Below are 63,498 nucleotides of genomic sequence, written 5' to 3'. Positions count from 1 at the left end.
CACTTGGACCACCGACCGCACAGCGTCTGAGAGAGCCGCCAGAAGCATCGCGGCTTCCACTTTTCTCAGAAGGAAGACCTTCCCGGTCGCCGTGGCACGTTTGATGGGAAGCTCGTCAACACGCAACTCATCCGAGCGTTCCTTCATTCCACCACGCCACTGCTCTTCTTCATCTTGGGGAAGCTCAAAACAACGAGTCATGACTTAACAATTCTTTCGAGCGCGGACACACTAACACACAAATTCCACAAAGGTTCTTGTACTTAAAGGACAACCGACGTCACTTTTTTGTTTCTTAACTGACATCAGAAAAACGTTTAATAGCATCTAAAATACCCGAAACACACTGTATGATATTTTTATTCAAATGCAAAACACCAATAAAAATGACTTGAAGTGTCCAAAATCTGCAAAAAATTGAGCTGCGAATTGGGCATTTTCAGAAAGTCCCGCTCTCAGTTCGTGATGTCACGCCAAGACATCTTGAATTGCTGTAGAATCAAAACAATGGCTTCAGATTCGGAGAATATGCTTTCTTGTTACACATCCAGTTATGAATATGATTCAAATAGTTCTGAAGAGGAAAGCGTACATATTTGCAATCGATTAAAGGTTTTCTGGGTCGTTTTAATGGCTCAAGACTGACGTGTGGTGTCACAGAAAATGCAGATGGCGGCAGAGCTCCGTGGAAGGAATGAATCAGCCCGTTTCCACAGGCTGATAAATTCCTTCCATAGAGCTTGGAGGCCCTCTTCTTCTTCTGGCGGCTTTTGGGTGCAACACGAGGTTTTCAGACCAGACAAGTACAGCAAAATACATTGACGTGATGGAAGGACTGCTACAATGTGTCTTTTTTTTGGTCAGGAGCGTTCCTTTAGTGACGTCACGTACGTACTCGTCACCAACTCAAAAACAAGACTTCCTGAATATTCAGCCCAAGTCTTAAAACGTAAAATATAGCTATATGCGGTGGAATCTTATTAAAATACGCCCAGTAGAAGTCATTCAAAGCCATTTTACAAATTATGGACACAACTTGTCAGGACACGTCGGTTGTCCTTGAAGTATCAAAATAGCTTAATCGAGGAAAAAAAAAAAAAAACATTTCTGTTCACAAAATAAAGCAAACTCTTGGAAAAAAAATAATTAAAATACATTTTATGTTTGTATAAGTACTGGTAATTAACATTTACTATAGTTGCAACCAAATGTTTTCACCTTTGTCAATTAATTCCATATATGAGCTTTCAGGGTTTATGTTCAATGAATTTATGTCATAAGACATTGTCATTTCAAATTTGCAGTAGTTTTTAATGCAGATTTGACACATACACACACGTGCGCACGCACGCACGCACACACACACACACACACACACACACACACACACACACACACACACACACGGGATGAAACTACAAATCATTGTCAAATTTTGGCCCTTTTCCAAACCTGATCCAAAGTGAACAATGTGCTGCGTCACACAGGAAACATCGAGGGTATTTCGTGTTCCCCACATTACAAATGAAGCCTCATTCGTCCGAGCGAACTTGAGTTGGAAACTTGGCATGTGGAAAGCAAATAGAGATGAAAATAGAATCAATCCCTGCATAGTTTTTGGTCTGTTGACACGGTGGAGTCGACCGCGGGATTGTCTAAAAAGGAAGAGCAAGAGAGACTGGGGGGTTCTTTTCAAAGTACGTACACTTGAAATTATTTTGTTTATTCGTATCGATATTTAGCCATTGTCCATGAGGCTGGATGCCCTCTTCTGAAGTATAAATGACCAATGATGTCAAAAGGTATCAATAACGTCAAATATTACAAGAATTCTGGAAAAAGAAGTGCAAAAACAGGAAAATAGCCAAAGGCTATAGGAAGATAGATTGGATAAATCTGCAACATTATCAATTACCAACCTCTCAAATATGATGAGAATGAATTTATAATTTGGTAATTTTACACAAGAGGCAAAATATTCAGTAAAATTGCAATTTTTTGAAAGAAAATGAGAGGATGCATTCTTTAGATACAAATATAGGTGGGGCACTTTGAGAATGAAGACACCATTTTATGAGAACAGTTTAAGAATATTAGGACCAAGTAGAGAAGCCATAATATCATGAGAATGCAGTTGCCATTTTATGAAAGTTGAAATAAGAGACTTCAAGGACAACCGACGTCTCCGGACAAGTTGTGTCCATAATTTGTAAAATGGCTTCAAATGACTTCTACTGAGCGTATTTTACAAAGATTCCACCGAATATAGCTATATTTTACGTTTTAAGACTCGCGCTGAATATTCTGGAAGTCTTGCTTTTGAGTTGGTGACGAGTCCGTACGTGACATCACTGAAGGAACGACCCTGACTGAAAAAAAGGACACATTGTAGCAGTCCTTCAATCACGTCAATGCATTTTGCTGTGCTTGTTTGGTCTGAAAACGTCATGTTGCACCAAAAAGAGCCAGAAGAGGGCGACCAAGCTCCATATAAGGAATTTCTCAGCCTTTCTCAGCCTGTGGAAACGGGCTGATTAATTCCTTAATTCCTTCCTTTCTGCCTCTTTTTTGGTGATCCATTTCCCCCCAATGTTGCCTCAAAATGGCACGGATTAAATTAATGTATGCTTTCCTCTTCAGAACTATTTGAATCATATTCATAACTGGATGTGTCACATGAAAGCATATTCTCCGAATCATAAGCCATTGTTTTCATTCTCCAGCGATGCAAGACGTCTTGGCGTGACATCACAAACTGGGGGCGGGACTTTCTGAAAATGCCCAATTCGCAGCTCATTTTTTTGCAGATTTTTGACACCAAGTCATTTTTATTGGTGTTTTGCATTTGAATAAAAATATCATACTGTGTGTTTTGGGTATTTTAGATGCTATAAAACAGATGTCAGTTCGGAAACAAAAAAGTCGGTTGTCCTTTAAACAAGAATAAAATTGAAGCGAGAAATCCATGTCTTTTCTACACCCCAAAGATGTTTCAGAATAAAGTCATAAGACTAGAAAAATAAAGTTAAAAGTAACTTTCACTCCAGCCCTTCTTTTTTATCTGTTTTTTTATTGTATAGACACAATAAAATACAAGTTGAACATGTAAAAATGGCCCCTGCCTGACCAACGGAAGCGGCAGGAAGAAGAAAGTGGGGGACAGTTGGATGGACAAAGCGAAAGCATCTCTTCTGAGGCCTATAGACACAAAACACATGTACGCAAATGCATATGTTCAGGTCAGCAGAGATCCAAAATGAGTTTCTTTTCTTTTTCTGAATACATTTGCTTCATACCTAATCTACTCGTCAATGTACTCAAAGGGCTCAGGGGGCTCAGGCTCTTGCTCCTCCTCCTCGATTTTGGGGCCGTGGGCCGAGACGGGTTCCACCAGCTCCTCCTCTTCCTCGCTGGTGTCTTTCATGATGATGATGCCGCCTGTGTGCAGCTAAACAAACAAAGGTGTCATTGAATAAACGGTTTCTCTAGCTGGGTATTGGTCATCCTCTCGCAACGTCAGATCAAAAGCATCAGTCACAGTATATTCCCTGAATGTTGACACCGATTGTGCCATCTCGGTACACGGTGTAGCCTTTCGTTCTTGTAAACTATCAAGGTTGGAATTCGACATTGTAAATGCAGCTGATACATATGTTTATAACTGCTGTCCCGTAGTTGACCAGCAGATGGCTGTGCTTTATTTTCTTAACATTGCGTTGGACAGTTGTCACTTCCAGTACAGATTTACTTTTCTTTGTTATTTAAGTTTCATTTGACTGAGAAGACCGCAAGAATCGACATGCTTTATCGCTGTACTGTTTAAGCAAGTGAAAGACAAAAGACCAAAAACTTCTATTTCGGACAGAAAGCGGGAAAAGTGTTCTACGGTGGTGGTGGTGGTGGTGAAGGTGGTGTGAAATCACATTAAAGAATTAACCTTCAAAACTAAGAACCGGAGTTCTCTGTTTGGAATGGAATTACAGACATTATATCGCCTCAGAAAGGTAATCATGGATTTATTTCTTGGAAATGTTGGTCAAATTTGGAAATGTTTAGCCCAGAGTTATACACTCGGCGGAACTGTTGGCGATCCTGCGGAGTGAACGTGAATGAAAGGCGATGCACATGTTTAATCTTGCAGTGCAGCGAACACGGTGCAGATGTCCAGCCAGGTCTATAAAAGTGTTCACTTCCTGTGAATGACAAAACAAAGCCTTACAAGGAGAGTGGGCCAATCAAGACGACTTCCTCTTTGCTTGATGGTTCGAATCGTTTACAGCAGGAACCATTGAGCGGAGGCCCTTTTACTGTCCTTATGTACTGCGGCCGCCGCTTGCATCTGTTCTCGTCCTTGCATCCCAACACACGTGCACAAAATTGATGGTATCGCTCTGATCATGAAAGAAAACCCCTCAATGTAAAACAGAATTTCAATCTGACAAAGCTAACAATAAATCAAACATATTTTTTAAAATAACCTCATGAAACAGGCCTGAACCAAAATGATGTTACTCGAACAAAAATACTGAAAATGATTTGAAAATAGGGGCAACAAAGGCATGTCTCGCACTTCGCATCGCAGGTGTCCTCAGGGTATTTAAAAAGCGACAAGGAGTCGCTGTGCAGTTTGGTGATGTGGTGCGATGTGGACACTAATTATGGACCAGGGGGATGTGAAGAAGCAAGCTGTCCCATTAGATTTGACAAAAAATACAAAAGAAATAAAAATCGATAAACTTGCATTTTACAACCATTCGCTGTCATTCCCAAATTTATTTGGGAATTGAAAAGTGTGACATGGAGCGCCATTCCCGAATTTGCTTGGGTTTTGGTTTTTCTTGCGAGGATGCCGATAAAGCGCTGGTCAAAGCTCTGGCAATGTTTTTCCCTCCCACAATGGGGCAGAATTTGCCTTTTGTCCATGTTAGCGCTTTGTTACAGCTTCAGCGCTATATAAATCAATATACAGTAAAGTCTCGTTATATCGATATCGGATATATCGATAGTCCCGGTAATATCAATACTATTTCTATGCACGCACGGAGAAAATTACATGCAAACAGGGTCGGATATATCGATAGTCCCGGTTATATCGATATTTTTTCGGACTCCCTTGAATATCGATACTTTTGCCGATTTGAAAAGGACACCACCATTTCCCCGGTCTGCCCACCATTACCAGAAACTACCGTATCTCCGCCCTCTGCCCTACAGATCCACGAACTGGACGTTAGACGGCTCTTCAAGCAGCAAAAGATCAAGAAAGCTGCAGGACCTGACAGAGTGTCCCCCTCCTGCCTGAGAGTCTGCGCTGACCAGCTGGCTCCGGTCTTCACACAAATCTTCAACAGATCCCTGGAGCAGTGTGAAGTCCCATCCTGCTTCAAACAGTCTACTATCGTCCCAGTTCCAAAGAAATCTGCACCCTCGGAATTGAACGACTATAGACCTGTCGCTCTGACGTCTGTGGTCATGAAGTCCTTTGAACGCCTCGTGCTGAACCACCTAAAGAACATCACCGGACCTCTGCTAGATCCTCTTCAGTTTGCCTACCGGGCAAACAGGTCTGTGGAGGATGCAGTCAACATCGGACTGCACCACATCCTCGACCACCTTGACAACACAGGAACCTACGCAAGGATCCTGTTTGTGGACTACAGCTCTGCGTTCAATACCATCATCCCAGAACTCCTCATCCCCAAACTTCTCCAGCTTGGTGTGTCCCCCACGATCTGCCAGTGGACCCTCAGCTTCCTGACAGGACGGACACAACAGGTCAGACTGGGAAATATATCATCCACAACACGAACCACGAGCACTGGAGCCCCGCAGGGATGCGTCCTCTCTCCATTGCTCTTCTCTCTCTACACGAACGACTGCACCTCAACGCACCCAGCTGTCAAATTCATAAAGTTCGCAGACGACACCACGGTCATCGGTCTCCTCAAAGACGGCGACGAGTCTGCGTACCGACAACAAGTGGAGCAGCTGGAGCTCTGGTGCAGCCGTCACAACCTGGAGCTGAACACGCTCAAGACAGTTGAGATGATGGTGGACTTCAGGAAACATCCATCACCACAGCTACCCCTCACACTATCCAACTGCCTGGTGTCAACCGTTGAGACCTTCAAGTTCCTGGGAATCACAGTCTCCCAGGACATGAAGTGGGAGGTCAACACCAACTCTATCCTGAAAAAGGCCCAACAGAGAATGTACTTCCTGAGGCTGCTAAAGAAGCATGGCCTGCCACAGGAGGTGCTGCAACATTTCTACACGGCTGTCATCGAATCCATCCTGTGTTCTTCCATCACCGTTTGGTTCGGGGCCGCCACAAAAATGGACAAAATCCGACTTCAACGGACAGTTAGGACGGCGGAAAAAATCATTGGCACCGCCCTACCCACTCTCGAGGACTTGCGCACTGCAAGAATCCAAACTAGGGCGCGGAAAATCCTACTGGACCCTCCGCACCCTGCCCACCACCTTTTCCAGCTACTCCCCTCAGGCAGGCGCTACCGATCCATGCGCACCAAATCCAGCAGACATTTAAACAGCTTCTTCCCCCAAGCCATTAACTCTTTGAACTCTTTCAACAGTAGCCAAAATGGAACTGTATAGTGCCACTTAGCAGTTTTTTTGACAACGATACTAGTGCAGCGTGTTCTACCGGAAACAAATTCCTTGTGTGTCCTACATACTTGGCAATAAAGATGATTCTGATTCTGATTCTGATATTGTAAACAGCCGCCCCCATTTCAAGCTCAGATAACTCCAGACCAATATAACTTATAATTAACTTTTTTTCTGATGAAAGAAGAGAGTCTAAGGTGTCTTACGGTGAAGTGAATGTTTATGTAGTCCTAAAAGTCAATATTAATAATACATTTTATTCATAAGCGCCTTTCAAAACTCTCAAGGACACTTTACAGTCACAGGATATTTTTTCTGCGGGTGAGCAGCGCCAGCCACACGGGCCAGCGTTCACTCAACCCCGAAGTAACATAAAGTAAAAAAAATGTGAATGGCATATTCTGCGGCTACTGCAATTTGAGTGAAAATGACAGAAACCCTGGCACTGGAGTGGACACATTTTTGCATGTCTGACAGTGAATGAGTTAAAGGCAAAATATCCTGTGACTGTAAAGTGTCCTTGAGAGTTTTGAAAGGTGCTTATAAATGAAATGTATTATTATTATTATTATTATTATTATTATTATTAAAAGCTATAAAACCACCTTCAAATAGTTTGATGTTCAAGCAACTAAAGTTGCACGTATTCAGAAATTTTAAATCCATTGGAGCGAAACGGAAGACATACTGAAGGCCGGAATAATATGAAGGGTGATGAAGTTTATAGGAAGAATATTTTTTTCAGGCCTATTAATGAGCTTGTTTTTAAAAAAAATTCTGTTGAACCACAATTCAAGAGATGCCATTCATTTTTTTTTTCATCTTTCGAGTGATTTCAGTGACCACCGCGGGTTTGTCCTTCATTGACTTGGTGCGACCAACAATTTTGTCCCCGTGTGTGGACCAGTTCCAAGTACAAGTGGAATGCAGTTGTACTTAGTAGGCTGGGTGTACAGTGTTACCTGCTTGAAGGGCTGGTAGCGGCATGTGTCGGGCATGTTGAGGACTTTGAGCTGGGCTGGCATCACTCTGGCCGGGTTCTCCAGCAGCTGGAAGTTGGGCTCCGCCTCCTTCTTCTTCTCCTTCTCCTTCTCTTCATCCTTCTTCTCACCCTCCTGCACCTCCTATCGCACGAGCAGTGTGTGTTCAGCCTGAGCTGCGTTTTCTTGCTTTGTCTTAGCAGCTGATTTGTCGGCCAGTAAAAAGGCAATGGAGGATAATTCTTGTCTTTCAAAAAAACAACACAATCAAGATGTGGCTGTTCTACTTGGCAAAAAAAGTCTGAAATGTTCATAATAAAACCGCAGACAGCTATCAGATTGTACGGTTAGCTGTTTAAAGAGGCCCATGTGCAGTGACACCCCCCTGGATGGCTCCCACCTTTTCTTCAAGCCAATAATCAATCAAGAGGACCGTGACACTTGCCAGAATATTCCACACTGATTCCGAGCACCAGAGCTGAGATAAGATATGACATAACGTGGCACGGAGAACCAAACAACGGCCTCTTAGTCCACTCGATCGAGCTGGCAGCGCATCCAGACACGTAAGCTTTGAAAAGTGCTCCACTAAAAAGGAAATAATGCTAAGCTAATGGGGCATGGTTGACAGGTGTAAAAATGGCACTCACTACTTCCATTTTCTCCTCCTCCTTTTCTTTCTTTTCCTTCTCCTTTTTCTTTGCTTTGGCTGTGATGGAGAGAACAGCGGTGGAGACCTGGCCGGCACACATGTGCACAAGCGCCATGGATATAGATTATTAGAAGACAACAACACAACATGCGAAAGGAAGCAGAGACACGTGTGTCTTGCTCACCTTCTCCTTTTCCTTCTCTTTAGGGACCTCCAGAGCTGGCGGGTAGGCAAAGGTAGAAGGCTTACAGTTGGAGCGATACTGCACTTTGGGCATCTGGACAGGATTAAATAGGGGAATTTTTATTTGAGGTCCTGCTGAAAATTTAACTTTGCTAAAATGTACCCAACAGATCAACGTACAGACCCTCTCCAACTTATGAACAAGACACGTTCTGAATGGTCGTTCGCAAGGTAAATTTGTTCGTAAATTGCTTCAGTGCTATATTTTGTATGGAATGTAGGTTTATGGTTTATATAAGTATGTTTAAGGCTTGTAAAAGTAACCTGTATTGGTTTGTGCTGAAAAATAAACATTTAATAAAATATGGGCTGGAGATACAAAATCTAAGTTACAGCATCTCTGTCCGAACATTTTTCGACATACCCGCAAAAATGTTCGTGTATACCGTTGTTCGTAACTTGAATGTTCTTAAGTGGCGAAGCGTCTGTATTTTAAACGCAAACAAATTTGGGAATGGCACTCGACGTCATTCTTTTAAATTCCTGAATAAATTTGGGAATGGCATTGTATGAGTTAATCATGAGAACACACAGCTCATTCAAAAGCAACATTTGGTCTCATCTTGTTGTCAGGCAGTCGACAAACGTATCAAAAAGACAGCACGGGTAAAGCCTTTAATTTATAATCCACCCTACTGGGAATATTCCAAGCATCTGTCATATGGTTGAAATAGTCGAAGATGAACGACCAAAAATGATAGATAAATAACACCGGACATGGTTTCAATTTCCTTTCATTTGAAGTAGAACATATTAACAACCATCTTTTATGAATCAATACATATAAATAAACGATGTAACTTTCCTTTCCTAGAAAAAAAGTATACATAAATCAGAACATGATGCTCATCCGCAGTGGATTTTACCAATGGTATTGTTGTTTAACTGTTAAGGTCAACGATGCGTTTATACTGAGAGCACACCAGCAGCTTTGTTTCATCAGGCAGAGAGAAACATCTCAGCGGGATGACTGATGCCTGCGGCCATTATTAACCTACACAGCTTCCGAAGACTATGCTTGCGCTGTTCTCCCCAGCTAACATTTTGACTTTAACACGGTCAGAGTTACTCGTGAATCTTGAAATAATCAATGGCGTAAACAGCTTTCAACTTGGGGCTGCTAAAACAAAAAAAGGAAAGAAAATATACAGCCTATTTGAATCACTGTGCAAATATTCAATAGGCACTGAGGCAGCAGGCTTTGTGTCACTACCTTGAGATCCTTGTTCAGGCCAATGATGGCAGTGGGTGTGAAGGCCAAGGATAGGAAGTGAGATAGGGGGAACCAGAACCAGAACTGGGTGAAGACGAGCAGGCCCACGACTGATGGCATGTGTGTGTGACCGGTCCTGGACTGAAGTGAGATGCTCACATTTCGCCCACCTGCAACAAAGATAGCATACCACTTGGATACATGATAAATGCTACTTTCTCAAAGCACAAAGTTAAAGGGGGAATATGGAAAAACCGCTGGTGGATGTAAAAATCATTTTTGATCCGGAAACCAAGGGCTGAACGGTCCGTCCAGAGTCCAAATGTCACAATACAAAAAAATTGCTAGATCTGGCAAAATTAAAAGTCAGAGTGCTGATGATGAGCAATTAACACGAGGGTGGCACATTTGCACACTGAGCGTGGCACCACAACCATTTGCAAATGACAGTTGGATGATGTCCGACTGCGCTCACATTATCACAACAGAGAAAAGGAACGCTTGACAGCCAGAAGAAGATGAATGGGTGTTGACACCATACATTATTTCTACTGCTGATTCACGTCGGACTACGGAGCAACAATTTTCAAACTTTGCACAGTGGAATCTATTGATCTCTTTGTGGCATGTAGACAACACAGGCACGTCTCGACTGTCATGGAAAAGCAGAAACCCAAACACTGTATTGTTTGTAACATCCTCCATGAAATCATTTACTAGTTTGTTTCTGCATTCCGGTCATAACATTGCTCCTTATTGGATAAGAAAAACTCAAACTGAGAGCGCTCATGTGTTCATTGCTGAAAATGTTGACAAATGAAGAAGGACAATTTCTACAATGTTGAAACTTCTCCACAAATTAAGAGAGGGAAGCGACCTTTACTAGTGACTCCTTATAGGGATAAATATCTCAACGGTGAACAAAAACGTCGAGCGCAAACGCCCTCGTTCTGTCACAGGCAAACAATAGGGTGGATTTAAACAAGTTCACAGGTTAAGACGGCGACAGGAAGGACGGATAGGAGGGAACCAAGATGAATCTGACATGTCCTGTCGTGATGAACAGAAATGATGCTTCAAGGTCGTGGGTCATACCATTTCTACTTAAATCAGCCGAGCCAATCAAGGTAACACTGATTTGAGGTCAATCAACTCATTTAGTTCTGGCAGAGTGACTTGACTTGTTGAAACTCTTCCAATCCACTGACTGAATGCTGACGCGCAGCCAAGAATGCTTCTGAAAAGTCTCTTCAAAATGTGGAAACAGGTTAAGAACACTTGACCAATGAGTTCCCCAGACAGTTGGTTATTCCAAGTGCCGTGGTACGTCTAATTTGCTAATAACATAGGTCGATTTATTTTGATCCTTTCCTGTGGGAAAATCTTATCTCCAATCAAAGAAGAGGGAGGTTGACCAGCATCCTCGAACAGATTGCGAGGGACCTTTGAGGTTCCGATTTATTCTAAAACCAACATCCCTGTGACAGCATCAAAATACATTATGTTCAAGGGTGAAAGTGCAAATGGATGTGGTATCTTTCTAATGCGATGGGGAATGGAGGGGGTAAAGATGTACAAGGGAAATGTAACGGGGACGTAGTGAACACGAAAGAGGGAGCGACATTTCCTTGAACTGAGCACTTCAAATTAAAGACAATAACCTCAAAAGTCAACAGCAAAATATGCATGAAGGGTATCTGAAACAGGAGAGCTGCTTTTCCTGCTTGGGGGTGTTGTCAAAAAGTAAAAGTGACACGGTGGGTTGACATGAGAAAAATGTTGTGTTCTTTGTCGGTGTGAGTGCCGAGTTCGGACCTCACACATATAAAGCCATTTGGTGCATTTGAGTCCACAAATGGCAGAGACAATCAAACAAACACAATTAGCAGCGGGACACGAACGGGCCATATGGCAGAGAGCGTAGCAGAGCCCCGCTAAACGCCGGCTGCTTATGAACCTTAATGTGATTTGCTCCAGAGTCACGGTGTACGGCTGGCCAGGCATGGAGTGGAGCCTTACTCTGGTTCCCTGAAGAAACTCCAATTAGGAGACACACGTAAAAAAACCCTGACTAACATTAACGGGGCTTGTTTTACTGTGTTCACATGCAGTGAGGGATGAAAACAGGCAATGGTCTGCCAACTCGATCTCCTACGCTGCGAGACATGTGGCTAAAGTGTGAATCGATGTAATTTCCACTGAAAAAGCCACACGCCCCACATGAAAGGAGTGGAATACAGGAGTGGAGTTGTGGCGACAACCTGGCATGCACAGTAGTTACATGCCAGTGTTTGTTGATTTGCAATTCCGCTTATTTTAACTGGAGATGGACCAACTATCGTCTGAGCTCATTGTAAGAACTGGATTTATATAACAGTGCCTGCCTTTTCAAAATATCCAACAGTCGACAAGTGATTTGTTTCAGCTTCACACAACTTGAACTTCATTGACTTAATAGGACATTTTACCATTCCATTTTTTTTTCTTCAGAACACTGATTGAAAATCACCAAGAATTGTCCAACATTTTGGGGTTTAACATCGACCGGCCAATAAATGTTAAACCTAAGATCTGGCGCACACTCACCTGCATCGAGGATTCCTTGGGCCAGGATGGCACCGAATTTGGCCATAACGTCATCGTGCTTGTCGTTGATGACCTTTGCGTAAAGCTGCCGGAATTGATTCACCTGGAGACAAAAGGAGAAAATGTATTCATATCTAAGTCATAAGCACCTGCTTCAAGACTGTAAGGGTGCTGATGTTCATTCACTAGATCGAGGAAGAAACTTGGCTGAAAAACAAAATGTCATAACAAGTGTGAGAAATTTTGGAGGATATACCCCAAGAGAAATAAAAATAAGGCTGTTGTCTGCCACTAAAGACAAGCTTTATATTAAAAAGTCAGTTTTTAAAATAAATAGTTCCCAAATTCCAATGTTTGGGGGAAAATGTCACATGCAGAATTCATCATGGGACTTCAGCTTTGCAAAAAAAAATGTGGTACAGTATGGAAAGGTGTCTGGCATTTCTTAACCATCAGAGAAAATATATGAGGTGATCCCAGGGCAAATGTGCGAAGTTATGCTTGGACAAGTTATTTTCCAAGTGCGCCACGACACTTTTCTTCATCTCTATCTTCTAAAGTGGATGCCTTCAGCTTTCCAAGAAATGTGCCACTTTGCTGCCCCTCAATCCAAAATAAATGAATAAAAATGACAGCTGTTGCATGAGTTGCTGTCGAAGATATCTGTTCAGGGGAAAACAAGAGAGGCAAACCTTGGGGCAGGTCACTTCCGTTTGCTGGATCATGATGAGTGCAGAGGCAATGAGCGCACCCTGTCTCACGTAGTTCACTGGGTCATTGGTCATGGGCTCCAACAGGTTGATGGCCTCCTGCACAAACAACAGTCACCATAAAAAAACGCAAAATCAACAGTTTTTACGAGCTTCCAGGCTGCTTATTAGGGAACTAAGGGGCACAAAGGCACATGATGTAGTCGGCATTTGTAACTGCAACATTGGTGCAACAGGGGGAACGTGTGTTCAGGACAAACATTATTAACAGAGGAAACAAGACCATACTAATTAATGAGATTAGTGGCATCCATATCTGGTTGCCTAGGACAACTGTATTACAGTTAAAACAAGGACCGCCTTCCACAATTTGCTCCTATTAAGTCAGAGACATTATTTTTCTAGTTCTCACTCTGTGTCTAACAGTGTTAACATCCAACTTTTATGGACAAGTTTGAGGTGGGAGCGTGGTAATGGGCCGACCACCTTATTCAGTCGACGCGGGAGAGGAGGTTCACATCATGACATGACATCTGTCGTAACAAGTTAGTAGGCAGGGCTAAAATCAAATGACCACAGGTTTTGGACATCATCACAATGCAGAAACCATTCTTATTAAAGTACAAAGTAAGTTGCATAAGTTTGAACACTGATGCAGGGAATGTGTCAATACTTGTCTTCCTGGATCACATTACTCGAGTCCTGAATGCTATACATTGGCTCATAATCAACTGGGGAATCGATTTTAAAATCCTGATCTCGTCTATAAACCACTGAGTCGTTTGGATCCTGAAAGCATTCAGAAATTTTGATATAAACCCAGTAGGACTCTGAGGTCTGCAGACTAGGGTCAATTCGTTCAAAGGGAACATGGTGAAGCTGCATTCAACTGGTATGTTGCACTCAAACTGAGAATAAGAATCAAAGTCAAGTTGCCCAACAAGCAAAGGCTTTTAAATCCACATTGATGTGATTGGATTGGATTGGATTTGCCTTTATTAGTCTCGCAGTGGAGAAATTTACATTTCACAGCAGCAAAGTTATGAAAGAAATGAAAGTAAACACAGAACAAAACACAGGAGTTGCTGGAAAGGCAGCCACTCTCGCGGCGCCGTCTTGAAGTCAAAAGAACAAAAAAAAAAACTAAATAACATAACATGACAAAACAAAGACACATTCATTCTTAAGCACTTCATGTACCCTCTTTGTTACATAAAGCAGTTCCAGATGAAAGAGGAGAGGATCAAAGCGTCTCTTCACCAGTGGATCAGGGACATCATGGTGGAATGTGCACGTCGACTACAAGCTAAATGTTGAAAGCAAACACGCAGCTGTAGCATCCATTGACGAAAAGAGATTGTCTCACATCTCCTGTCCCACATAAATCAGCTTCAATTCCATCCCGCGACAGTTCCATATACGCATCGGCGCTCTGCGCTGACGCTCCTTCCTTCTTATCGCGGGCTCCTCAAGCCATGTATCCATCCAGCCGCAGACTGTCCAAAAGCACCGACCTTCCACTGAACAAAGCGGGGCTGTGAAGATGCTGCCCATTACAGGCGCAAAAAAGCACAATGGCCCCAGAGCTGTCCAGCGATGATAGTCAAATGGCACCGACATTCCTCCCATTCAACACAGTACTGGCATATCCATGCTGCCGAAAAGGCGCAACCGCTCAGCACAGTCTCCTCCTTGATGAATGTCGTGGTCAAAAATGCTGAAAAACAATCTGTGTCCGTTCCACACGACGCACAACAACACAAAGTGACAAAAGAAAACACAAAAACAAGACAAAAACAACAAAAAAAGCAAGGCTCATCAGAGCACTTGCTGACGGCTGCCTACTTGGGCGCCATCTTGGATGATTGGATTGGATTTGCCTTTATTAGTCTCACAGTGGAGATATTTTTATCTTTTTTTCCTTATGATAATTTTACAAACCTACACTTATTACTTTCCGTTTTCTCTTAATGTGTTTGTTTTCAACATATGTTCTTTTTGCTTTTGTTCTGAAAGTCTTAACTGGCGTGTTTGTAAACGCTTGGAGGTGTTATGTCTGCTTGTGTGAAGCAGACTGAATTGCCTTATGGATGAAATGTGCCATTTAAATAAAGCTGCCCTGCCTAGCATTGCCGGAAGTGGGGTGGGGAATCTGTGAAATGTAAATCGCTTTGGAAAAATCCATTGTCGTAAAATCGTACGCAAAATCGATAAAATAAAAATGCTTCCATAATTATTACATTTTTCCTGTACAATACAATCAACAAGAACGGCCCTTTCATTGTGAACAAGAGCTACCATGATGCACCAACAATTTTCTGTGGACAAGTTGTATAAATTACAACAAAATAATTGATTCCTTTAAATAGGCGACCTACTTCTCTCGCCACAACAACATCACTCTCCCAATAAAAGGCCTAATACGCTGGGGCAGCAGCATATACACACTTGGCCATTCCTTTTCGAGCTGGTGCTTTAAAAACTTTAAATGAAAACTACAGAAGGAGTCGTTTACATTGGTTGATCTTAATCAGGTTATTATGAACCGAAAACCCTTTTCTAATTGGACAACTCATTCAACATGGTCTGTTGTTAAGAGTGCAGTGAGATTGGTATTTCACATTTACTATCATCCTTTCAGTATATTTGCAGATCAGTCATTTAACCAGGATTGTTCATGTGGAAAATGTACTTTCACTTCAACTAGGTAAGCTAACCTTGTTGCCTGTTCCGGCACAGCAGATGCCCAAAGCCATGGCAGCACCGCAGCGAACGTGAGGGTTGTAGCTCTCTGACAAAAGTGACACAACACTGGGGCATTGCTCAGGAGTTCTGAAAAGACAAGTAATAAAGGCCGATGTTATGAGCATACAGAATCAACAATGAATTAATGGAGTCACAAATAGTCACAAGATGGGTTGGATACATTCAAAAGTACTATGACATATATTGATCAAAATATGTTTTTTAGTGCAGAAGGTCTGTCAATGGGATTTGTTCCAAGAATCTGTTTTAGGAATTGAACAAATGAGTCACATGAACACAAACCTTCACAGCCAGACTGTAGATCTAGCTGTGTTCGGGAATATCTGTTCGAGTCATCTTTCAAAAAGAAGGAATTTGTTTCTGTACACAACTATGACGGGGGGGAAAAATGAAATAGTGTGTTTGGTATGCCGGGATGTGATTTGCAAATTACTCTTGAGAACTAAAATGGTATATTTCTACAACACGTACATTTTACATGACTGCCCAACTGCATGTTGTGAAAAGCAACAGGAGAAATCAAAGATGATTTCGGTAACCACTTCAATTATCCTGAAGCCAATTCTAAGGATTTTATTGTCATTTGGTTATTGTGTGCATCAAATCCCACATTAAAAAGAAAACATTTTTACTTGCAGAAGCTAGCAACTGCTTTCGGACTAAAAAGAAGAGTTCAAACACGCAATCTCAGATTCAAGATGAGCTTTTGATTTAGAATTACGAGAACTGTTGAGGTATAGAGTAGCAGTATTCTATTCTGGCAGGCAGGTGATATCCCCTAACTGTATCATTGGGGTGTTTAATTGAGTACAAAATGATGATGTGCATGCTTCAAATGTATCAAAAAAATGAGTGGCAGCTGCTGATTCATCTGTGGATTATTTAACCCCCCAATCTTCATTCATATCCAAAGCCTTAGTGAGGAGTGTCAAGCAGTAAACCAATGTGACAAGCAAACACATTATCGATGTATTTGTGGCGATACTTCAAAGATAAGATCATGTAGCATGCTTCCTGACTGTGACACACGATCATTCAAACAGACTGAATACACCTGGTCATGGTTGCAATAAACAAGACATGATAGAGTATGACTTTTATAGGCACGCTCTGCATCTATAAGAACAATAGTTTGACTAAAGCTGATAGACCCGAGACGACACTTTAAGGACATATAAGGGAACACAAATTTACCGGTAACATTTTTCACATTTTCATAGGCGGAACAGAGTCACTCACCATCTGTAAAGTATTTTACATATTTAAATACCTCACATCTGTTTTTAAGTTGACTGTGACTGCCAAGACGTCAGTGGTGTCATTTCAAAAGGTCAAAATAGGAAAGATAGAATTTTAAAACATGGACAAATGGAGGTAAAATGTAGAACTGCTTTACTATAAGAGCCCATATTATTGTTAAGTCTAAATTCTAATGGAAGAACGCTGAGAACATTACAAAACACTGGGATGAACAGAAAAAAAAGAAAAAAAAAACCAGGAACCACTAGCCGCCATGAAGACATTCATATATTATGCACACAGTGTGACTCACGAAGACTGAGGGGAGGGGAAAAGAGGGGAGATAGTGGGGGGGGGGGGGGGGGGGGTCGGCAAGAGGAGCGATGACAAGCTCTTTCGAGGCAGCACAGCGAGAAAGAAAGAGGAAGGCAGAAGCCACATCATCTGAAAGTTTGAAAGTTGTGATCATGGGTGGTGATGCGTAGCCGGACATTTTGGACATAAAACCAATTACCCATCATGGACACGGAGAGAATTTTCTCAGGTTCTTACATGGGAGGGCTACAAATATAACAGTGGTATGCTACAAGTCTTTGTGGAAAAGAACTTCAGGAGATGAAACATCTCTGAGCAACTCATTTGGGAGAGGTAAGAAACCTTTGCAAAGTTATACAGAACATTTCAGTGTGTTGAAGCAGCGATTCCCAAACAGTGAGAGAGGGGAGAGGACAGTGCAGTGAGAGCTCCCACTGTATGCCGCGGGAGCTTGTAATTTTTCACCTCATTGTTAAGAAAATTGGTTAAGAACAAAAAAATGCATCTTTGTCCATCCATCTATACGAGGAACTTATAGTGGAAGAAAGAACAAATAAACGAACTTCTATTAGATGGCAAAAAGTATAAAATTAACAACGTATCAATACTTGTCTGGTGATATTTTACTTTGAGGAGTGCAATTAAAAATGCGCCTTGGTTCAATAAAGTTTGGGAATCACTGTGTTTAAAGATGTTTCATTTCTTTAATCGACTATTGCTTACGGTACGCAGTTTGCCACATTAGTTGCAACGTTGGGAGCACACTGTGATGCACTTTGACTAACTAAATTATGTTGAAAGACACTTGCATAAATTCTAGAAAATGTTTTCACATTTTCCTTGTGTACCAACTCAAAAACACTTGAGGCACATCCATTTAGCATTCGCAAGTTGGTTTAAAAAAAAGCAATTTTCACAAAATCAAAAGAATATTCCTCACTTTGTACAAGCACACTCTATTGTCAAATGTTATATCATTATTGTGGGGGAAAAAAAGAGATTAAAAATTGCTGTTACATTAATAGATTTGTTTGTTATTATAGGTGGAAACAATGGACAGTGGATAACCTGTCAGGGAAAACTAAGGGACACGAGGACCCCAGCTGGTGTCTCCCTGTGGAAATACTTTCTATCTATGGATTAAAAATATGGGAGACATTTTAATAATAATAATAATACATTTTATTTATAAATGCCTTTCAAAACTCTCAAGGACACTTTACAGTCACAGGATATTTTTTTCTGTGGGTGAGCAGTGGCAGCCACATCATCCTGTATTTTTGTTTATTTTTCTGGAATAATTGTATATTTCCTGAAGGTATGGGGCATCCAGCGCACTGCCCCTGAGCTTTTTAGCCTCCCTGCCTACCCCTCTCAGCGGCTACCAGTGACAATGCTGACCGAGCCTGTAGAACCACAGAGATCAGAGCCCAGACCCAAAACAAGGCCCGCTGGAACCTTCGCAGCACAATGTCCCAGTCAGATGTGGCTCCACTCGAGGCTGACGGCTCGCCATCAGAAACCTCTGGGATTCCGTTAAAGTGGGCTGCTCTGATTTTTATAATGGTCATCATTCCCACCATTGGTGGAAACATCTTGGTCATCCTTGCTGTGTCACTTGAGAAGAAGCTTCAGAATGCCACCAACTACTTCCTAATGTCACTTGCTGTGGCCGATTTATTGGTGGGACTCCTGGTGATGCCAATTGCCCTTGTCACTGTCCTCTACAGTAAGTTCAAAATATGGAATCCGACTTGAGAAAAACGGTTTCGAACAAACATGTGAAACAAACCCGGTGACCAGAAACCAAGAGATGGATTCCAAAACATGTTTTTTTTAAAATCAATAAAATCTAAATTGGATGAATAACTGCAGGAAGATAACACATGGATTTGTCTTGGGCGTGAGTATTACTCAATATATTGATTCATTCAAAGGAAGTCATTCTGAAGTCATTACGTATGGTCAGTAGTGTTTGCTTGGGTAGGAGGACAACTTTAAATCATTCACTGCCAGACGATGTGCAAAAATATGTCCATTCCGGTGCCAGGGTTTTTGTCATTTTTACTCAAATTGCGGGACCCACAGAATATTGAGTTTTAGGACTACATAAACATTCAATACAAAAATATTGGACTTTCTTCTTTCCTCAGAAAAAAAGGATTAATTCCTAAATTATATGGGTCTGGAGTTATATTAGCTAGAATGGCTGCCGCTGCTCCCCCGCACAAAAAAATCCAGTCACTGTAAAGTGTCCTTGAGAGTTTTGAAAGGCGCTTAGAAATAAAATGTATTATTATTATTATTATTAAAAGTGGGTGGTTGTACAAAATACAATGCAATACAAACATATAGGTTTATATCGCACTTTAACAATGGCTGAAGCTGGAACAGAGCGTTAACATTAAAAAAGATACCTACTGCCCCTTCTGGAAGGGAAAACATTGCCAGAGTTCTGGCCAGGGGTTTATCGGCACCCAGGCAAGAAAAAAACAAAACCCGAAGTCATTCGGGAATGGCACCCTATGTCATATTTTCAATTCCCGATTACATTTGTGAATGAGTTAAGAACAAATGGTGCTTTTCTAAATAATTAGGTTCCTATCAGGACACCAAGATCAAAACCACAATAAAAGTAATCCAAGGGTCCCTTTCAAAAGTAAAACAGTCCTGAAATAAAAGTTTAAGTGTCAAATGAATGCCTGGAGGTAGAAATAAAAATTATAGTAAGTCTCCAGAACATAAAGATCAACAACTGCCCGAGGCTGCTCCTCTTTCTAGCAGTCATACCTCACATATATAAACAAAAGCGAAACTTCTAATCGAGTGCCATTTCTAATCTATGACTGCATGACACAGCAGCTCCAGCTACAAGACCAAACCAGATAACCACTAGAAACCCAAAATATAGCAAATCCACTGCTCAAGGAACATAACTCAATTGTGAATTGCTATTTTCTACAATTTCTTTAGATTCTGGTTGGCCCCTACCAGACTTCATCTGCCCAATTTGGCTCTTCCTGGATGTGCTGTTTTCAACGGCATCCATCATGCATCTGTGTGCCATCTCACTGGATCGCTACATTGCCATCAAGAAGCCAATACAGCACAGCCAGTACAAATCCAGAGCCCAGGCCATGGTCAAGATAGCACTGGTGTGGCTTATATCCATTTGTAAGCATTTCTCTTCACAGCTTTCACTTTCCCGTACATTTCTCTCATCTCTGGAGCCGACTCCACAGCCACACATTTAAAATACAAGCAAGGTTTTGAAATACATTTCTTGACTCAAGATCCATGGCAGACTTGGTTTATAGGCTCATAAACACAGGCCGGATGGAATAAAAGCAAGAGCAATATAAACAGTTACACTCTGCAGCATTGGGAGGGACACGGTGTGGAGTTCGGCAAAACCAGAACAGCAAAACCAAAATAAATCAAATCAAACAACCAAGATGTTACCATCAACATCTCAATTGGGGTTAACGATTAAAGCATTGTCTGTGTCCACTGCCATATCTATCCACTAATACAGAACACAGTAATTTTATACCATAGAATTTCATCTACAAAATTGATTTTGTTTGTGTTTGTAAGATTTCCCCTTAAGACTCACATGTTTTTCCATTACTTTTTTCTAGGTATAGCAATCCCTATTCCCATCAAGGGGCTCCAAAACTACCAACCCAGAAACAACATCACCTTCAACAATAATCACACATGCCAGCTCAAAACGGACACCTTCTGGGAATTTATCATGTTTGGCTCCATGGCAGCGTTCTTTGTTCCGCTGATCATAATGATGGTCATCTACCTTCTCACTGTCCACGTACTGCGCAAAAAGGTCTATTTACTCAGGTCAAAGGTGATTCAGCGCTTCAGCTACCCAGCGGTGTCCACAGTATTCCAAAGGGACCATCCTGGGGCCGCAAATCAAGTTGACCGGCTTCATGTGCTAGACAGGATGCAAGAAAACCCCAATGTAGGCACAGAAAAGCTTCCTCCCGCCGGTGAAATTCCCTTCCGCAGAATGTCCACCATGGGGAAGAAGTCAATGCAGACTCTAAGCAACGAGCAGCGTGCATCAAAGGTGCTGGGAATAGTCTTTCTCCTCTTTGTGGTCATGTGGTGTCCCTTCTTCATCACTAATATCACCTCTGTGCTGTGTACCAGCTGTGATGTCAACATCATCACCCGGCTGATGGAGATCTTTGTGTGGGTGGGCTACATATCATCGGGCATCAACCCGCTAGTTTATACACTCTTCAACAAGACGTTTAGGGAGGCTTTTACGCGCTACATCACCTGTAATTATAGGACATGCGCACGTCATCAACCGGACAGGAATCGAAAGGCCTCAAACGTCACGCAGTCTCTTACGAGAATGTCATTCAGATCTTCCATGGCCGAAAACTCCAAACTGTTCATGAAGAGGGGCATGAGGAATGGCATTGCGGCGGTGAGCCCCCAAAGCCCACTACGAAATCGGTCATCTGCCCATTTGTGTAGCGGTGTCATATTAGACACAATGCATTTTGTGGACAACCATGATGCCAAGCAGGAAGAACACGTGAGCCGTCTATAATTCTACAACAGTTTCTTCAACCTGAGAGCATCAGGACAAGGCTGAGATCTTGCTGAACGCCTGGTTTTATAAATTCAAAACAAGATGCTTGCACCACCATACACTTAAAAATGTGTGGGACTGGGATTTTGGAAAGTACTTCCCTTGAAAGTGTTTGATCCCACAATTGTACCATGTTACAGGACAAAAAAAAAAAAAACGCAAAAATCACACATTTTGCCTTTTTTTTTTCCACTCTCACTTGAAATCGAGGAAAACAGGACACAGTTAGCTTTCAGAAACACAAACAGCTAACATCAAATGTAAAAGTCTGCACCTCGTGTTTTTCACAGATCTTTCACTCTCCGATAATCAACACCAAATTAAAAATGCTGAGTCTATCAAACTGTAAGGTCAAGAAACAGGTAAGGTTTTCTAAGGTTAAATCCAATAAACTCCTTGTAATTTTTACATTCTGTCAAGTGGACAGAAAGAAAATGCACTTAATTTGGACCACAAACCACATGTAGCTACTTCCTTTCTCGTCTACAGGCAATTTGTACTGCCTAAACACTATTGACAGAATCAAATATTTTCTTTTATATGAAATAGCTCTTTAAATCTAAGTTATGCATCACTAAGAAACTAAACATGCTGGAAAAAAAATGCGTTGTGAAAACGAATTGTCTGTTCCCTCAGCTACGTTCATTATCTGTGACTGTTAAATAAACTCTTTGCATGTCATGTTCTGTGTTACTGTAAATATGGCTTGGCCTTTTCTGGGTCTGTGCCTATAGGTGGATAGACACTTGTCATGTTTACAGGTCTAGCCCTAACTACCCAACTACCCTTCCAAAAGCAACAACGGACTGTCAACACTACTCCAAAACACACATCATTCTCCAAACTCAAAATTGTGTTGGGAAAATTCAATTAAAAGGGCGGACCAATGTGTTAAGGAATGAGCTCTATAAACTAAAAATTACTCTACATTTGGATTTAGAACATTTGTCTTGAAGTGATGAAATTTGATTCCATACATGGGAAAATTTACCAATTATGTACGTGCAGTTGCACTTTCTTGAAGTTGGAATGGAATAATTATTTCATTGCTACATTACAGGCACAGCTTTTTTCTGAATCCCTTTTTCTTGCGTGTTTTCAGCAGAATACACTGTTCCGTACTAAGGTACTGACTGCAAACAATAAGGTATGAAATCTTTTAGCATTGAAGTTTAAAAAAGTCTGCTATACACTAGTTTGCTACAATGTACTAAATCACAACACCTTTGAATAGTAAGCGACAAACAGCTTATTTATGAAAAAATAAGTGTTGATTGATTACCTAACAAATTGGTTATGGAAGAGTTTTGTAGTATTTTGTAATCAAAACACAGTAAAGTCTCGTTGTATCGATATTCAAGGGAGTCCGAAAAAATATCGATATAACCGGGACTATCGATATATCCGACCCTGTTTGCATGTAATTTTCTCCGTGCGTGCATAGAAATAGTATCGATATAACCGGGACTATCGATATATCCGATATAACGAGACTTTACTGTAACTATTGTGGAACCATACTGGCAGATGTTAATATTTTAAAATATTTTTTGGATCTCCCCTCCCCAATTCTCCCTTAATTTTTTGTCAAAAATTATTCAGGTGAATTTTTATCAGCATTTCTTGAAGAATTTTGGGTTTTTAAAAAATACTCTTTAGTGTCTTAGCAATGAATTCCCATGAGTGGCATCTTCACATACTTTTTCACTGGTGATCGGCAATGTATATGTTTTTCACATTCAGAAGCAAATGGGTGATTTATTATATCAGGCCTTCTCATATGATTCTAACTAACAATAAAATGTGCACTTTAAAAAGAACATACAATAATCTGCAGATTACTGACAAACAATGACAAAACTGTGGGATCAAAAACTAAAATAAAACAAAGTATAACCTATACAATGTAAACATAATGACCACTTATGACTGAATTATAAAGCAATTAGCATTATAATATATTTGATGTGGTCCTTACCTGAACAAGATGAAACCAATGGATTCAACGGCTGCCCTCCGAACATCATCGTTTACGTCACTCACCTTAAAATGAAAGAAGCAGTCATTTCATCACTGTCAATATAGCACCTCTTCAAACCCTACAAATAATCCTAATTTAGGTCTCAACTATACTTCCTACAAAACTAACATGAGGCCTGCCTCTATTGATACTAGCATGCTGTCAGTGCCATCTAGAGGACAGATTTGCAGCACTACATTGACATTATCAGCAGGGTTTAAAATCCAAGTTGCAACATTTATATTACAATATCTTTTTGAAGTGGACTAACCACGAAACACTTACGGCGACATGTAGTAGGCGTCTGATGGCCTTGTTGTTCCCAGAGCCGCAGTAGGCCATGCCTACGGTGTACATACCAGACCTCCGAAGGATGGGGTCCTAAAAGTCAAAATGAAAGCAGTGCTCTGAGAATAGGTGTTTGAATTTCCAGTTACAATTTGATACTCTGACAAACACTCAAGAAACGCCACATTCCTTTTATGTCGATAATTACAACAGTTTCAAAAAGAATCTTGTCGGGGTTACCTTGTCTCTGCAGAGACTCTCAATTAGGGCGTCGGCCTCCTCCATGCGCCCGTACATAACCAGAGCGATTCCCACCGCCAGGCCACGTAAAATTTTCTCATGTTGGGTCTCCTGTGCATAGCCCACCATGTCCTCAATGGCCTGAGCAGACTTGGAACCCAGCATGACTAGACCCAGGGCCAGGCCAGCCGCCTCACCTAGAAGGACTCGCATGATAAGTATCTCTTGATATCTTGAATATGTTCAGGTAGAACTGTACAGTAAAGCATATCAGATGATTTAATATCACGCTAAATAATTTCACGACATTGTTGTAAATAAATACAATGTGGGAGCTAATTGTCATCAGAGCACAAGTCAGAAAAATCAACAAAGGCTTTCCCATTTCCCCCCCCAAAATATGACAAATTGTGTTGTTTCCACATACCAGTGACAGCATCATCCTGATAAAGATTGGACTTGAGGAGGTCATACACATCCTGTCTAGCGGTTCCCAAAGCAGCCAAACCAAGACCGAGACCACCTCCATGACGAACAATCTGGAAAAAAAATGAGGCACACTGTCAAATAAAAAGCATAATATCACCTCAAGCACAAGCTACATGTCAGGATTTTTATCTTCAAGAATTTAGAGGCTAACTTACATCATTGCTGGCATTTTTGAGCTGACCGAGCAGGTAATCAATGATGTCGCCGCCATGATTGGCATGGATGAGGCCCAAAGCGTACAGGCCTCCTCCCTCCTGATAGGCAGAGCCAGGGGAAGTGTCCTTTGGCAGGTAAGTGGCCATTAACTGAAGGGCTTCTTTTTCATGACCCTACAAGAAAAAAATGACAAGAATTTAACAACGCACAATTTAGCAACCACAATTATTTTTGGATGGTGATTTCAAAAATTAAATTGTGTAAAATATGGTTTCTATTTGTGTCTGTCATTTTAACTGACCTTGTGAATTACACCAAGACTTGCTGTTGCGGTGAATTTTGCCCAGTTAGTGGCTCTGGCAAGCCATTCAAGATTTTCTCTGGAAACAAAAACATGAAATAGAACGTAAAAATGTAATCAATATATTTGTTTTCATGACATTTTCAATAAAGTGCTTACCTGAGGAACTGGTCACTTGTGGTGCCTGTATGCATGAAAGAGTTGGCAATGACAGTGGCTGTGTGGCATACTGAATTTCGGACTGCATCCTGAAATAAGATGGAAAATTGAAATAAGAATGCAAAAAAGTCACAGCAAAGTCAAACAACTCTTTCCAAAATATGACCAATTACATACGAAAACAAGAATTTCTATTTGAGAGTAGGGACCTATCATAGCTGTGTCCGGCGCCGCCATGCCTGGACATTAGGGATATATAAATAGGGCCGATACGACCAGTCAGACTTTAGTTCGCTGACGAAGCCTCTTGGATAGGAGGCGAAACGTCCGAAACCTTGAAAATTGTACAGATGACGGCTGAAGAAACCTTCTCATTGAAGAATTTCTATTGTACTTTTTTTGTCCACACTAAGTGTTTTAAGGTACTGAAAAGAGTGCATGTTGAGAAATTCAAAATTTCACATTTATAGTGTTTTGCACTCTCATTTCAGAAATTATTCTGATTTTATTTACCTCCCCTAATTATATAACCACCAAATATATTCAAGGACTTCACCATCACATACACAGCTTTCATTTTGTTTAATTACGGACGCTTACAGTATATGATTATGTACATCCGAGTGGCGAAAGTATGTGTTCCATGTCTTTGGTCTCTTTTTAGAGAGCCCTGAACTCACATATTACCTTTGTGTTTTTGAGGATCATAAGATCAGTGTTGTTGTTTCGAATTAGGAACTGAAGGTGCAACTCAATGGCCATCTCCCCGCTGAGGATTTTGATCATCTTGGCGTTCTGATCTTTTGGCTCTTCTTTCTGTGAAAGTTATGAGGGTTCAATTTGAGTTTTATTTTTTTCTTTCATCTACAAAGAGACATAACAATCACTGTAAATTCCTTTACCATCTCTGCTGGCTTTCCAGCAGGGGAGCTGCCAGCTTTGTCATCTGTCTCCATTGCGTCGCTGGGGAAAGACAATATACATAAAGTGTTTTTTTAGTATTAGAGAGCATAGAATATGAGAGTTGTTCCTATTTATTCAAACACCGTTTCATTTCAACTTCATGCTCACCTGTCTCTATCGGGAGTGGGCACAGTGCCTGCATTGGTGGAACCAGGAACTGCTGGGATTGGTGTTCCAACAGTTCGCAGGTTTTGGATGACAGAGGAGAGGAACTGCTGACTGGCGCTCTCATAAAGGTCAAAGCAGATCTGGTAGGCCATCAGCAGGTTGTCCTCCTTCACCAACTTTTCTAAGATGACGCTGACAGCTTGGGGATCATCCAGGAATATCAGGCACTAGGGGGGAGGGGGAATTAGTTGATTCAGTTGATGCATCAGAATGCTATTGTCGAACTAAGTGATTGCTGGAAGATTTATAAAAAAGTAATTGTGTTTTTAAGAAAGCATTTTGAGTTACCTGACAGACATTGATGTAATCGGGCTTTTCCAGATTCATATAGAGCTTGACCAGAACCCGCAGGACCTCATTGCGGAACTTTTTGTTTTGCATGAGTGACATGCACACCTTTAGACTGTAGGCAAGGAGCCCACTGACGTCATTCTGCATTGGAGGAAATGTGACAAAACAAAGACTTTATTGGGCAGCACAACACAAACACAAATCATATCTCTCATATGAGCTGTGGGTACAGGGGGCGTTACCGATTCTAAGATGGTCTTCTCAAACATGTCAAGGCGACGAGTTTCTAAGGCAATCCCGATGGCCTGCTTGTACTTGTGGTCGTTGAGGCAGCGTAGGAACATCTTGTTGACAATACCCTCCAGCCGGGGGTCGATATTTTTCCTCTCTTCATCCTCTGGCAGCTCAGCGTTTTCAACACGCAACTTGGTGTAATAGTCGATGCATTTGGCTACCAAGAGAAAACAATAATGAGCGGTGTCACCTTCCTATCTCTGGTAGAGACAGTTTACCACCACCAGCATTAGATCTTAATAATAAGAGATACTGTTGTGATAATCTTTCATCACTAACCAATGATTGTTTCCACATATTCAGTATCATCGGTGACATTGAAGAGATCCCCAGCACCAAGTGCATAGTTCAGAGATTCCTCAAAAGCTCCAAGATGATAAAAGACCTTTGACGCTACTAGGGCAGCAAATTCTCTGTTGCGGAATGTCTCATCTTCATATAAAACCTCGCTGTAAGTGTAAAACACAAAGATAAGAGATGGAAAGAAACATGGTTGCAGAGGCATACTGGTTTATACTTGGTGATGTTGTCATTCAGTGAGTTTATTTTTCTTCCAGAACAATTAAGTAACAATGCTTTATATGCAATATTAGGCCAAGAGTAAACATATTAAACATGATCATAAGTTATTGAGTAAGAGAATCTTAATCAAAACCATATTTTGAATACCCTTCATCAGCATATCACGACCATCAGGCCAAAACCTCCTGCCAAAACGTGGTCAATTGCATATTATAATTGGTTAGTCCTAACTAATGTATAAGAGGTGTGGGTGGTCTGTGTGTGGTGGGGAGTTATTTCAATTACATACTTACATTTTATCAACCGATCCTGAAATTTCAGCCCAGAAGTCATTGACAAGGTAGTCAAGCTTCTTCAGTGCAAAAACCTGCAAACATAAAGGATTTGCGTAAACGGGGCTGTTTATTTGAAGGTAGTAACTCAATGTTCGACTGTGAGAAGTGTCTTACTTTGAGCTCTGGTTCCTCCTCATCAAGGAGGGAAATAATTCCAGCTGGGAGAAAAATATAGAAAATGTATTCCACACTACAGTTTTTATGCCACAACATTTGTGTTTGGTTGTCTTGTCTCACTTATTTGCTGTCAATGGCATCAGTAATGAGTGTTTTTGGTACATTACTGGGGCCGCCTATTGTTGAAAAGCCAACACATGTACCCATTGAAGAACGTAATCTTCTTTTCCTTTCAGCTTTTCCCTTCAGGCGTCGCCACAGCAAATCAGTGTCCTCCATCTAGCCCTGTTTTGTGCATCCTTTTTTCACACCAGCTACCTTCAAGTCCTCTCTCACAACATCCATAAATCTCCTCTTTGGTCTTCTTCTCTGTCTATCGCCTGGCAGTTTAAGGCTCAGCATCCTTCTCCCAATATATTCCCTCTCTCTCTTCTGGACATGTCCAACCCCCTTTAGTCTGGCCTCTCTGACTTTCTCTCCAAATATTCTAATACGTGTTGTCCCTCTGATATTCTCATTGCCGATCTTATCCAACCTGGTCACTCCCAAAGAAAACCTCAACATCTTCATCTCTGATGGTCCAGCTCTGCCTCCTGTCTTTTCTTCGGTGGAACTCTCTCTATTCCAAACATCATGGCTGATATCACCAGTTTTTTAAATATTTCCTTTCTTTACCTACTGTATCAACAACGTAATCATTTTTACAAATACCAAATTTGATTTGCCACCGTCATTGAGATACTCAGGGAGACGTTTCTTAATCGAAGTGATGTGAAACGAACCATTTCGTACTGTGAACAGTTAGGGTTAAACGCGGTTTTCAAAAAACATTAAGGGAAATAATGTCCATTTAAACGGGACATATATTACTTGACGAATCGCATTAGTAACATTTTGGTGGAATCCATTCGTATTGCATTTTCAAAACATGACTCGATATTTTTAAGTATTTGTTCTTGCTTCTTGGCCTTAAATGTGGATAAACTATCGACTGACATTATTGTTGGTGAAATTGTCAATGACAGCAGATCGTGTGTGTCTTGTGAGTCTGTGACTCAGCTATATCAATGTCAGCTAGCTAAACTTTAGGCTAGCAAAAAAACAAATTAACAATATTGTCCTTTTCATAACTTACCGGCAGATGTAATCATGGTTAGCCCGTATTCCCTCCTCTGTCCCGGGATAAGTGTTCAAAACGTTATCTGCGTACCGATTATTTTATGGATTTGTTAAATTGAACTATCCAGAGATGCAAACCAGTGCTACACAATGTAGCCGCTGCTAATCTCCTATGGACAAAGCCGGAGGTCCCAGCGCTGAACGTCGATTTAGCTGCCCTTGCTGTTGCCTGATAAAACCACAATTAAAAACAGTACTGTATGTGCAAGCTGTACTGCTTTTGTAATCAACCCCAGGTGTCAAAGCAATTAAAACTTTTTTTAAGAATAAAATAATTTAAAAATGAAGGTTAATGAAAACAAAATTAACTAGGAGACGGGGTTTTACACAAACGCGCTCCCATGCATTCGTTTCACTTTTCAACGTGGGCATGATGAAGTGTAAGTGCAATTATTTACAGTAAATTATTTTGTGTGAGTCTGATTCCAGTTCGCTGGATTTTGAGTCTGCAGAACGCAAGCCCCAGCTCCTCTGTCATGCAGAGAACAAGAAAAAAGAAGCTAAGACCCTGTTCAAAATAATGGTCTAGAATTTCATCTTTGTATATGGCCAAAAATCAGGCATATACAGTACAGTACTCGAGTGCAGTGTTTTATTTGTGACTTTAATATGTAATTATATTTTAAAATATTATCTTTTCAGCAGATACCAATCAGCATAACATCACATGATCAGGTACAGCCAAATAAAATTGAATGTCTTTGACAACAGACACACATTTGTGAAACATTTTATTCAAATATGTATTACACAATCTATAAACCTAATAAATACCTACAACAGAACAGCAAATTAGTTGACTTTTAAAGAGCCTATTTTAAGGCACAGGATAATGTCTTAAATAATTTGAGTGAAAAAGAAAAAAAAGTGATTTAGCCTCAAGAAGAAAACTAGCTTTTCCAGAAAAATACAGCAATGTTGATATTATTTTGAAGGCCACTATTCATTTTACTCTTCAGTAGCTCAAATCAGTTTAACTCAAAATTCGGAATGCACGAGTTACTGTAGTTTTGGTCAACTGGTAATAACATTGTGCGTGGTAACCTATTGTACCGTACTTCCTTCAACGTGTGTACATCTGCGAGGCAGCATTTCAATGTTATAAGGCAATTCTGTATTATCTTTTGTCTGGCATAGCAATGAGAAACTTGAGCACCACAAATTGATATCCGTGGCAACCTGAAGGCTCTCGATGCCAGCTTTTTGCTGAAAGAGTTCTAACATTTGTCACATGACATCAAGCATCTGCACCAGCTGAATGTTCATGAGAACCAGTACAAGTGGAATTGCTCTTCAAAGGGATGCTCTCCTCTACGGTTCCATGATCACCTAGAAAAAAACAAAGGTGCTGTGAAAAAGTAGGTCCTTTGATATAAATGAATCCCTTTCATTTTTGTCACAATGTTGTGATGAACTTATTTTGACCAAAATCAATTCAACTTCAACAAACAGTGGCATGAAGTTGAAGCCATTTTAAAACAATTGCTCACTCTCCTTTAAAACGTTTAATGTGGAGAGAGTTGCTCCTATACAGTGCAAAACAAAAGAAATTCGATTTTTAAATGAGTTGCCTTTTTTAAAACAATTTTATTGTGTTGTGTGGCACTCCTCTTATGCTCGTTTTTTTGCTATCTACCTGCAGTTTGGTTGTCTGAATGTTAAACTAAATATTTAAGAACTGAAAAAAGCCGGAAGAACTGAAAAAAGGCTGATTATATACCTTTGAACACAAGATTCTGACCAGATAAAGAAAATGTTGTCTTAACTGGGTGTTTCCATGCTTTTCACTCATGGTGTTTAAAATGGAATAACATTTGAAGTGAAAGTTTCATAGCCATCGAACGGATATACGTTGCGAAACAGATGGTGTGGGAGAGTTTACGTCAGTCAGTCCCGTCCATTGACGTGTTGTTGCTAACCTCTCCGCTTGCTGGTTGGAGAACTCTTGGCTGCTCCTCTGGCTCCACCTCTATTAGACCTGAACAAACACTGGAAGGGCCACAAAAGTGGGTTCTCGCGATCCTCAGTTATATCTGCAAGGCAGTAATAAGCATTTAAAAAGTTGGCAACTTATCCAAAATGCTTTATATTCCCATAAAAGCTCCTTTTGTTCTTGTACTTTTTTTCCCAGGAAGAAGTAGTGGTCTTGTGAATGTCATGCTTTGACCTACTTTCATTTGTCTGCCCGGTGCTCGGACTCATTAGTGAATTAATGGCTGATGGCTCTTTACTTTAATCACCTACAACAAGTTGCAAAAGCAGTTATCGTAAAGGAAACGTGTCTTCTCCTGTTATAATGGGCAGTCGAAGCTGCATGTTGTCCTTGGGTTAAAGACCCATAAGTTTAAAACAAACATGTTGGCTATCCCAGCCGCCATCTGGCAGTGGGCAGGGGACACCCTGGACCGGTTGCCAGCCAATTACAGGGATAACAGAGATGAACAATCCATGCTCAAATTCACAACAACGGACAATTTAGAGTGTTCAATCAGCCTGCCACACATGCTTTTGGAATGTGGAGGGAAAACCATGTACCCGGAGAAAATACAAAGCAAGGATTTTGACCCACAACTGCTGCACTGTGAGGTTGACGAGCTAACCGCTGGAAATAATAATAATAATAATAATTTTTCTGTGCACCTTTCACAACAATGTATCGTGTATCGCGACGGGTAAATTTATCACTCCTTGAATGTCAACAATGCACCTGTTTAAAAGGAAAGTCAACCCAAATGTTGCCTGTGCAAGAATATGTTCTTTACAGCCTCACTAGTTTAATGTGTCATTCTGATTAATATTGAGTTTGTGAATATGAGTTATGTAGCAAACTCTCTCTCTAATGGCAGTCATTTTGCCACTTGTTGTCGAGTGAAAGTGACTAATCATGGCTCAGCTTCCGAAAACATACTGAAATGGTCGCTAGTCAGTTGCATATTGATAGCCAACCATCCACAACAACATTGAGGGAAAACTGAGATGCCTACATTTAAAGGACAACGCCCACATTTTTTTGTTTCCTAAATGACATCAGAAAAACGTTTTATAGCATCTAAAATACCCAAAACATGCAGGCTGATATTTTTTGTCAAATGCAAAACACCAATAAAAATGAGTTAAGGTGTCCCAAAACTACTTCAAAATGATCTCGGACAAGTTTCAGAAGGTCACGCCCCGTTGTTCGTGACGTCACGGCAGGACATCTTGCCTTGCTCTAGAATCAAAACAATGGCTTCAGATTCGGAGAAGATGCTTTCTTGTTACTCATCCAGCTATGAATATAATTCAAATAGTTCTGAAGAGGAAAGCATAAGTGTTTGCCATCTATTAAATAATAATAATAATAATAATAATATAATAATACATTTAATTTATAAGTCCTCCCGTATCAATTCGAGCCGTCAGGACTCCATTGTAGCGTCCCAGAAAATGCACAAGATGGCGCCATAGCTCCGGTGGAAATGGGCTGATTTGTCTGCAGGGAATTTGTATCAACTAGCATCAAATAGTAGTCTTGGTGCATCGTCATCAACTTGAAAACAAGACTTCCTGAATATTCAGCACGATCCTTAAAATGTAAAATATAGCTATATGCCGTGGAATATTTTTAAAATATGCTCAGTAGAAGTCATTTAAAGTGATTTTACAAATCAAAGACACAACTTGTCCGGAGGCGTCGGTTGTCCTTTAAGTTGGGCCAAAGTACCAGTAATGATGATGAACTTGAAGAAGTCATTTTTAGACCTTTAAATCCCAATGCAATTCAGGTTTGGGGTTTATGGTTTCTCACAATCTAATTTAGGATGTATGCAACCCATCACTTCATTGTATGTGATCCATCAGAGCGAGCATAGATACTAAAAAACTTCATACTTCTTAATGGGTTTGTTCTTTTAATTTCGGAAGAATTTTTTTTCAGAAATTGAGTTTTTCCTTCACTTTAATTCCCACTGTAGTATTTCTAAAGCCAAATTTAGTTTGCTCTCAAAAATATCCATCACAACAACCAAATGCATGATGATGAGGCAATAATACATTTATTTCAGTTTACGCCTTATACCTCAACAAAAATGTTTGATTTCCCTTTCCCACTCCATGCCTGCTGCTGTGATGATAGCTTACTTATTAGTTCACACCTGTAGTTTGGGAACAAGCTATCACTCTGGAGACGTTCTTCTTGATGTCGAGCACGCTGCCTGGCGTGCCGGGGACGAACGAGGCCACCCAGACCGTGTCAGCTGGATGTTGTGGGAACACCTTGCGGATGAGCATCTCGAGGCGTTGGACGCATCGGCGGCTCTCGTCGCTCTCACTTGCGGTGATGCGCACTAATCCGATCAAGGCCGGCAAGGTGCCGCTGGTTCGATTGGTGCGCGCCTTAACGTCCCTGAGGACCTCCTTCAAGCACATCTCGCTGCTGATAAAAGTCTGCCTAAAGAGAAAGACGATGGCGGGGGAGTCGATGGTCCTCCGGCGGCTGGAGCTGCTCGACTGTCTGATCACTGTTCTTTGAATGCCACCCGAACGGGCTCCCGAGTCCAAATGGTCGGTCGTCCCGTTGGGAGCCTTGTTGTCGTCGCCCTTTGGGCAGACATGGCGTTGATCGCCCCCAGTGAGAGTAGAAGGAAGTCGTCGGTCGCCGAACAAATCGTCGATGAACTCCCGCACCACATTGGCGTCGCTCTCGCTAGTTTTATTTCTTTCTGCCACATCACTTACCAAATAGATCTTCTCTTTCCCTCCAACTGAGGCGAGCGTCTTCTCAAAGTCACTCTCCTCGAACATGGCTGCCTGCGTTTACCAACTGGTAGAACCAGACAAAAAGAGCCTGGCTGAGCACCACCTCCGTGCCATGCAGTCACGAAACGTTCGTACGGCTGTCAGCCGCATGCCCGGTAGGCGTGGCTATGGAGCGGAACCCAAAGCTCAACGTCTATTTCTATTGGCTACTTCTCTGGTTGGGCGTCAGCAACTCGAAGACGTGTTGGTCGTAGCACCATCTTGGATGTGGGAAAGTGGAGAGTGCAGCAAATATTTAACTTCGAGATGTACATGTTGTCAAAGACATGGATCAAGAAAAAAATCCACCCAGCCTTTTTGTAATTCTTTTATACTCACAAGAATCGCGGGTGTGCTGGAGCTCATCCTTGCTGTCTTTGGGTAGTAGATGGGGCACAACCTGAACTGGTTGGCAGCCAACCGCAGGGCATCCATGGATAAACAACAATTCACGTACAAAACACATCAGGATTACCTGTATTAGTATGTACATTAATTATTAATAATCATTGACTTTATCGACTCAATATATATATATATATATATATATATATATATATATAGATCCATGCGCACCAAATCCAGCAGACATTTAAACAGCTTCTTCCCCCAAGCCATTAACTCTTTGAACTCTTTCAACAGTAGCCAAAATGGAACTGTATAGTGCCACTTAGCAGTTTTTTTGACGACGATACTAGTGCAGCGTGTTCTACCGGAAACAAATTCCTTGTGTGTTCTACATACTTGGCAATAAAGATGATTCTGATTCTGATAAAAACTATTTACCACAATTGATTCGTTTTAATCATTACAAAACGGTTAGCATTTTTTATGAACATTCAGCGATTGTTATTACAGTCACAGAATAATTAATGGATATTAGTATTTCTATATTTATGTTAAGATATGTGATCTTATCTCTAAAATAATGTGTTGCTATTATATTGTATTTGTATTAATGTAGCTGAGCCAAGTGCTTTGCACAGCTTTTTGGCAGCTAGTGCCTCTCGACACTATGTTAAATGTTTTTCTGGCTATTGTTCATGATTACTTGTTTAATTATATATTGTTGTTTTAATGAATTTTAGGAAAATATTATTTAAGAAGTGAAGCCCCACTACCATGGTCTGCCACATCCAATATGGCAGGCAAGATGCCGAACCACAAAAATGGCCTCACTTTCTCATTAAGGCTTCTATCTATATACATTTATTAAGAAACAAAATCAGATCTTAATGGGACTAACATGGAAAAATGTTTTAACGATAAGAAAAACAAAGTCATGTTGTCTGTAACTGAAGACAAATAATGTGAATATATGCACACCACAATTCAAATCACATGTGGTGTAATACAAAGTGGTATAAAGTTTAGACGATGAAATCTCACAAGGTAGAGGTCACTCTTGACTTTGATTATCTGCATGAAGAAAAATACTGCCTGTCCTCCTTTGTTGTGAAGGTGCTAAAGCCTTTTGCGGTGGACAGAAAAGACAAAATCACGACCAAGGCAACACTTAAATTCAAGAAGCTTACTTGTAAGCATTAGGGAGGGGAAAGGGTAATGCGGCCCTTGATTTCCCATTTTGACGAGGAAAAAAAGGATTACGAAAGCCTAAACACCGAATCCATAAGTGCCTTCTCCTTCACTGAAAACGTGCTATCAGCCTAAAATACTAGTGTACACTTCACATACAGCTTCACTACTAACAATGAATAAATGATAGGCTGCAAGTCGGACCAAAACAAATAACTAAACAAATACAAACCTTTGGACCGGCGTTGATTAGTTGAGTGGCCCGTGTTTGTTTCCAAAGTCTCTGTTGTGTTTGTGGCAGCTGTTCATCTACTGACCTCCTTGTTTAAGTGAACTGACATCTGAGAGTCAAGAATGCCACTTGAACCAGTCACAGCGACGGTACTATCATCATCACGCTTCTTCCACTTCTCTTCCATGCTGACTGTTACTCTGCGGTGATAGACTGTCAAAAAGCCAAAGAATATGGCACTTGAGGAGTTAATACTCTAGTTGCTCACAGATTCGAAATCACACTATCTTTGCTAAGGTATCTTGATGGCATGTAAAATGTCAATTTGTTGCTTTACTACACAGGCGTCAAAATCAAAGCCCGGAGGCCAGAATAGGCCCGTCACATCATTTCATGTGGCCTGCAGAAGGAAATCAAACATGTTACCTGATACAATGAACGCTAAATCTGTACCAAAATTTCAACTTATTATTTTATGTAAGTAACAACAATTGTAAGCGGTTTCTTGTTACTAAACCGCTCATTACAGTAGTTGACTTATTTATATGATGTCATACATGCACACACCCGTGATTTAATAATAACCACCTGTTGTCAAAGAATGTTGCAGGTGTCGCTGCTCCTCCAATGGCATGACTTCCCCCATCCTCTAATGAGGTATTTGGTGAAAAGTATAAACTGAAAACAAAACAAAAGTCCCACCCAATGAACACATGCATATCAATACAGTATTTGTTACAGATTCTCAATTAAAAACAGTTCAATTCCACTTCTTACTCTTACAAATAGTTGTTGAAAATGAGGCTTGGCAAAGTGAGAAAGCAAAGGTCACAGTGGTGGGTATTGAAAAGTATCAGACAACCTGTTTGATTCTTGAAAATCCAGAGTGGCCACATTGGGAATAAGAGTTTGTTAAATTGCAGATGTACAAAGCTTTGGCGAGAGGGAATGACTGACAATTGGCAATAAAGAACTGTATCTGAAGCCTTCAATAATGCGTCAAAATTCATAAAAATGTCACATGAACTGTGTGATCACTTAATTTTAAAACCTTTAAAACATGTGATTTAATACAGTTGACATGGGGGAAGATGTACAGTTTGTGACCTATTATATATAGTATATAATATCATGTCCTGTACATTGTTTAACCATATACGAATATAAGTTATGTTTAGCTAACTATAAAACTTGCTCATAATTTGGGGGAAAAAAGTTGACTTGACCTTCCTTTGAAATTCGCCAGGTGGCAGTAAATCCTTATTAATAGCCTGTGAGAGCAGCCGAACATCTCTCTGACATACACACGCACACGCACGCACGCACACGCACGCACACCCGCACGCTCGCACACACGCGCGCGCACGCACACGAACACACACACACGCACACACACAAAAACACGCACACACACGAAAACACGCACACACGCATGCGCACACAGCTTCGATAAGAAAATTATACAGTACTCACTGTACTTATTATTATTATTATTATTATTATTATTATTATTATTATTATTATTATTATTATTATTATAGTAGTAGTAGTAGTAGTAGTAGTATATTTTTACTGGGACAGGGACCAAATATATCAAGACTGCAAACTGACATTTATTCATTCATTCATTCATTCATTCATTCATTTATTTATTCATTCATTTATTTATTTATTTATTTATTAAGTTGGTCAAACACAATCACATTTTGTTTTATCACATTTTGTGTAGAATGACGAAAATGCAAAGTGTGTCTTTGAGTGCAGCGGGGTTCTCAGGTTTGTTGAATTGATTCTTATTACTATTTTATTTTATATTTCGATGTTCTTTGAATTAACATGTTGAATAGGCAAGGATCTGCAAAGTCCCTGAATACACTCCTTGTTTTCCACGTTTTTTTCACTTCCTGTTGTCATGTGTTGTGATAGACAGCTGCCGGTACAATGCACATTATAATCCAAAATCCAAATATTCAAGCACACTCTTTTATTGTACAGTATACTGCGACATTGAGCGAGCTGTGCATTTTCAGAGGGCCACACATTGTTTCCAGAGTCAACAGTTTTTTTCTCCATCTGGCCATCAGGGTCAATTATTGAAGTGACTTTCTATGATGCAAATCAGGGCACATTGGAAATGTGGACCTTGGTTGCATAAATTGCATCCTGGGCTCTGATGTGCAGGTGCAAGAATAACAACCTTTAGTTCAGAAGCCCTTTAGTCAGAAGTAGCCAAAAGTTATGGTCAGAGAAAATAAATAACATGTGCGCATGGTGAGGCAGGATTAAATCTTCTGCTGTTTACAGTGGAACCTTCAAACTAAAAGGCAGCAATGGAGAAATAATTTCAAACCCAGCAAAACAATTTCTGGTATTGAGATGTCAGTTTTAGTGAGCATTTTAAGTACTAACTGTGCTTTTGATTTGTTCTCACTTGAGAAAGTGACTGTGAAAAGTACAATTGTGATGATAAGCAAATAACCACGACACAATGCACCCGGTACTGCTCATCAGGCAGCTCTCGGGCAGACAGAGAGATGGTCAACTATTTTCGCTCACATTCATGGTTAAAAAAATTACTGGTACATTAATGAACTACTCGTAATTTCCTCAAGCAGATCTGACAACATATGCAATAATATACAAACAACTCTTTTTGTGACAGTCTCACCGTGAAAAAAAAACGTTCAAGTTTCCTTTCCATTGCTTGTTTGTCAGATGATTTTGGAGGCCAATTAAGCTAGAGCCCATCCCAATTGACTGTTGACAAGACACCCTGAACTTGGTTTGCCAACAAATAGCGGGGCACATGCCGACAAGCAAGCATTTGCATGAACATTCACACCAATGGACGAGTTAAACTTCATGAAACTCAGATGCATATTTTTGGAAAGTTGTAGGTAGCTTGAGTCTCTGCTGAAAAAATGTGAAAGGCCAGAATCAAGACTGTCGTGAAGGCATGCTCACCAATACCACAGGGCTGTCCTAATCTGACTCTATTGTATTCAAGCTGTAGAGAAAATGAATTGATAGCACCTCCAAGGAATGGTGTATTTTCAAACTTTTTCCATATATAAGTCGCACCGGAGTATAAGGCACATCTTCAATGAATGAAAAAGTTTTCCAAATATGTAAATATATAAACATTTCCAAATATAAGGCACACCACTTTATAAAGCACAACAGTAGAGGCTGGGATTACACCTTACTTCTTCTACAGAAAAAAAATGGAAAAAATGGGAAATGGAGTTGGTGCCTGGTGACAGTAGCTCGCTCAATATTACTTCATATATAAGGTGCACCTGCGTATAAGGTGCAGGGTCATCTTTTGAAGAAAATCAAGGCTTTAGGGTGCACTTTATAAGCCGGAAAATATGGTACTCAAATTTGCACACTCTTGATGACGTCTTTGGAGGTTCCACTACTCATTTCTCATGTGCAATAAGAGTCTTAGTATCGGTGCTAATTTTCCAAACACTCTCTTTAATTTGGGGCTCTCGAGTAGATGACAAATTAACCACCATGGTACTGCTGACAAAATATCATCCACCCTGAAGTCTAATGAAGTCATCAAGATCAACAAATGTCTCATCAGGGGTATGAAGCGGTGACACTCCTAAAAAGAAACCTTCGAGTGCACAACTAATTTCTCGCAGCAGAACACTCGGAAGGACGTCTAGGGGAGCATTTAAGGAAGCAGTCCTCAGTGGGGGATACTTCTCATGGTGAGTCTAAACTTCTGGCCTGTGGCGTTGGACATGCCCAGGAGGTGAGCACGGGGAACGTCTATGAATTAGCACTACACACACCCTCTCACGCACGCACAGACACACATGCAAACACACATGCACACGCACACACACACACACACACACACACACACACACACACACACACACACGCACACGCACACGCACGCACGCACGCACGCACGCACGCACACACACGCACACACACACGCACGCACGCGCACGCACGCACACACACACACACACACACACACACACACACACACACACACACACGCACGCACACACACAATGGGCCTTGTCAGCACAATACGCATCTTGGGGGGGGGCATAGTTGACTGAAGGCATACTGTGGTGGTGTGAGGGACAGGGTTGAAGAGGCTCATGTACTGTTAATGTGAGGTCAAAGTCGTACATCACTGCTGACAGATCCCATCTCTAATGACTGTCCTCTGTCATGAACACCACATTGCAATCTCGTGGCATTAGTCACCTTTGTGCGCTCGATAATGTTCGAATTGAGGAAGTCCAATCAAAAAGAAAGAAGAAAATAATTTAGCCATAGTGTGACCGGTGTCAAAGGTGTAACGTGATCCCTTTATCCTAGTCATACGGTAAAGATCAACCAGCCTGTGCTCGTCTGTGACATTCACAAAATCTGGCCAAACTTCTGGATTCACAGCTCATTAGAAAAAGATAGCCATAGAAGTTTGGCGATGAATAAATACATGTTGAACTTCTTTTTACACTACGCCTGTTTAAGGTCTCAGTCGTACAGGAGTGGTCCATCGATTAAAGGGTTTCTTCAGCTGTCATCTGCACTTCTTTGAAGGTGTCGGACCTTTCGCTTCTCATCCAACAGGCTTTGTCAGCGAACTAAAACTTTGCTGGTAGCTCTGGCCCGATATATATATCCCTACCTTCCAGAGGTGGCGGTGCCAGTCCTCTGCTCTGATAGGTCCCTGCTTCTTTTTACACTTGCGTGACTAGAGTGTTACAAAAACGGGATGTATGAGGCTCATGAGTGACATTGTCGCCTTTGAGTGAAGGAATGGTTGGAAGATAAATCTTGAGGGCTCTATATTCGTGCCCAGCGGAAGTCTGGAACGTGGCCCCGTTTGGTAAAATAAACCATTGGTGCCAAAATATTCGTGAAATAAACAATTGTTTATAGCTTTTTGTTTTTATCACCTCATCAGTATATGATCTGGTTCGCCCTTCTATTTCTAAAACTCAAATGTGTTCCATGAAATATAAACCTTGAAAGGCAGAAAGTACTTTGTTGGATTGGATTTGCCGTTATTATTCTCGCATTGGAGAAATTTACATATAACAATAGCAAAGTTCTGAAAGGACGAGGAAAGGAAAGAGATAAATAGAAGAACAAAATACAGGTGTTGCGCCATCTTGAAGTCAAAACAACAAAAAACTAAGTAACAAAAAAAATATGACACAACACAAAAGACACATAGTGTTATTCAATAATAAGCACTTTTCTGCACCCTCTGTGTTGTATGAAGCAGTTTTAGATGAAAGAGGAGAGGGTCAAAGCGTCCTTTTCACCAGTGGATCAGGGGCGTCATGGTGTAATGTGCATGTCTACCACAATCTAAATGTTGAAATCAACACAAAGCTGTCACTTCCACTGACGAAAAGAGACTGTCTCAAATCTCCTGTCCCACATAAATCCGCTTCAATTCCAAGCCGTGACAGTTCCACATACCCATCGGCGCTCTGTGCTGACGCACCTTACTTCTCATCACGGGCTCCTCAAGCCATGCATCCATCCAGCAACGGACTGTCCAACAGCACCAATCTTTCCGCTGAACAAAGTCGGGCTGTGAAAATGCTGCACATGGCAGCCGCAGAAAAGCACAATCGGCCCTGTGGTATCCAGCGATGACAGTCAAATGGCACCGACATTCCTCCCAATCAAAAACAGTACTGACATAACCGTGCTGTTGAAAAGGCGCAAATGCTCAGCACAGTCTCCTCCTTGACGAATGTTGTGGCCAAAAATTCTGAGAAACAATCCGTATCTGTTCCACACAACATGCATGTGCATACGTATAAAAGCATCGGTCAAAAATTTGGAAATACAGTAAAGTCTCGTTATATCGATATTCAAGGGAGTCCAAAAAAATATCGATATAACCGGGACTATCGATATATCCGACCCTGTTTGCATGTAATTTTCTCCGTGCGTGCATAGAAATAGTATCGATATAACCGGGACTATCGATATATCCGATATCGATATAACGAGACTTTACTGTACCTGCATATTCGAAAGGTTTCAAACATGTTAAAAGGTAAAGAAATAAAAACTATTAACTATTCATAATGCACAAATGTGAATTGAATTGTATTGCAAGTTATTCAGCACCACCCACATAACTAAAAATTACTGAAAAATCATCCAAATATGCAAAGCAATTTTGGAAACATTGTTTTATTCACAGAATAATTGCATCCGTTTTTTGTTATTAAATGTATATCTGAATCTACGATTCACAATTTTTAAAAAATACAATTATGGAATTATAGGGTGTTTCCGTATGTATATATTTTTCTTGGTGGAAGCTTAGTGGGAACCACTCCTCGGTGGCTCCCACTTCTTTTGCTGTGATTTTATGCTGATAGTGCATGGAGGCGTGAGAGCCAGCATTCCCTCCATGCGTGCAAAGTTTCCAGATAAGTCGATAGGGGTGACGTCTGGCTCTGCAGAGAGGTGAATGTTTGACAAGCTCTTTCACCATTCGCGTTACCTAATGCACACACACACATGCTCACACATGCACACACAAACACACGCTTGGGATTCATAGACCCACATCAACAATGAGTGGTTGCCATCAAGGCTTTTTTTGTGTTTTGATAAGATTTTAATCCAGCTCAAGTGCTGAGAGTTAGTCAATTGAACACAGGAGCTAGTGACCTGCTCTGCTTGTTAGTCTCTTCATTAAATGTTTAGGCCATTCGTTAAAAAGTGCATTGAATTAGCCTCTCCGCTCTGGTGCCTTTTTATGTTAAGAGTCTGATTAGTAGTCTGCTGCTGTGTTTCTTTGTATGTACCTACTTCTCTGTACAGGGCAGGTACAGAGCAAAACGCCAGGAGGTGGGGGTTCAACTTTGACCCTTTTGCAGAGAGTGACGTGGGTCAAGGCAGCAACACAATACTTCCAGCACGCAGCCCTCGCTGGCTGCCTGCTGCGACCCACAAAGTAGTCCTTTAGTGAGGACCCTGCGGTTAGAAAAGCCCCCTGGAGTGCTGACTGCTATCTGGGAGTCTTTCAGTACTTTTACTCCTCTCCAGCTGACCAAGAGAGTAAGGAAAAGCTCAATAAGAACGAAGCTACAAGGGGAACAATGCTCGATAGAAGGCATTTTAACCCACAACAAACAGTGTCAACATGTGTGGGGAGCGCATGGAAAGACAGAAATGATGTCCGCCAAGGACAGAAAGGGCTGTTTCCTTGTGGGCCGGCAAACTGAAAAGGGCTACAGTCTTGTTTTGGTGCATACGAGAGGGATTTGGTCTCTTTTCAGCTGTGGCCGGGAAGCATTTTGGGGGTTCCAGATAAAGTAATGCACCTTTCTTCCCCCGACTTGCACTTTTGGAGGTGTGAAGAAGATTATTGTTGTACACACTGAGAAATAAATCCTGCATCAAAGTCGGTGAGGAGCGTGGCCCGGATTGAGAGAGCGGAGGCTAGATGTTAGGATAAAGGGTGAACACGGACACATGTGGAGCGTGCGTCTGTGTGTGGCCCCGACACGTGCGAGTGTATTGGATCCTCCGAGAAAAAAATGTACTTCCATTTTCAACCGCACTCTCTCCAGAGTGTGGGCTCTTCTCATGTGTACATAAAGGATCTGTTCATCTCCCGCTTTTCATTCCAGAATGCATCCAGTCGTGAAAAGACTTCTTTCACCACTTCCCCGCAGTAATGCTAGCCAGCGCTCCAATTTACCAGTTTACCACCAATTGGGCCTAAGTGGGAGCGTGTGGGCATCCAGGTGCTTATCATTGTGGTTTCTGAGAACACAAGCAGGGAATGACGCTCTTGCATGTCTCTATCAACAACATGCACATACATGTAGTTGGATATGGATGTTTGTTTTCATAGCTGCACTCACACAATATAGTGACATGTGCCGTTAATGTCATGTGAAATGGCAGTTTGTCAGAGATATGATTCAACTCCAAAATTCTGTGCCAAACAGCAAAATGCATGAAGAACTAATACTTGAATGCCGTACTGAACTGAAAGACACGGTTTTTCAGTGTGCAGTGTCCCCTTGTATATCCTTAAATCATATGAGTGGGGGGATCCTACTCTTTCTTAGTCACACACAAACAAACAAAAATATTTGCTGTATTTGTGTCTTATAAAAAATATTACTTGGGAGCCACCCTGAAACATGGCGGGCAGCTGTCTAAGCTAATGTAGATGCTAAAATACCTTTCGCGCTTTGTTTCTTCCCAAAACACATGGATTTACTCTGTCATGATGCTTCCGGGATCGTATTGATTTCTGCTGGTTCATCAGCTGTTGTGCAGGAGTTTCAGCTTTTTGTAAAAATGAGACTGATAGGATGATTAGGGTACAGCGCATATTAGTACCAAAAATATATTACTGACATGTACAGAGACACACACAAATGGATGTTTCTTTTGCTAATCCTCTACACCCCTCACGATTGACTAAGGACCAGTCTGCAACCTACCAATTACGATCTAAGCAATGGGCACCCTGTTCTAAAACCATTTATGCTGTTGAGGGCTGCGGGTGGATATCTATCACATTAGACTGTGGGCCAAAAGTTGGATTAAAACCTAGACAGGCTGCAAGACAATCACATGTCGTATAAATTAAGTTCATCCACAAGGCAGAGAAAAGTAGAGGGAGAAAAAAAATCCAGAACAAGTCAAGCTTTTCCAGGACATTTGACTCATTTTTCATGACTGGAATATTGGTAAATCATTTTCCAATTTTTCAAGGATATGTGGTAACCCTGTTAATGACATTTCTATTGATTTAAAAAAAAACTAAGTGTTTTGAGTCACAGGCTTGGTCATAAAAAACTTTAAAATAGTATAAAGGCACCACTGTATATAAAAAAAAAAATATATTATGGGCTAGCCCGGTAGTCGAGTGGTTAGCACGCCGGCTTCACAGTGCAGAGGTCGCAAGTTCAAGATCGGGTCCGGCCTCCCTGTGTGGAGTTTGCATGTTCTCCCCAGGCCCGCGTGGGTTTTCTCCGGGTACTCCGGTTTCTTCCCACATTCCAAAAACATGCATGGCAGGCTGATTGAACACTCTAAATTGACCCTACGTGTGAGTGCGAATTGTTGTCTTTGTGTGCCCTGCGATTGGCTGGCAACCAATTCCCCCAGCCTAGTGCCCGAAGACAGCTGGGAAAGGCTCCAGCACCCCCGCGACCCTGATGAGGAATACGCGGAACAGATAATGGATGGTTGGATGATTGTGGGCTCTCAAATTACAGATTTTCACCTATTGCATGTTGGTGTAGAACGCATCCGCCGAGACAAATTGGGGCTCACTTCATTGCATTTGATAACCCCGTTGAGGATATGACACAAACACACACACATGCACACACGCACACACACACGCACACACACACACATGCACTCCCACAGAGGAAGTCTGAATCAGTCGGCCCTCCACACACACTTAACCATTCAGGAAAATGTCAGACCGCAGCTTGCATGAGCTCACCACCACATCAAAAATCATTGGATGGTGTGCGAATACAACAGACCTGAGTCTGCTGCGAGATGTTGCAATAAAAGGTTACTGAAACAACAAAACAAATTAGGTGATTGTGATGGTGGTAAACACTCAACTACAGACATAGATAAAAAAGGCCAATAAACAAGTGTTTAGTTTTGGGTGGCATTTTAAATGTAAGGCAGTCGACCTAAACTACTTTTTCCTCCTTTTCCAGGCAGGCCTGTGGTTTAGCATGACCACTCAAACAGACACACGCGCGCTGCCAGCAATTCCACACCACAAGGGCCAATCACGTGTGCTCAGGCTGACAGGCACCTGGAGCAGCTGCTGGTGAGGAAAGCACAAACACCGTCAGGGGCCATCAAAAACCCTTCAGGGGCAGCCATCTCTTTTTCCTCCCAAAAAGAATGAAGGACATCCTTTCATTTATTGGACCTTTTTTTGCCTCTAAACTCATGGCACACTTTTGCACATGGACACAGCATTAGAATGTTCTCACACACACTCCAGACCACAAACACACATACCCTCAGGTGACTCAAACACACTCCTCTTTTTTGTTCTATTTACTTTCCCAGAAACAGACAGGTGCCCTTCGTTGTTGTAGATGGGCATAGTGTGTATGTGTGTGCGTCTGTGTGTTGATGTGGTTTATCGGGCTTCACATCATCTCAATGGTACTATCTTTGTAGTCATCATTGTGTGAGCACAGAGAAGGATTCTTCCCCCCCCCCAAGAAGTGGCCCAAGTGCCAATTAATTTCAAAGGATGGTGTTGCCTTGAGATACGAGTGACCCGGCTTACAAGTTATCGATGATTCAAGCTGTCATTTTGTCCATTTTAAAGCAATGGCTATTTGGTGGCTCAACATATTTGACATCCAATTCAAGAGTCCTCATACTCACATTTTTAATCTTATGTTGTTCATGTTAAGCACTTTATTATAGCTTCAGCTGTTTTTAAAGCGCTATATAAATCAATATATATTGTTTTGTATTATGTTAGTAAATTGAGAGTCATTAATTTTGTGAAACTCACCAAATGTGTAGTGTACTGTCCCAGGTGGCCTAGGCACACAACAGAAGTAGAACGGTACATAACAATTCCAGTCAGGAGAATTTATAGGGGCGGAGTAAAAAAAAGGATGAAAAAGGAAAAGCACTCGCACATTCATGATGAATAACACTTAATGCTGTCGGCATGATTTGTGGCTGCTTTATACTATAGGTACACACTTTCTAGATTTTTCCAACTACATGCTATTGCACGAGAATATGTTTGGTAACTCTAATTTGTGGCATCACAAAAAAAGGAAAAGATCAAAAGCAAAATAAACATATTTGAAATTTTTATCTCATTGTACATCTCGAGTACAGAGTGACAATGACAGGCACTATAATTCTTTAGATGCACTCTCAGAGAAAAAGTCACACAATTTTTTTTGGGTGCATTACATAATTATTGTTTAAAGCTCTGTTTGACTTTTCTTTGCATGGGAGTTTGATGGTGTCGTTCCACACCAAACCCTTGCTAGGAAGCATTTAAAGACATTGCTGTAATCAGAAAGAGACTTTTCTCAAAACTGAAAGGATATAATTGTGCAAAATATCCGGATAAGATACAATTAAGACACAGAGGAGGCTCAATACTTAATTTATGATGATGAACTAGTTAATGGATGTCTATATACCAAGTTTGTTGCCGCACTGTGACACGTTCATCAGCTCAGATGGACACTGGCCATCCACCGGTGAATGTCAACACAAGTGAAGATTGACTGCCTCTCAGTCAGTGTCCATGTAATGTGGGAGTGAGAGGCAGATTGAGAATGATGTGTTGGATTGCGAGTTTGCGTGTCAGTAACAGGGCATCTCTTTGCAAACTATTACTATGGGCTACTGGAAACTGTGCTTTAAAAACGTCAGCAAATGACTGCATTCCACTATGTACTATTATGTGTGAGGGTGTGAATGTTACAGTTGTCATGGAAGTAGTAGTCAAGGCAGTATTTTATTTCTATTTGTCATGCCCCTTCCCCAATAAAAACAAGCAGTCAACCATTGTTCATGCACGATGTACAGTGAATCACTGAGACTAACCTTTTTCGTCACATCAGGTTGGGCAAAAACATGAGACTGAGATGACCAAAGGGAATCTCTTTTCCTTCCGCTTGGTGTCAGAGATTAAGCACACTTACACAAACAAATTGCTCAACATTGCAAACAAGGTGGGTGCTGCGATAAAGTCTAAGGTCACACACAATGTAGCATATGTGCTGTCAAACTAGACCTCTGCATATCTCATGACATTTCAGTTCAATGAGCAGTCATCTCAAAAGGGCATGAACGCAATCCTGATGGGAAAAAGTATCTCAATGTTTCTTGGGTGTATGTACTGAAGACTCAAAATTGTCCATAGATGTAAATGGTCTTTAGTCAATGTGTAAAAAGTCTCTTTTTCAAAATATGAAAGATGTGATGGCAGGATTCTGCATTTAATCCTGCTGTTCTTCCACTTTTCAGTTCCACATAATGGTGCACGTGAACCTCCTGAAAAGACGATTACATGGACATTTCTCTAAAGAACAATTCCGGAATGTGATGCATGACACGGCTGCCGAGTGTCAATACGGACATGCTCCTGTAGAATGAGCAATGGGCCTGAAGCACAGCTGCTGGAGGCATATCTGCGTGTTCGGGAGCGTCCAGCATGGCCCCCTCGGCAGCATCATCATTTGTAACTCAAGGCAGGTCCATTCAGAAGATCGGAGAGTGGAGATCTATGAGTTACTCCAGCACAGTCTCTGATGTATAAATTTTTAAATAAAAAATCAAAAGGTAACTGATTGGGCTGACCTCTACTTGAGTTTAGTTAAAGTGTATGGTCACATGACTGGTTAAAAATGAGATCTAATAACCTCTGGCTGACAACTTCTTCAAATGTTGGTCTTTATGGAGAGAGCAAAGAAGAAAGAGACAAAATCCTCTTTCTATCAGGCACATTAAAAGAAAGCAGCATACAGAGGAGTTTCTCAAAAAAGCGCATTTGAACTTCAGTGGACGAGTAGATGAGCAGATTCTCTTTTGAAAGCTCTCGCTTGTGTGATGACTAAAAGAGAGGCGTGGAAAAAAAGCATGGAGAAACGTCTGCTAAGTGACCAACGGGATGGATGGAAGGAGAGCTGGCTTCTGTTGACAACCCGCACGTCAAGACAAATAAGATCAACATCCCGGCCAGCCGACAACAACATGGCTCTTTGAGTCTGAGATGGTCAAGTGGAGGTGTTTTGGCTGTATATCTCTCCAACCTTTTAATTACAATAAGTTGGTGGCATAATAGGATTGTCGAGGAGCACGGAGTGACATCTTAAAAGGAAGGCTTTCCAGTTGAAATGTGCCTTTGAGGGCCGATTTTCCAGAGCTTTCTTGCTTCACTTGAAAGCTCCATCCAATTGAGCGGGCCTTTCAGTGTAGCCGGGATACAAATCCATTGCCAGTGCCACTATCACAGGCCCAGAATGAGCATAAAAAGAACTGCATTACGTCTTCCCCTTCCCAGACTCTTCCATAGAACCAGGCAGCCCACTCTGGTGTGCCAAATGACTGTGTTACTGGGATTGGTCATAGGGAAGTCAAAGAATTGCTGGAAAGACAATGCTGACGGCGCGTCATCGTATAGTATTTGATAAATGCAATTGTCATGCTGGCGCCTGCCAAGAGGCCTCCTCGGGTCCACCCACCAATCACACAATTGCTGAGGCTTATTTTTCTCCATCGTGTCATCATGGTACTCCGCGACTCTCATTTTCATTTGCGGCTGACAGATTCCATAAGTGCCGGTGTGTCATTTGCCGTGTTTGTGAGGTCGAGGATTCATGGACGTCATAACCGGAAAGTGTCACTCCAGCGGCATAATCCTTTTGTGGTGCACACAAGACACCCCCGAGGCAACCATCCACACTCCTGAGCGTTCACTCCAAGAGGGCTCATTTCCCAACCTTTCTTTCTTTCATTTGTTTTGTGATGCAAAAATGACAACAAACATAAAGGAAGACTTACCAATCATTCATGTGTAACAAAATAAGTTAAACAAAGTATAACTAATGAGGCGGTAATAATGTGAACCAATAAATCAATGAAACCTTTCTCTAAAAAAATGACATGTAAGGTTAAATGAATATTGCATCCGTACACTTAAGTCTTACTCCTAAAAGCAAAAGAAGCTCCAATGCAGTCTGGTAAAGTTTCACGAGATTTGCTGACATGTGTTGAAATTCCAAGTGTCATTTGCTGAATTGTATCGCAATCTGAGGTTTACGATCTGGAAATATGCATCCATCTGAGCTCTCTTTGGGAAGTAGACGGGGCACACCCTGGAGTGGTTGCCAGCCAATCACATGGCACATGTAGACAAACAACCCATGTTGCTAATAATCAAACTTAGTGACAATTTAGTAACCTCCCGTGCATGTTTCCAGAAGATGGTAGAAAACCATATTGGAACGTACTACCTGGGCATTCGGAGGCAGATGAGCATGTGCCGACGGCCATCGGGAATAGCACAGTATAAATATTTTGGGTTGATTGATTGATGGTTGCTCCATCACAACTGTCAAGGAGTTGATTGAATGTCGTTAGTCGACAAGCAAAAGGAAAAATAAATAAATTAAAGGAATTATGCGGAAGTTAAGTAAATATCGAAGAGTTTGTGTGTGTGTATGTGTGTGTGTGTGTGTGTGTGTGTGTGTGTGTTTGTCGGCAAACAAAGAAAACAGCCAAATGGAAATAGAGAAAGGGAAAGAGGTGTGAGTGAATAGATGGAGACTGAAGAGCAGCCAAACCCTACGGCCCTCACCTCAACCACATCTTCATAAGCTGCAGCACCTCCCTCTTCCCTCTGCCCAGACCAGCCTCGGGGTCTGCAATAAATACATTTTCAATTACAAGCACTGGGGAGAACAAGAGGAAGAGGAGGAATGAGGAAGGAAGAAAGGTGGAGGGCCCCTCCAGGAGTCTGACACAATCCCGTTGCTTGACACCTCTGACCATATCATGATATATATCAGTGCTATTGACGCATGCATGCGATCTAATCACTGGCTGACTATTTGCACACAGTCATCAAAAACTAAATAGTGATCCAGGGTGCGTGCCTATGTGACGGGTGTCACAACAGTGACTGTCTTCATCTCCACGATGCTGCCGTATTAATGAGACCAGACGCGTGGATGTGTCTTTTTATTTTTTTTATTTCTGCAACACAGTATGGCAGAAGGGATGGGTGAAGTCGCATGGGTTTCGTCTTGTGATTAACATTAATCTCCTCCAGATTGTTCTCAAATGCAAAACATTGTAGATAACAAAACAGAATTAACAACGTGTGATCGTATAGTGGTTATTTACAGAAAAAGAGAATACAACACAGGTTGTTTTATTTATTTACATGATGTCCCTGAACGCATCATACGCAGAGACTCGGCAGAACACGCGGTGCGCTTGCAAGGGCGCACAGTTCAACCTGTCACGAACATTCACGGGCAAATGAAACACGATACAAGAAACTAAATATTGTTCAATAAAAACGAAATGAAGCAATTATTACCTGCAACACAGTATGGCAGAAGGGATGGGTGAAGTCGCATGGGTTTCGTCTTGTGATTAACTGCGCAACAGAAAAGCACTATGAAGCCAATGTGCTTCAAAGTTCCACTTGACAAAACGTGAATTAAATAATGACACAAAAAGTAATCTGAACTCGAAATGAATAAGGGAACTAATTAGATAACACTAGACAGTACAAAAAGGGAAACAAAATAAGATATTGTCATGAAAATGCGCATTAATCCAGACCATCAGAAAATTGCGACTCACCATGTATCTCGTCCAGATTGTTCTGGAAACTATGGGCGGGACCTGGTGCCACACTGTGCGCCGTTGCGTCACTTCCGTCATAATTTAATAATCTAGTGCACAACTCCGTTACACCTACTTCTTGCAAAAAGTCAGCTGGCATTGGTTCCAGTCAACACATGACCCAAAAAATACAAGCACGATAGAAAACTGATAGCTGGGTACGTTGTATGACAGCTGATCTTATCAAGCCTGGTCACGAATACCATTGCAGAAACATACATAGCTTGGGATCTGGCAACATGGCATCCGTAAAGCAGGAGATGATAACTGAGTTTAGAAAGGAAATTACTGTTAGCTTATGACAAGACAAACAAGAAGAATGTCAGTTCAATGCATCTCTAGGCATCAACACAGTGGCATGTATGTTGTATGATGTGTCAACCATAACCGTGACAGCATGCGTTTCAATCAGGATCTACTTTGAGATCAGATATGGCGAAAACGCCAACAGCTGTCTCAACAACCAAGTTTTTTTTAAATCACATTTTAAGCATCTTGGCTAATTTTCAAAATTACAAGGTACTACACACAAACCACATGTGTGTTTGATATTCTTACAATACAGTGTGGGGTATGCCCTATTCCTATTCCTATTCCTGACCAAAACAGCACACATGTAATGATATCCACCACCTACAATTACAATTCTCCACCGTCCCAAATTTTTGGTAAAGTATCAAGAGAAACCTGTGATAAGGAGCATGGCAACACAGGACATCTATACTGCAGTGGGATATGAAAACGAAGAAATAAAAGTAGGTAGGCCAACTGTTAGCAAGTCTGTTAGCAAGTCTGTTAACTAGTTAACTAGTTTTTGTCTTTGTATTTTCAACTGTGGCAAAGGACTTGTGAGACATGCTCGACACTCACCACGATCATTTGTTCCTTTTTTGTGTCCAGGAAAAACAGGAGAGCAAACTAACCTAATACGGCACTCAAGTGTTGCAAATTTCCCCATTGCGGGACGAATAAAGGCATTCTGATTCTGATTCTGAAGTAAAAGCTAAAATTTTAGGTTGCTTTCTAAATAGCTATTAACTAATTCACTGCAAGACATGTGCAAACGTGTCCACTCAAGTGGCAGAGTTTTTGTCATTGTAACTCTAATTCCAGGACCCACAGAATATTGAGTTTTAGAACGACATAAACATTCATTGCAGTGTATGAAACCTTAGACTCTCTTCTTTCATCAGAAAAAAAGAGTTAATTCCTAAGTTCTATGTGTCTGGAGTTATATGAGCTTGAAAATGCAATGTCCAAAATACAATGCAATATATACATATTGGTTTATACAGGGTTTTAACAACAGCTGAAGCTGGAAAAAAGGAAATGCTGCCACCTTGTGGAAAGGAAAAAAAAACATTGCCAGAGGCCATGGCCAGTGCTTCATCACCACCAAAACGAAAAAAAAAACAAAACCCAAACCAATTCGGGATTGGGGCTCTACGTCATATTCTCAATTGCAGAATACATTTGTGAATGGCAGTGAATGAGTTAACGCATTACAGTCATGGGCGTAAAGATTTGGGATTGTAAATATTAAACAGATTTCACATTTATGATTGCTATTTCTGATTATTAAAAAAGGTAGTAGAGTACACACTGACTTCACAGTACAGAGGTTGTGAGTTCGAATCTTGCACTGTGTGGAGTTTGCATGTTCTCCCCGGGCCCGTGTGGGCTGATTGAACACTCCAAATTGTTCCTAGGTGTGAGTGTGAGCTACAATCGTGAGGATAAAGTGGAATGAATGAATGCAAAATTTCAACAAACTTCACATTACAGGATAATCGTTTCGTAAGAGGTTTTATATACATTGGAGAATTGGGCCTTTGCCGAGTTTGATGACAGGATAAGACTGGGCTCAATTGTGAGTTTGTGTTAACTCAGCTTTAGCTCAATTGAAAAGCTGAAGAACATTTTCATTCCCTGGCAATGTTGTCTATTCCTGTAACAACACCAAACTCAAGTGGGCAGGAAAAAAACCATGATCGACTAAAGGTGGTATGTTTTTTCAGCACAAAGCCGAGTGCTGCCTCAGCTCCTGTCACTATTGCGCCGCCCTGGGTGATGCTCTTTTCTGAGCACCGTGACCACTGGTAATTACCTGAAGAAAAAAAATAGGGAGAGGGAGGCCCAGCATTCCGGGAGCGTCACATAGGCTGTGTTTGTGTGGGTTGCCCAATTCCCTGATTCCAGGGTGGATGTGAAGGGATTTAGCAGTGTGAAAAATCCCCCCACGCCTCATACTCGCCTGTCGCTCTTCCACAACTCACCCCACCCACTCCTTGATCTGCCCTTGCCTCCCGACAGGGGAGGAGAAAGTGGGTGGGAGGGGAGCGACGTGCTAGAGGTCAACACAAATATGTGGCCGGGCCTCCCTGGCTGGGAAAGGTCAGTAGGTTTGGTGGACGTACGGGCGGGCGGGTGTTGTTACGACTGCTGATGCTGTAACAAGAGGAAAGTGGTACAGTTTGAGGTCACACTCAAAATCGAATCATGTGTGTGTGTGAAGGTTTCATTGTCTGGCAGTGGCGGTGCGGTACGCTCCCCGGAGACGACCAGTTTGCTGGCGTCATCGGCGCTAACGAGCAGTGCGCTGTTGCTGTTTCCACAAGGCTTGCCAAAAGCTCCCACACAGGGCCCCATTTCACGGCTGCGTGCTCAAGGTGTGGGTCCCAGCGTGGGCCTCACAGCAGCTGAGAAAAATGATGTTTGGATTGTGTGTGCGTGCGTATGGACAAGAGACGGCCGCCGTAGTGAAACCCCACGCCGCACTTCCGCCTCGATCCAATCAGCCCGCTTGTGGGGGGGGCACCGGCCTCGGCAGGTGGGGGTTATGTGAGATGTGGTCTGACGATGGGAGTCGATGTGATTGAGGTCTCACTTGAAGCGAACATGCAGCTTTTTTGACAGACGTTGGCCTTATGCACGGGCTGAGGTCTGCAATTACGCAAGACATAAACACAGTGAGCCGAGGCTGGGCTGTAGTCACAAAAGCCCCCGGGAATACATAATGGCACACAGCGACAGTGCGGAGGCCACGGCGCCTTAGGCAAGCACCCAAAGACGGCCGTTGCGTGACTGAGGCAAGATGACCAGTGCGTAACACTGAATGAGGGCGAGTGTCTGAGGAACACACCCACCAATACATCCAACTGAATTGTCTTGTGCAAGAGTCTGAGGTCATCCCTCGATTTGTTTTAATCTTAGTTTCCAGAGTGGTCATTTTGACACAGTAAAATAGACACATAAAGTTCGTTGGATAAGACCATTTTTTCCCAAGAGATTGTGCAATTTTTTGGCTTTCAAATGACTTTTTCATTATTGGAAAGTCTAGTTGGCAAATTGAAGACTTGAAAATGTCACTAATTTGATTTAAATTTTCTGTGTTCAATGTTAGAAGGTTCAATTCCAACGTCTCCCGGAGACTTAATCATCTTTCCTTGTACGCAAGCAGGGGGATGTACTCAGGACCGGCGTCTTTTGAAGACATATTGCATATGCAATTAACTGGTTGGAATTTAGAGATTTCAAAATACCAACAACCAAAAAAAAAGAAAATTCCGAACATCTCAAGAAATCTATGCAATTTGGTGACAAGGCCAAAAACCAATACATTTCAGGACACCACTTTCCCTTTACAGAGTAATAATTGTACGATGCAAAGCGAAGTGAAAGCGACACTGTACAATAAGAAAAAGGTAGTTTAGTTTGACTTTTGAAGGACAGTCACCCAAACCGAAATTGGGTTTGTTTTGATATTTATTTTGATTTTACAACATTTTGGCCATTTGACTTCCACCGTATGTTGTCGCGCAACATACTCAGATTTATAGGCCAACTTCCCTTTCACAAGAGAATTTACCTTTCTCCATTTAAAAATCTTCACTCCCCGAAAGCTCCTATCCTGGGAGAGGAAGCTGCACGGGCGCTAAAACAATTCCCCATTTAAAGCATGCTGAATCAATGTGCACCATGGAGACAATGTGGCGGCTGCCACTGTTATTTACTGTAATGAAGTGGAGCCCCATTGTGAGCAAAGAGCTCTTTGGAGACCTCAAATTTAGCGTACTTGAAAGAGACACACTCTGAATGCACGTCAGGCAACATAAAGCTTTTTGACCAGCAGCCATGGGTCTCGCCCTCCACACTGAAAGAGCGCCAAAGAGATCATATTTACCCACCATTCAGACTGCTTTATGTCCGCCCATCAGACACATCCTATTCTGATAAATCAAGGACACGGGAGCGGCCGGCTCACTGGAGCGTATTTTCCAGAGTCAATTCACAGCGGGAAACGACACAAGCCTGGGAAAGCAAATAATGCGGATTAGGCTTCTTCAAAGGGTCGGCCCAGAGAAAGATGGAAGCAGGAGGAGCAGACAAAGGTGGGGGTTAGCAATACATACATATCTTATCTGTTATGACACTAAGTTACACACGGAAAGCTTGGATGATATATGGAACAGCCACGCAAGTGAGGTAGTGAGGTGTGGGCCTCAGGTGGATCACAGAAAGGGGAAAGATAACATGTTGAGGCAACGGCAGCTTGAGAGCACGTCACTTCACTTTACGGATGTGCGCGCAGGTCTGTACACACATGGAAATCGCTTATCTGGAGTGTGAGTGCACAAAAAGTTCAACTGAGGATGTCTGTGTCTCATTAAAACCATCCGGGTCCCTCCGCAGCAGGCAAACACGGATCACTGCGAAGATCACTTCCCTTAAAATGTGAAGGAATCTGTATTGCAACACACACACACACACACACACACACACACACACACACACACACACACACACACACACGCACGCACGCACGCACACACACACGCACGCACGCACGCACACACACACACACACACACACACACACACACACACACACACACACACACACACACACACACACACACACACACACACACACACACACACACACACACACACACACACACACACACACACACACACACACACACACACACAGACAACAGACGACAGGCTGCAAATGACCTCGAACCACAACCATAATACCAGTGAATTGGGCTAATTTCTAAGACGAGGGAATTGAAACTGCCACAAATTCTACACACACACACACACACGCACACACACGCACACACACACACGCACACACACACACGCACACGCACGCACACACACACACACACACACACACACACACACACACACACACACACACACACACACACACACACACACACACACACACACACACACACACACACACACACACACACACACGCACACACACAAAGCCCATTATGCCAAAACATGAGTGTATGTTTGTCTAGCACAGCATTTAAGACCTAGTGTTAAGAAGAGCTAAATTCAGACATTAGCAGATATAATTGATAATAAATGATAACAACACATATATCACAGCATAATACAGTTACGTTGCTTGACTTTTTTTCCATAAAACAAATCCTCACAATGTCCTCTTCTTTGATATACCAGTGTATTACCCTTCTTAGTATGCCTTTGTACCTTAATCATACTGTATTTATTTTTTTGTTGTACTATTTACAATATATATGTATACACGTATATATATATATATATATATGCAAATCACTGGGACACCATGTGCCATTTCAGAGACAACAGTGATTGTGACGGGTAATTTAAGAGCAAGTACAGTCCCATACAGAAAGACTTTCTTCTGAGAATGAGGAGGAATCTTTTGAGACGTAAATTATAAAAAGATAAAAAAGGTATATTTTGGGACACCCTACAACACATGTGTCAAAGTCAAGGCCCGCGGGCCAAATCCGGCCCGCCACATCATTTTTTTTGCCCGCGAAAGCAAATCAAACTTGTTAAATTCCATGATGATTGCTAAAATGTGAGCCAAAATTTCATATTTTTGGATGTCAACCACAATAAAAGTCATTATTCTTGACTTCAGATTTGAAAACGAGTTATTCATTAATTTGCTGTGTGCTCTATATGTAATATTTGAAGGGATGTAAACATTCCATTCTAATGGGTTCCCCAAATTCATAACGGCCTTCGAGAGGAAACCAGAACTACAATGTGGCCCGCGGCAAAAAATGACTTTGACACCCCTGCCCTATAACATAACGGTGAATACTCGTCTCTCAGCATTCATGAAATGACTTCCTCTTCTTTTCATCTTTCACGGCATTTTCCCTCCCCACTCAGCGTCATTTCCCAAAAGCCCACCCCCCCCCCCCATCCCCTTCCCACCCCAAATGTGAGCACACACAAAGCATAAACACACACGCGCAAAAACACTTACACATGCCGGCACAGCGTATTTTCCCTTAGGTGGTTTTGGCTGTAAGATGATACCTCATCTCAGAGCATTTCACACATGCCTTCCCGGACAGTTCCCACACTCCCGGCTGCCTCAGCCTGTCTGACCTTTGCCAAGCCCGCCGCCCCTCCACCCCTAGCCCACTCCTGTGCTGCCTCCCCCCGCCACCATCTCCGCTTCTCCCGGGGTCTGCGGTTTGGACAGCTGTGGCCAAGCTGGCTGATCAGCGTGTGGAAAACATCCGCCACACATGGCGAGCCGCACTGGGAACTTTTCATTCATCCTGGGCTCATCGGTTGCCTGTCTGTCTCTTAGCCATTTGAAAAAAAATATATACAGTATATATTTTTAGACCATCCACAACTGAACAGATGAACATCTATCAGAAAACTAATAAAGATCCAAATCAGCGTCCAACATTTAAATTGCTTCCAAATGCCTTTTTTAAAGCTGCTTTCTTCAGTAAAACATGACATGCAGTATATATTAAACTACTGGAAGCAAACTTTGCATCTTGATTTTGTTTGGCAATGCAAAACACCATCAATGTATTCTTACAAACACACAACATGTTACCACACAACAAATGTTCTAAATAAATAAAAATAAGAACTTTTCATCAATGCTTGTGTCCATTTTTTTGTCTGATTACTTAAAAGACAAGACAAATTGCTTCCTTGGAAGGAACACTCTTAAAGAAGCCAGCAATGCTTACCGTTCACAGGGTAAAGGTGCACAGATGACGCTTATGTTTATGGGCCAATGGATTTTTGGTTCATGTAAAGCCAATCTCACACCTTGTCAGAAATGATTAGGGTGAGAACGCTCCACTCATGAATGCGCAGAAAGTTTGCATTCAGACCACCAAACTTGGAATTTTGGCTCTGAGCCAGCTCGCTGCGGTAGGTGAGCGATTAATTATGTCTTGCTTGAGAGCTCAGACATCTTTGTGCTGATGAAAAAAATGTTTTTTAGATTACTTGCTTCAGTAACCAACATAATTTTTTTTAAATTACGCTGCATTACGTTGAAATTGATGATTAAATCTTAACACAAATACTCAAGTACATTTGTATCTGGAATTCAACTGAGTTTTCTACAGATATTCTGGCTTCCTTCTCCATTTTATGAACATACATGTTTGTGCATTGAAAACTTTAAATTGGCCAGGGGTGTGTTTTAATCCCCTGCCTAAAACTAAAACGTAGCAACAATTATATTTTTACACCATATCCATATTCACTGTGCAGGTTTGTAAAATGATAAAAAAGTTTGAAACTCACAAGTTATTCAAGAAGAAACCAGAGCTAGGAGTCAGATAATCTCATATCCAATCAGTATGATGAGATTGGCGGCGCTGGATAACGTTGATCTGACCTACCGTAGTTTCCGCTGTATAATGCGCACCGGAGTATAAGGCACACCCCAATCAAAGGTGTATTTTCAAACCTTTTCAATATATAAGGCGCACCGGACTATAAGGTGCACTTTCAATGAATGAAAAGAGGTTGCCAAATATAAATACATCAACGTTTTCCAAATATAAGGCACACCACATTATAAGGTGTGACACTAGACTCTAGTGACTAGAGGCTAGTGTTACACACTACTTCTTCGACCGGAGGAAAGGGAGTCTGTGGCTGCTGATAGGAGTTGCGAGACCTGTTGTGACTCAATATTACTTCACATATAAGGTGCATCTGCGATAAAGTGCAAGGTCATCTTTTGAAGAAAATCAAGGCTTTTGGGTACACATTATACACCGGAAAATCCTGTACATTAAGTTTAAGATTTAAAATGTCAGCAATCATTGCTCGATTCCTTGCACAGGAAGTCTGGGAAAAACATAATCTTAGAAGCGGTTACTTGAATGAGGCTGGACAAGGTAAAACTATGAAAGCCTTGATGCGTATCAGACCACTGTAAGGAAGAGAAGAATATCTACAATTGAACACTAAGCGCTGTTACTACTCTCCCTCAAATGCCATCTGGGGAAGGTGACTTCAGGTGCACAGCGCATAATACTCATCGAGCTAAAGAAAGGCCCTAGCAAGTCAAAAATCTACAGAATACATCTCGATTTACAAACTTAGAAAAAAAAATAGAAAAATAGAAATTAAACTAAAATATGCAGAGACACAGTGCTACAAAGGCTTTACATTCAACGGTACTACACTGAAAAATGTGGTGTGTTGAAAATACTCCATTTTATTTTGTAAAAAATGCATTTTTTACGTAGACATATTGAAAATTCTACCCACAAATATTTTCAGTATTCTGACAAACTATTTCAGGGGGGGGGGTATGGGGTGAAAGTTGAATTGCTTGAAAAGAAACACCGTGTGCAGCAAAACAAGATAATGCACATTGCCATCAAACCTTCATCCGAAAAGTGAAGCACGGTTAGGGGGGAACGTTGTTTGGAACTGTTTTGCTCTCTCTGTGCCGGGATACATTGCTGTCATCAGTTTATCATGACATTTTTCATGGACATTTTCCATGGACCTCAAACAGAAGAAAATCGACAACCAAATGATTTCAACACAAGAAAATTCCCTCCCGGTGTGGCCCAGTCAGAGCCCTGGACTCAAACTGATTGAGTTGTGGTAAGATGAGGTCAAGAGAGCTATTCAAACCAGACATCCCAAGGGTATTATGAAAAATCAATCTTTTAGAAAATAAATGATGCAAACTTATTTTGCATTTGTTTATAAAGCCTCAAACAGTTTATTGGTCTCAACAAATTATTCTCACGTTATTCTTAAAAGTATCCTGTAGAAACTGTTTGTTTCACTTATATTCTTTTTTTTTGTGTGTGGGGCCCTGACTTTTCTGCTACATGAGGAATAGTGTAAATATTATTTATGTCCTTTCAGTATTTCTATTTGTTTTTGTTTGGTTTTATTCAATACTGGCTATGTTGTTTTTCTTGCACACTGCACACAAGCAGACATCACATATGCCATGTCTGCTTCCAAAGTCCAAGTCCTTATAGATGAGCTACTGCTGCCCAGATTTTTGATTTCAGAGTCTTGAAGGCTCGTGGACCTAAAATAAAATGAGTTAAGAGCCAGAGGAAGGAGGGTACTTTTTTTGCACCGTAGACCTCATCCCCTGGAGCATTGCACCAATTTGAGGTACATAAACATGCCCAGCCACACCCAGGCAAACACACATCCACGTATTGCACACCCTGTCCGGACGCTCCCTCAGCATCAGCACCGCCAACGCATATGAGATTGATTTTGCGTTGGACTTTTTCCAAGACTTTCCCCCCTCTTTTTACACAGACATCACACAAACCCCCCCCCCACACACACACACATTCTTTGTCTGAGATCCGTGCAAAACGAACAACCAACACGTTTGTGATGTTGTTGTCTGTGAGACAGCAAGCAAGAACACTTGCTACAAGGTGGAGTTCTTGAGTTCTTCAAGTGAAGTCGTAATGCTCTGAGCTGCTCTGTAGTAGAAGACTCAAATGGAAACAGAATTTGCAAAAGATTTGTATGCTTGAGCTTTAGTCCAATTTGTGATGGCAATGTGCTTGAGACAATGCTAAACTCAAACACACAAATGCAATGCTCCAATTGTCAAGTCAGGCTATGCGCGGCATGCCAGTATTGTACTTTGTTTACCTTATATAATCCTGTCTCATACGACATTGAAATGTGATGTAAGTTGTTCGCAACATCATCAAAATTGTGGGCGTTTTTCTGTTGCTTTTACCCAATTTTTAACAGTACAGCTTTTCCAAATTGCATCTCGGGGTGTCATTCTCCAATCTTCTATTGTTCTTTCTATTTATCAAACTCCATTTTTCACATCACAGTAAAGGAGCTAGGGTGAGGAAACTGGTGGAAAGACTTCAGGATTTATATCCAAAAGAGAACACAATCTGACACTTACCGGCAAAGTTGGATCAGAACACCTCATGTCTGCTTTTGTCTTCCTGCTGCTCGAGACTACAACACCTGTAGACACACGCGTTCTATATACGCAAGGTGTGAGTCATCTTGTCTGCTGTTTGGAGGTTTCCACATTCTCGTCCACTACCTTTTGATCATACACACATTCTACCATGTTTGTGTGTGCGTGTGTCCAACTGTGTGCATATTAGTGTGTGTGAGTGTGTGTGTGTGTGGGTGCGCACACATAAGTGTGTGTGAGTGTGTGAGTGTGTGTGTGTGTGTGTGTGTGTGTGTGTGTGTGTGTGTGTGTGCGCGCGCATATAAGTGTGTCTGCGCGTGTGTATTTGTGTTTGTGTGTAGGGGGCCATGCAAGAATTGCCAGTAACAAGAATTGCACACCCTTGTCCAAAATGCACTCCAACAATCCACATATTCACACTCCCACACCAAAACTCAATAGACTCCTTTCGGCCTCGTCTTTTTGCTGCTCCTCTTCCTCACTGCTCTCATCCACTCGTTTCCCATGAGGAACTCTTGCTCTAAGCCTCTGTTACAATTGCTCACAAAAAATAAATAAAAATAAATAAAACATTAAAAAAAGAGAAAATAAAGCAGGCATGGCTCAACCAAGTGATGGAAAAAGGACACACACAAAAAAATAGAAAGAATGTGGCATGGAAAAAAAACATGAAGTTTAAGAGCAAGCGTTTTCTCTCTTGCTCTGAGCTTTTGGTCCAGGCCCACGGTGTCCCTGAATGCCAAAGTCTTTCATCACTTGGCAGCCTGACTCTGCTTTTCACGTCTACCTCCTGGCTTCAGGCAAGCGGAGCACTACTTGCTCTCCACACAGAGAACATGAAAAACAAAGGAGAAAGGAAGGCCGAGACAAAGAATGTGAGGTAGGCTTTCATGCAAAAAAAACTTCTGGACTTCTTCACTGCGTGCCCTCCTTCTCTTTCTTTTTATCATCATGTTCGAATGTGCTATACTTCAACATGTAAGCCAATAGTTGTTATATAATATTCAGCCGTGGATCGCATCCACTGGTGAATACATCCTTTTGCAAAACAAGGAAGGAGATGTGATCCAGAGAGGCATAAAAAAGTGACCTCTGAAATTCTGCTCTCGTTTTGGAAAGCCTCTCTGCTATCATCGGCCAAAGACAGAGTTCATATGATGATCCTTCACAAGCTTCCCTGAAAGAGTCAAATATAGGTTTTGTGATTTAATCACCGGTACACATGTATTTGACTCATTTTTTGTTCATCTCATTTGGTATAACCACTGCACATCTTTTTTTCTGATGAAATCCATTGTTAACCTCGCCAGCTGTCTTTGAGGTAGAGATGAGGAACATTATATACTGCTTGCCAGCCAAGCGCAGAGTATATGTAGAAAAACAACCATTGACATTGTCATTTATGGACAAATTATAATCTTCACTTAAACCAGAGAAAAATGTTTTGGGAATGTAAGGAAAAGACTGTTGTATCTGAGCAACCACAGAGAAATAGAGAGAAGATAACAGAGAGAAAAGAAGACCAGAGAACCACAAACCACACCAAATGTGAGGTAGGCATGATGACCACAAGTCAACAGTGCTCCATACAAAATTAAGACACCTTAATTTCATTTGGGATGACTTTTTTAAGTGCTCGGTAGCCATAAAAGGGGTCATTCGGCAGCAGATGACCGAGTTCACAATCTCCCTGAAAGGCAAACAAACTGCACCAACTGTGCTGAACAATCTTTAATACTCTTGCCGCTGAGCTTGAACATCGAATCACACAGGGCTTCATAAAGCACCCCCGCCATACGCATTCTTTCGCCA

The 63,498-nt window shown here is 41.5% G+C and overlaps 3 protein-coding genes across 3 annotated transcripts; 1 reads left to right on the top strand and 2 right to left on the bottom strand.

The window, feature by feature from the left end:
• Positions 1-2,851: 2,851 nt before the first annotated feature.
• psmd1 (proteasome 26S subunit, non-ATPase 1) lies at positions 2,852-29,589 on the bottom strand. The gene is made up of 25 exons (XM_089001384.1): positions 29,440-29,589; positions 28,302-28,345; positions 28,146-28,219; positions 27,610-27,779; positions 27,279-27,487; positions 27,034-27,177; positions 26,686-26,912; positions 26,517-26,577; positions 26,302-26,430; positions 25,615-25,703; positions 25,456-25,534; positions 25,154-25,327; positions 24,937-25,048; positions 24,510-24,706; positions 24,267-24,362; positions 23,940-24,004; positions 15,732-15,846; positions 12,997-13,113; positions 12,305-12,407; positions 9,719-9,888; positions 8,447-8,539; positions 8,261-8,347; positions 7,593-7,754; positions 3,297-3,448; positions 2,852-3,198 (listed from the first exon to the last, which is right to left on the bottom strand). Exons 1-24 carry the CDS (start codon positions 29,453-29,455, stop codon positions 3,302-3,304), a joined length of 2,880 nt encoding a protein of 959 aa, XP_088857510.1. The 5' UTR covers positions 29,456-29,589; the 3' UTR covers positions 2,852-3,198; positions 3,297-3,301.
• htr2b (5-hydroxytryptamine (serotonin) receptor 2B, G protein-coupled) lies at positions 17,417-23,647 on the top strand. The gene is made up of 4 exons (XM_089000773.1): positions 17,417-17,667; positions 18,378-19,063; positions 20,308-20,508; positions 20,976-23,647. Exons 2-4 carry the CDS (start codon positions 18,805-18,807, stop codon positions 21,917-21,919), a joined length of 1,404 nt encoding a protein of 467 aa, XP_088856899.1. The 5' UTR covers positions 17,417-17,667; positions 18,378-18,804; the 3' UTR covers positions 21,920-23,647.
• Positions 29,590-30,201: 612 nt separating the features above from the next.
• On the bottom strand, positions 30,202-36,219 carry LOC148895791 (uncharacterized protein C2orf72 homolog). The gene is made up of 5 exons (XM_089000005.1): positions 36,028-36,219; positions 34,599-34,664; positions 33,617-34,480; positions 31,403-31,516; positions 30,202-30,812 (listed from the first exon to the last, which is right to left on the bottom strand). Exons 3-5 carry the CDS (start codon positions 34,263-34,265, stop codon positions 30,721-30,723), a joined length of 855 nt encoding a protein of 284 aa, XP_088856131.1. The 5' UTR covers positions 34,266-34,480; positions 34,599-34,664; positions 36,028-36,219; the 3' UTR covers positions 30,202-30,720.
• Between the last annotated feature and the right edge of the window lie 27,279 nt (positions 36,220-63,498).

Source organism: Hippocampus bargibanti, linkage group LG07 (genome assembly GCF_051943395.1).
Source record: "Hippocampus bargibanti isolate YZ-2025 linkage group LG07, ASM5194339v1, whole genome shotgun sequence".
NCBI classification, from domain to species: domain Eukaryota; kingdom Metazoa; phylum Chordata; class Actinopteri; order Syngnathiformes; family Syngnathidae; genus Hippocampus; species Hippocampus bargibanti.
Note: the sequence above shows the minus strand (reverse complement) of the source record. Positions and strands in the feature narration are given on the sequence as shown.

Coding starts and splice junctions, on each gene's coding strand:
- LOC148895791 (XM_089000005.1), bottom strand. CDS start 34,265: ATGTTCGAGGAGAGTGACTTTGAGAAGACGCTCGCCTCAGTTGGAGGG. Junction 31,517..33,616: donor AGCTTGTTCCCAAACTACAG/GTGTGAACTAAT, acceptor ACTGCCTTGCAG/ATATAACTGAGGATCGCGAG. Junction 30,813..31,402: donor TCCAACCAGCAAGCGGAGAG/GTTAGCAACAAC, acceptor GTTTTTTTCTAG/GTGATCATGGAACCGTAGAG.
- psmd1 (XM_089001384.1), bottom strand. Junction 25,049..25,153: donor TCAAAAATGCCAGCAATGAT/GTAAGTTAGCCT, acceptor TTTTTTTTCCAG/ATTGTTCGTCATGGAGGTGG. Junction 7,755..8,260: donor AGGAGGAGAAAATGGAAGTA/GTGAGTGCCATT, acceptor CTCGTGCGATAG/GAGGTGCAGGAGGGTGAGAA.
- htr2b (XM_089000773.1), top strand. CDS start 18,805: ATGTCCCAGTCAGATGTGGCTCCACTCGAGGCTGACGGCTCGCCATCA. Junction 19,064..20,307: donor CCTTGTCACTGTCCTCTACA/GTAAGTTCAAAA, acceptor CAATTTCTTTAG/ATTCTGGTTGGCCCCTACCA. Junction 20,509..20,975: donor GGTGTGGCTTATATCCATTT/GTAAGCATTTCT, acceptor ACTTTTTTCTAG/GTATAGCAATCCCTATTCCC.